Genomic DNA, 72,089 nt, shown 5'->3' with positions numbered 1-72,089 from the left:
CCAGAGAGGTGAGATGCTCAGGAGGCTAACGTAGGAAGATCATTTGAACCCAAAGAAGTTGAAGCTGCAGTGGATCATGATCATGCCACAGGACTCCAACGTGGGCCACAGGGCAAGTTCTGTCCCTATTTAAAACCTAATCCAAAACAAACAACAACAAACTGTGAGAGTTTTTTGAAGCTGATTTTCCACATCAATTTTATTCCCAGACTCTTCCTTGCTGGCATTTTGTTTGTGTACTGCTTGACCTGACTCTTTTTCCTTGCTACAAGTGGCTCTGACCAGTATATTTCCTTTCCATAAATGCCTCCTGGGAGTCACCTTCTGCCCACAAGAAAGCTCTGAGGTGGGCTAAAGAAAAGCCTATGAGCTAATAATCTCCAAGGGAACCTCAGACATTTTAAATCACACAACCACAATTCTTTGAGATAAGCTCTCTATTTTCCCCATATGCATCAAAAAGCTATATCTAGAATTTAATCTTCTTCACAGTTGCCATGAAGCCATGGAGTAGGTGATGATGGGAAGTTAAAATGCCACATACTCTCTTGCCCAAACTCAGAGGTCAGGTCTTTCTTCATTAAACAATCCCCTGAGTTATGTTATTAGATTCCAGAGCTCCAAAAATCAAGTCTGAGGTCTTCTTCTCTTCCTTATATCTCTTCACTTTTAACCCAATGAACTCTCATGACAGCATAAAATAGAAACTTGATTAAATTTACCTCTCTTTTTAATGTTCAGAGAGGTTTTTTTGAGATGGAGTCTCACTCTCTCATACAGGCTAGAGTGCAGTGGTCCAATCTCGGTTCCCAGCAGCCTCTGCCTTCCAGGTTCAAGGGATTCTCTTGTCTCAGCTTCCTGAGTAGCTGGGATTACAGACATGCACCCCTGTGCCTGGCTAATGTTCTAATTTTTAGTAGAGAGGGGGTTTCACCATTTTGGCCAGGCTAGTCTCAAATTCTTGACCTGAAGTCATCCACCTGCCTCAGCCTCCTAAAGTGCTGGGGTTACAAGCATGAGCCATCATGTCCAGACTGTTCTGTTAGATTATATTTCAGGCTGCTTCCATCATTATCATGACAGCTATTCTGTCTTTCATATAATATGAAATAGTTAAGAAATATACGTTTTTGTTAGTAATTTTAATAGATATAAATTTATTATTTTCCAAATTATTAAGAGTTCAGTTAATTCATTTCACCACAGTATGGTAGTTGTTACAAAAAATTAAGTTCCATCTTGGGCCAGTTTAATCTCACAGTCTCTAACTCAACTATTTGAGTGTAAAAATTGACTCAATAATTAGACTATGTAATGTACAGCTCATTTATTATTATTGCATTAGTGGTATTTTATATAATTAAATGTAAAGGTGATATTTTAGGACATTATCATATTCATCTTGCAGAATTATACCCTCCTAAGAAGACAGAGTTACACTGGGTAGTTGTAGGCATTTCGCTACAGAGTTCAAAGCACACTCCTCAGATTTCACTGGGAAATGAAAAGTGAAATGTTATGATGGTTCTGGATAATATGGCCCTAACCAGTAAGGAGATGGCTTGTGTCTTCTGTGATAAAAAGGACAATAAATAATGAATTACTTGAGATTTCCCCACATGTTTGTTTCCTGCATTGTTTGAGTTTTAAATAATAAAAAGTCCAAATAATAACTGTCATAATAAATTTAAGTAATAAAAACATTTCAATAAATTTAAATATAAAATATTTATATTTGTTAGATGAATTAAATGGTCAGTGTACATTTCTCTATTCATGTAGCTTCAACAGGCTCTCAAGTACAGGGAAGAATATGCCAAGTTCCCACCTCTAAATGTCTTATAGCTAGGATGGATAGAAATGGAAGGAGTGAATAAAAAATTAACATAAGCTTATCTGCAACTCAACTGAAATCTTGTTTCATAAATAATCTATAGATGTGGTATTGAAACATTTAATACTGAAATTACAAAGTTGTATTTTTTACTATAATATTAAACACTTACAGAGAAGTTATTACATCTCAGAATTTTAGCTTAAAATGGTGGATATAATAGTAAATAACATTGAAATAGCTCCTCACTGTACACAATAACAGTTAATAGTGAAGCAGAAAGGAAGAAGAATAGAAAGAAAAAGAAAAGAGATGTGTTTTATTCATCAAAAAGAAGAATAATTCTAGACCCTCAGTGAAAAATCAGTTGAATAGGGTGACACAGAAGCAGGAAATAAATGAAGATGTTGATACTATCATTTAGGGAATGATGAATGATGACCTCAACATTTGTAAGTGGTAGATAATAGAAAAGTTAATGTAGATAAAATATGAAAGAGATGAGGGAAAATAATATATTTGGAATACCTCAGTTTTTATGTTATATAGATGATGTATTTTTAGACAAAATAATTATGGAAGAGAGAGGCATGAAGAAAGTGTAAAGAAGTTCAGAGGAGGTTATCAATTTAGCTATCTTAATCTTGGGGTGCTTGTTAAAAAAGAAAAGCACAACATATAGGAATCCAGAGGTCATAACACTGATTGAATTCCTTAGAACTACAGGTTTAAAACAGAAGAGGCTTTTGTCTCAAAACAACATAAATAAAAAGCCAGGTGTGGTGGTGTGCATCTGTAGTCTCAGCGACTGTGGAGACTAATGCAGGAAGATTTCTTGAGCCCAGGAGTTTGAGGCTGTAGTCAGTCAAGGTCTCACAACTGCTCTCCAGGCTGGGTGAACATTTTCTTAAGGAAAGAAAAGAAAAAAGGAAAGGAAAAGAGAAATGAGAAAGGGAAGGAGGAAGAGGTGTTCTGTGTAGTTACATTAGTGGTCTCACGAACAGACATCTGTGAGATAAAATGAAACAAAGGGCACTTAAAATTAAATAGAGAAATCAGAGGAAAGTTGAATCATATAATCCAAAGCAAAATAGTATTTCAGGAATGAGGGTGTGAATCAGTTGTGTAGATACACATGACTGCTTGAGTAATATGCAACAGACAAGTGAAATATGGGATTTAGTGACAAGTATAAGATATGATTCTGAAAAACAGGGTAAATGCCCGAAGAAAGGAGGGTTAAGAGAAATAAAATTACACCTTGTCATGGCAAACTCTTTCCATGAGTCTTTCTATCATGGAAAATAAACAAATGAGTTGACGGTGCCATATCAAGGACTAAGACAAGCAGCATGTTGATCTAGTAAAGAAAATGATCAAGCCTGGTTTGGTGGCTCACACCTGTACTTCCAGTACTTTGGGAAGCTAAGGTGGCGGGTCACTTGAGGTTTGTTCGAGACCAGCCTTGGCAACAGAGTGAAACCCCATCACAATTCAAAATTCAAAATTTAGCCAAGCATTGGTAGTACATGCCTCTAACATCAGATACTCAGGATGCTGAGGCAGGAGAATCACCTGAATCTGGAAGGCTATGGTTGCAGTGAGCTGAGATTGTGCCAGAGACTCCGTCTCAAAAAAAATTAAACTAAAATAAAATAAAAAGTAAAGAAAATGATCCTGTAGGTAGAGTGAAGAAGTAATGGTACAGAGAGATAACAAATAATAAGTAAATCAGTGTTTTAAGAAGCTCTGAAATCCAAAGCACAGGTGAAGAGAGTCATAGATAGGAGCAGAAAAATAATACACACATCTACAGGAGCTTTGTTTTTGGTGGTGATTTATCATGAAAAAGAAACACAAAAGAAAGTGTCAATAAGAAAGTTGTCTCCACTGGTTGGTAGAAAAATAATGGAGAAAACAACAACAACAAAATAATGTAAATTATATAACACTAAGCTTTAGCGTTCTTCATCCCTTCCCATCATGATTGTTTCCCCAAGAAATAACAGAATCCAAATAGTCAAAACAGAAGAAAACATTAGCTTATATTACTCTCTATGTATATTAAGCCAATTTTATTTTAATTGTAATTTGTTCTTTCAAAATTTTTATTTTAAATTAACAAATGTAAATATTTATGGGACACAAACTGATTTTTATAATGTATGTATATATTGCAAAAGAATTAAATTGGGCTAGTTACCATATCTATCATCTCACATAGTTGTGATTACTTTCTTGTGGTAGGAATATATAAATTCTACTTTTTAAATAATCTGTTTATCTGAGATAGAATTCAACCTCTGCCTCCCTAGTTCAAGTTTTTCTCTTGCTCAGCCACTCGAGTAGCTAGGATGACATGCGCATGCCACCAAACCTGGCTAATTCTTGTATGTTCAGTAGAGGCAGTGTTTCATCATTTTGGCCAGGATGGTCTCAAACTCCTGGCCTCTGATGATCTTCCCACCATAGGCGTTCAAAGTGCTTGGATTTCAGACATGAGCCAACATGCCTGCCCTTTGTTTTTATTAATCAATTTTGAAGTTGACTTTTATTAACTGTGGTCACCATTCAGTGCAATGGATTTCCAGAATGCCTTCCTTTCTCACTGAAATATTTTACCCTTTGATGAACATCTCCCCTTTCTCTATCCACTCCTATCACCACCATCCACTCCAATCTCTGACTCTTTTCTTCTGTGTTTCTTTAAAGTGTCAGGGCCTTGCTGCATTGCCCAGGCTGGAGTACAGTGGCACAAGTATGGCTCACTGGGTCCTAAAACTTCTGACCCCAAGTGATCCAACCACCTCATCCTCCCAAAATGCTGGAGTTACAGGCATGAGCCACCACATCTGACATATTCACTGTTTGAATGAGTTCAACTTTTTAGAGTTTATATATAATTGTGATCACCCTATACTTGTCTTTCTGTGCCTCTCTTATTACACTGAGCATAATATCTTCTATTTCCATTCACTTGGTCACAAATAAATAACAGGACTTCCTCCTGTTTTTAAGGCTGTATAGTATATCTCATTATATGTATGTGCCACACTTTATCTGTTGATCTGTTGATGAGCACTTGGGTTGTTACTGTATCTTGGCTATTATGAATAACGCTGAGATGAATATAGGACTGCAGATATCTCTTTGATATACTAATTTTATATGCTTTGAGCACATATTTTGAAGTAGAGTAGCTGGATCATGTGGTAATTCTATTTTTAATTTAACTTTATTTTTGAAACCTCAATTCTATGACCCCAAAAGCACAGGCTACAAAAGCACAACAAAAAAACAAATGGATCACATTACATCAAACTAAAATGTTTCTGCACTGCAAAGGGAAAAAGGAAACAAATAACAGATTGAAGAGACAACTGAAACGCTTAGAGAAAATATCTGCAAACCATATATATGATAAACGGTGAATAATAAATACATACAAGGAACTCAAGCCACTTAACAACAACAACAACAAAAATTAAGCCTATGAAATATGTTCAAAGGACCTGAATTTACATTTCTCAAAAGAAGACATACAACTAGCCAACAACTCTAAATTTAATATTGATTAATTGATTGATTTGAGATGGATTCTCACTCTGTGATCCAGGCTGGAGTGCAGTGATATGATCTCAGCTCACTGAATCCTCCACCCACTGGTTTCCAGCAATTCTGCCTCAGCCTCCCTAGTAGCTGGGATTACAGGTATGTGCTACTTCTCCCAGCTAATTTCTGAACAACTGTATATTTAAAGATGCTCACCACCACCATCAGGGAAATGTAAATTAAAACCATCAACGAGACCTCCTTTCACACATGTTGGAATGGCCATTACTGTTAAGATGAAAAACGACAAGTGTTTTTGAGAATGCAGAGCACAGAGAATCCTTGTGCACTATTGGTAGGAATGTAAATATTAATTTAATGTAAATATATTAATATTATATTATTAACCTGATGATTTCTTTTTAATAGAACAGGTTTTGTGCTTTAAGATGCATTAATATGAATTGTTTTCTGTTCGCCAGTTTAATGAGAAAGACTTTAGTTACCTTAAATTAATATAAATAGGAGCATGCTCATAAGACTTCTCTTTCAGGTTCTCCTTAAGTACAGAATGAAAACTATAGGAAGTACTGTTTCTGAAAAGAAAATATTCGCTGATAATGTACATGCTAGATTACAAGCACTTGTTAAATTAAAGGCATACGTTCCAAAAATGTACTAGGTGAAAAATGCATTATGAGTTATTATTTTTTTTTTCTGCTCAGATTTTGGACACAGATGGATTTTTGATTTCGTTTTGTTTAAAAAGTTGTACAATTATATTGAAGAAAATAAAAATTACTAATGCATAGTAACAGGAGAAAAATCAATTTTATTAGAAACTACTTTCAAGACTTGCTGTTTATATTTTTATGAGTATCTTTATAAAGTCATATTCAGCCTCTTTACTCTTTGTTCTGTGAAAGTATATATGGATATTGCATACTTTTTATAGAAAATATCCAACCCTTCTCCATGAATGATAGTAATTCCTCAGCTGCTTATTTTTATTCTTTTAATTGAGTTTTCTCTAGATGTTTACACAATATCACAGTGCTTCTGGATGATTTTCTGTATGTCCTGGCAATACTTTCTCTGATCACCTTGGATGCAGACACTGACAGAAGAAGAGCATAAAGCCAATGGCTAATAGGTAGGTTATGATGAGCTATACGGCAATTAATGAGTCGCAAGACTTCAGTAAAATTTTCCCTCCAAAGAACTGAAATACCAATATTATTATCACATTTTCTAAAACCGGAAAGCTGCAGTGTTGGATTCTATGGCCCACCTCTGTCTCTTGTCAATTATTTTCTCATTTGACAGCTGCAGTTTCACTGATGACCAGCAGAGAAGTTGATGGCAGCATATAGTAGCATGATTAAGATATTATTAAGATAATAAGATCCATACTGTACCCACCATGCTGGAATTATTTTCTGTGTTGCTATGAAAATGAACTCCACTTTTCCAAAACTGCAGCCATGGTGCCAAAACTAATACAAAATATATGATTAATAGAAAGGGTAGGGTCCTCACTTTCAGAGATGCAGGGAAAAATTCCAGAGTCACTACACGTGAGATAATCACCAAGGAATGCCATATCATGACAAAGATGAATTTTATTACCCATAGCTTAATGGCAGCAAAGTCATTGCAGGTGTGGATTGCTAGTATGTTGCAGTGAATGGCCCCATACACAACTGATAAGAGAGAACATGTAATCAGCAATGCTACTAATGGTAAACATGAAAATGTTAGAGAATAATTTTTATTAGTAATGGCCACTTTCTCTTTTAAACTTGCCATGTTAACATATACGCCTTCCAACCCACCTCCTTCAGAAAATAATTTACTTAAAAGAAACAAAAAAAAAGTGCTAACTTTCAATTATCAGGGATTTATTAAATTTATGCATACAAAATATATATTACTTCTGGGAAAAACAAATAATAAGAGAATACACATATACTCATATTTATAAACTTAAATACACATTCTCTCAAAGGAAATAACTGGAACAGATGAAATTGGATAGATACATTCATATCTGATGCTATAAGGTGTAACAGCACATACAAAGAATTCTCAATTAACAAAAAATAAAATTACCTGAATTAGATCTTGAAAATGTAGTTTCTTTTTTGTAGAAAGTTAGAGTGTAAAGTAGGAAATTACAGTGTAAAATAGGAGGCAAATGTAATATAAACTGTGTTTTAGACTATGTTGATAACAGAAAATAGCAAATAAGCTGTGGAGTTAAAGTAAATCCTGGAAGTAGAACTTAACAGATTTTGCCGAGTGATGGAATACAAGGTACTAGAGAAGCAGAAAAACTGTAAGTTTTAGAAATTAAGTGGTATATGTGTACGTGCTTTTGTTTGTGTGTATTTATGTAATTTTATCAGAAAAACTTTTCATAAGCAAATTAATTTAATTTTGACATTGTTCTCCAAATAATTAGACTAGTACGCACAAGAAAGAAAACCAGAATTATAAAGTAGTTGAATAATCAGTTTAAACAATTCTGTACTACATTCAGTTGAAAGAGTAAAAATTCATTTCACATATACAGGCGGATTAAAAAAAAACACTCTTCATACACAACGAAATGAAGCCAGAAAACAAAAAGAGGCCAAATAGTCATCGCTCATCTAAAGTAATTACTCATTTTATAACACCATTTAGAAAATGAATATCAAGAGTCCATTTATTCCTTCAGGAATACCCAAAGAGAAACTCTAAAGCAATAACAGTCTGAACTGCATTTATGAGAAATAAGACTGAATAAAAATAAATGACCTAAAAATTAAATATTAGAAAGTAATTTTAGCTGGGTGTAGTGACTCATACTGTAATCCTAGCACTTTAGGAGGCTGAGGTGAGTAGATCACTTGAGCCCAACAAAACAACAATGACATCAACAACAACAACAACAGCAACAAGAAAACACACAAAAAAATGTTAGCCAGGCATGGAGGCACATGCCTGTAATCTCAACTATTCAGGAGGCAGAGGTGGGAGGATTGCTTGGACAAAGGAAGTAGGCATATAACTTTTTTGCCTTGGGACTTTTATATCCCTTTCCCCTGAGCCCAGCACTTTAGGAGGCTGATACTCAGGGTTAATCTTATAGACCAACCCAGGCAACAGATCAGAAACTATGATCTCAGCAGAACGGACTTCAGTTCCAGTCAATATTCCTATTGATTGACTACAGTAACCTCAGGTACCAAATAAAAGACACAGGGCAGACCATGGAAGCTACAGGCCTTGGGTGCACCCATTGCTGAACTGTGTGCTACAGGTGCAATCTGGCCCTGAGTCAGATTTGCTGGTCACATTACTCCAACCATGAAAGTCTGCTCATTAGTGTTTCCCCTAGTGCTACCAGGGCTGAAGCTGTCTTCGACTTAAAGACTTTAATTTCTTTCTTCTCCTTGCCCTGAATCTCTGGACAGGCTTACCATGGAAGAAAGCTTCCAAACAAAGCCAAACCATCTACATTGAATTAGGCACCTACATCACTGTGCAGACATTGATGCATAGTCACAAGGATTAGGATCGATGAGAGAAAGATGATGGCATCAAGTGGTCAAAATAAGGTGTCAGTGGTGACTGACCCAAAAGAGATGGGCATGGACACATTGCCTGACAAGGAACTCAAAATGGTTATTTTATGACAATGCAGTAGACTTCAGGAAAACACAAAGAATTCTGAAATTTATCAGATAAACTTACCTGAGAGATTAAAATAATGGGAGAAAAAACAAACAGAAATCTTGAAGAATAAAACACCACAAAATAAAAAATGCAATTGACAGCAATGACAACAGAAGTGGTCAAGCAGCAAAACTCAAACATAAGTCAATTCAAAGTATACAGTCAGAGGAGCAAATATAAATAAGATTCATGAGATTAATGGGATAACATCAAAACAGCAAAGGTATCAGACACTGGCATTCAAGAGTGTGGTAGAGCTGGGCATGATGCCTCATGCCTGTATTCCCAGCACTTTGGGAGGCCAAGGCGGGAGGATCAGATGTTGTCAAGAGCCTGAGAGCAGCCTGGCTACATGGTGAAACTGTTTCTCTATTAAAATACCAAAATTAGCCAGGTATATTGTTGGACATCTGTAATCCCAGCTACTCAGAAGGCTGAGTTTGGAGAATCACTCCAACTCAGGAGAATCTCTGGAACCCAGGACTTGGAAGTTGCAGTGAGTCACAATCACACCATCGCACTCCAACCTAAGAGACAAGAGCAAACCTCCATCTCAAAAAAAATGTATAAAAAAGAGTAGAAAGCTTGTTTAGAGAAATAATGAGAAACCTTTCCAAACTTAAATAAAAATATAAATATTCTGCCACAGGAATATCAAAGGTTTCCAATCATATTCAATTTCAATAAAAATATCTGCATGACTTAATATAACCTAACCAGCAAATATCAAAGACAAAGAGAGGATACAGAATTAAGCAGGAGAAAAAAAAGAAAATATTATATCAGGAATACAAGTATATAAGTAATATATGCATATATATAATACAAATGTTAATAGATCCAAAGACAGACAAAAAGTGCAAGATAATAATAGAAAACTTCAGCACCTTACTTTCTGCAAAGAATAGATAATGCAGACTGAATTCAATAAGTAAGCATTGGATTAAAATGCCCTGTAGGGCAAATGCTAAAAACAGCTACTGAACTATCCATCCAAGAGCTATAAAATAAACATTCTTCTCCACTGCATACATGGAAGATCTTCCAGGATACGTCATACATCAGGCAAAAAAAAAATCACATCTTAACAAATTTGAAAAGATCAAAGTCTTATCAAGTATCTTTTCTGAAACCACTAAGTCATAAGTATATCAAAATTAAACAACATAATCCTGAACAACCAATGAGTCAATGAAGACAATAAGGAGAAAACACCGTGTTTCTTGAGTCAAAAATAGAAACACAACACCCCAAAACCTGTGGGATACAATCAAAGCAGTTTTAAGAGGGAAGTTATGGCAATAAATGCCTTCATCTAAAACAAGATATCAAATACACAACTTGATGTTTCAATCAAGGAATTAGAAAAACAAAAAGCTAAACTTAAAAGTAAAAAAGCCCCTAATAAAGAAAATCAGAGCCAAAAAAGAGATACCATAACTGACACCAAGAAACAAATTAATGGAAAGAAATCGAATCAGCTGTAAAAAGTCACCTATTAAGGAAAAGCCCAGGACCTGATGTATTCACTGCTGCATTCTACCTACCACAAAAAGGAAACTACTGCCACTTTTTTTTTAACCTAGTCAAAACAAAAACATAAAAGTAAAAAGGAAGATATGGGAACTGTTCCAACTCATTCCATGGGGATGGCATTAGGCTGATTACTAAACCAGACAAGGATACAAGAAAAAAGAGAAAACTATAGGCTAATATAACTGATAAACATAATGCAAAAATCCTCAACACAATACTGGGAAAATAACTTATAATGCACATTTAGGAAATCATTCACCATGGTGAAGTGAGATTACAGGGATGCAGGAATGGTTTAATACACGAGAATTATTAAATGTCATAGATTACATCAACAAAATAAAGAACAAAATCTACACAGTCATTTCAATATATGAAAAAAAATTAACAAAGTTCAACGTTTGTCACTATAAAATCTCTTAATAAATCATGCGTAGAACAACTGTAACTCAACACCACAAATGACATAGACCCAAATAACCAGATAACACTATATATAATGAACCCTTAGCTAATATCACACTGAATGAGAGTTAAAAGTTGAAAGCTTTGCTGTGAAGATCTGAAAGAAGACCAGGATGTTCACTTTCACTACTTATATTAACATAAAACTGAAAGTCATTAGCCAGGTAAATTAGTCAAGAGAAAGTGAGAAAAGGCACCCAAATTGGAAAGGCAGAAGTAAAATTGACCAAATCTGCTAATGACATAATATGGGAATCCTTAAACATACCACTGAAAAGTAGTTAGAACTAATTCTGAAAGTCAGTGATGTTTCAGCTTACGAAATCAACATATACAATTCCATAGCATTTCCATACACTAATAGCAAAATATATATAAAGAAAAACTTAAGAAAAATTCTCATTTACAATAGCTATGGGGGATAAAAAGGAGTAAATTTAACCAAGGAGGTAAAAAACATCTGCATTCTGAAAACTATGAAACATTAATAAAATGTTAAAATGACATAAATAAATGAAAATATATCTATGTTTCGACATTCATTGATTGGAAAAAGTAACAGGGTTAAAATGTTTATATGATCCAAAGCAGTGCACAGATAGAATGCAATCTCTATCAAAACACCAATCACATTTTTCACAGAAATGGAAAAAATCCTAAATTAATACAAAAGCACACAGACACACGCACAAAAAACCTGAATAGTCAAAGCAATCGTGAAGATGGCAGTGAGGTTGGGGAGTGAACCCACAGAACTGGAGATGTCACAATGCTATAAACCGATACAATAGAATACAGTGAACAAAAATAAATTTACACCTGTATAGCCAACTGATATTCTGCAGAGGTGCCAAGAACACAAAACGAGAAAATGTCAGTCTCTTCAATAAGTGGTGCTGGGAAAACGAGAGGGCTACATGCAAAAGAATATAATTAGAACCCTATCTCTCACCACATACAAAAATTAACTCACATGGATTAAAAAGCCTACTGCAGTGGTGTGCCCCTGTAGTTTCAGCTACTCAGAAGTCTCAGACAGGAGGAGCACCTGAGCCTAGCTGTTCAAAGCTGTAGCATGAAACACTTATACCACTGTACTCCACACTAGGTAATATAGTGAGACCTCTCGTATAAGAATATATTTTTAAAAACATTTAAAAATAAAGATGTAATGAAAACACCAAACTGTCAAACTAGTAGAATAAATCACAAAACACATTTAATGACGTTGGTCTGGCAAGAATATTTTTCGGATAAGACTTCAAAAACACAAGCAAAAAACACACAAACAGAAAAATGAGGTTACATTATACTAGAAAACTTCCATACAGCAAAAATGAAAATAAAATAAAATAAATCACCAGAGTGATAGACTGAGAGAAAATATTTGCAAACTGTACATCAGACAAGGAGTTAATCAAAATATACCAGGAACTAAAAAGGATTCAAAAGAACAAGAGAATAATAACCCGATTAAAAATAAGTATCTTCTGTTTTCAAAAGAATATACACACAGAGCTAACAGGTATGTGTGTGTGTGTGTGCGCGCGCGCATGTCTGTGGCTGTGTGTATATATATGTATATGATTACTCTCTCTCTATATATATATATATACACGTACACACACACACATAAATATGCGTATAGTAATCTTAACATTTCTCATGATCACAGAATTGCAAACTCTACCTTCCAGGTTCAAGCGATTCCACTGCCTCAGCCTCTAAAGTAGCTGGAATTAGAGGCGCATGCCACTCACCCAGCTAGTTTTCTATTTTTAGTAGAGATGGGGTTTCACCATATTAGCTAAGCTGACCTGGAACTGCCAACCTCAGGTGATCTGCCCGACTCAGCCTTTCAAGGTGCTGGGATTAGAGGTGTGAGCCACCATGCTCAGTCTATTGCAAGAAATTTAAGAAATTTATAAAATTTCATAAATTGACCTTGTAAAAAAGAATAAGTTGGCCAGGCACGATGGCACAGACCTGTAATCCCAACCCTTTCGGAGGCCAAGGTGGGTGGATCACGAGGTCAGGAGCTTCATACCAGCTGGACCAGTATAGTGAAACCCCATCTCTACTAAAAACACAAAAATTATCTAGGCATGGTGGTGTGCGCCTGTAGTCCCAGCTACTCGTGAGGCTGAGGCAAGAAAATCCCCTGAACCTGGGAGCTGGAAGCTGTAGGGGGGTGAGATAACACCACTGCACTCCAGCCTGGGTGACAGAGCGAGACTCTGTCTCCAAACAACAAATATAGCAACAAAATGAGGTCTGTTTTTACTACATGGAGATTTGTTAGTTCTGATATTGTCAGGAGTTTTATTTACTGATCTCAGACTGCTGTGCTAGCAAACAGCGAGACTCCATGGGGTAGGACCCTCCGAGCCAGGTGCGGGATATAATCTCCTGGTGCCATTTTTTAAGCCCGTCAGAAAAGTGCAGTATTAGGGTGGGAGTGACCCAATTTTCCAGGTGCCGTCTGTCACTGCTTTCTTTGACTAGGATAGGGACCTCTGACCCCTTGCACTTCTCAAGTGAGGCAATGCCTCACCCTGCTTCAGCTCACACACGGTGTGCTGCACCCACTGTTCTGTGCCCACTGACTGGCACTCCCTACTGAGATGAACCCAGTACCTCAGATGGAAATGCAGAAATCACCCATCTTCTCCATCGCTCACGCTGGGAGCTGTAGACCGGAGCTGTTCCTATTCGGCCATCTTGGCTGCCAGTCCAGTACTTTTCAAAAAGCAACATTAGGAGATAATGTCGGCTGAGCACAGTGACTCAAGTCTGTAATCACAGCACTTTGGGAGGCCGACGTGTGCAGATCACAAGTTCAGGAGTTTGAGACCATCTTGGCCAACATGGTGAAACCCCATCTCTACAAAATACATATATATATATATTTAACCAGTCGTGGTGGCACACCTGTAGTCCCAGCTTCTAGGGAGGCTAAGCCTGAGGAATCACTTGAACACAGGAGGCGGAGGTTGCAGTGAGCCGAGATCTTGTCCCTGCACTCCAGCCTGGATACAGAGCTAGACTCCATCTCAAAAATAAATAAATAAATAAAACAAAAGAGAGAGAAAGATAACATCAATCAGGCACAATATCTAATCTTAAAGATTACCAGAAAAATGAAACAAATGCATAAATAACTTGAGAATACGTGAAATACATTAAAGTTACACAAATTTGCTATGCATTTATATATACATATATGCATATATGTATATGGAATATTGCTTGCACTTTAGGACACATTACATGTTATAACAATTAAAATATGATTCACATTTTATATTTAAAAATATAAACATCATTGATATATCATTATGAAAATGTCTTACCTAAACTGGTGTATGTTACAAACAAGTAAATATATTTCTGTAAATAAAATCCCTATGATCTGAATCTTTTCTTCTAAGGACGTTAAGTACTCCTTTTAGTAACTGATCACTCTGGCTCAAGTTGTTACATTTCTGTGAAAAAGAAGTATTCATTGGTGTAATAGAATCAAGATTACAAAACAGCTTCTATCTGAATTAAAAGAGTCTCGTTCTTATAAAGAGCAAATGTCTCACAAAGAAAATTATTAAATACAATTCCTCTTTGAGAGAGAAAATAAAGAGCTGTGGTAAATTTTATTGTAGATTTTTTATGCTGCTATAATTAAAACAACAACAACAACAACAACACTTCCACAACTTCAACAGAATAATTTAAGACATTTAGTTATTTACATTATCACTAATTTTAATTTTATGTTACAGTTTTTTACTAAAATACTTTTCAATTTAACCAGGAGAAAAGTAAATTAAAAAAAATATAAACTTTAGTGATTTCCTAAATAATTGTGAATATTCAATACACAAAATAATTTAATCTTGTTTTTCAGAGGGCTGAGAAATCACTATTCATTACCATAAAATAATTTTTAAAACTCACAGGTGTTATAATGTGTAAGCATGCATTTGTGTATGGCAGATACATCAAATAGAGTCACATAAATTTGCTGATTTGAATTTGCAGACAACAGAATTTACTTCTAAGTATGTAATTACTCCAAAAAACAAAACAAAACTAACAGCTGTGCAATTACCTGACTAGAAAGTGATAGAGCAGGAGCATTTCATCTTTTTTTTTATTTTATTATTATTATACATTAAGTTTTAGGGTATATGTGCCCAATGTGCAGGTTTGTTACATATGGATCCATGTGCCATGTTGGTGTGCTGCACCCATTAACTTGTCGTTTAGCATTAGGTGTATCTCCTAATGCTATCCCTCCCCCCTCCCACCACCCCACAACAGTCCCCAGAGTGTGATGTTCCCCTTCCTGTGTCCATGTGTTCTCATTGTTCAATTCCCACCCATGAGTGAGAACACGCAATGTTTGGTTTTTTGTCCTTGGCGATAGTTTACTGAGAATGATGCTTTCCAGTTTCATCCATGTCCAGCAGCTTCATCTTGAACAAATACTGCCACATTAACTTCCAGCTCTCTTTTTAACCTCGTGCATTTCAAGGAAATCACTTTTCTACTTACTACAAATAATAAGCACATTCCTTTCCCTTCAGGTGCACTAAGATAGGGAAGCTAGAAGCAGACATGGGGGATATGCCTACAACTCCAGAAAGATGTATGAAAACAGGCACAGAATGCTCTCTGTCAGAAAACCACAACAAAGAGACACAGAGGCAGTCAAAGCCTCTGATAAGCTCTGTGAGGCTGAATCATGAAAAACTCTTAGTCTGTTAACAGAGTGTGGCTCTGACTTAACCTGGCCAGCCCCCTCTCTCACACTGACTAAAAATAAACCTGTCCCTGTTGTCTGTCAAGCCACCCTTCAGGTTTCTCTCCTTTCTTTAATCCTTACAGTGGTTGCTGAAACCCTGGACCGGTATTGGTGGCAGAGGCTCCCTTACATCCCAGGAAGCTGTGGGCAATGGCAGCTTATCCTAAGTTAACTCCTGGGTCCTGAGAGTCTCTGGCCACCTGCCCCATCTTTTCTCTCATTTTACTCTCCAAGTGATTTGTGTGAGGACAACTGACCTGAAGGAAACTGCAAGGCTCAGGCCAGGGCTCTAAATCCCTCAAGTCTCAGGAATCCATCTCTAACACTGGCTCCCTCTTTCCTCTTCTCTCTCTCTTCCTCTCTCTCTCTCCCTCTCTCACTCTCTCTCTCTCTCTTACTCTCTCTTCCTCATGTGACTCCAGTCTGGCAGTCCCTTTGCCAATTCCAACTGGAACAGACAACACTAATTCAGCCACCTGGTAAGATTTAACCATTTCCTGCTTTGCTTCTGGTAGCAGAGAAAGTCCAGACTGCTGTCCACTTCCTCAAAGGACCAATGGGACTAAGCTCGAGCAAACCCTGGGGACACACAGTGCTTTCTCAGCATAACTGTCCTCTTTCAGAAGGAGGATTCCAGGTCTCTGTCTATTGTCTGAGGACATCTAGAACAAAACAAAGCTATTTCAAAATACCTTTATAGCAAATGCAGCTTCCAAGAAACGTCAATAATTAAGTATGTGAATGTACAAATATATCATTCAGTTGTACCCATAGGAAAGGTTTAGTATTACTGATATTTACAAGAAAAACAGACAAACAAAAAAACTTAACAGGTTTTACATTAAGGTCAAAAATTGCCAAAAGTTACATTATAACATGTAATTGAAAGTGCTAAACATAAATTTTCATGCAAGGTGTACAAAAACAGTAAAAATTTAAAAATTGTAAGAAGACTTAAAAATGTACATTTTGATTAAAAAGTTAAAAATAGGTTTGGGCAGACACTGAGCTAGCTTGAAGAGTTTTTTTTTTTTTTCTTACCCCAGGGGCACTTGAAATGTCAGAAAGAAAGAACCATTCACTCCCTTGAAAGGGGGTGAACCCATGGAACCAAGTGGTCTAGCTCAGTGGATGTCACCCCCGTAGAGCCCAGCAAGCTAAAATCCACTGCCTTGAAATTCTCGCTGCCAGCACAGTAGTCTGAAGTCAACCTGGAATGCTTGAGATTGGTGGGGACAGGGATATCTACCATTACTGAGGCTTTAGTAGGTGGTTTTTCCCTTCACAGTGTAAAGAAAGCCACTGGGAAGTCACGGCAGCTCAGCAAAGCTGCTGTAGCCAGACTGCCTACCTAGATTTCTCCTCTTTGTTCAGAGCATCTCTGAAAGAATGGCAGCAGCCCCAGTTTGGGGGTTATAGATAAAACTTCCATCTCCCTGAAACAGAGCCCCTGGGGGAAAGTGTGGCTGTAGGCCCAGCTTCAGCAGACTTAAACCTTCCTGCCTGCTGGCTCTGAAGAGAGCTGCAGATTTCCAAAAGACTGCCTTCACAAGTGGGTCCATGAAGCTCATGCCTCTTGACTGGGAGACTCCTCCTGGCAGGGATCAACAAACATATCATAGAGGAGTGCTCTGGCTGGCACCTGGCAGGTGCCCCTCTGGGATGAAGCTTTCAGAGGAAGGAACAGGCAGCAATCTTTGCTTTTCTGCATTCTCTGATAGTGACACACAGGCAAAAATGGTTGGAAGTAGACCTCCAGCAAAGTCCAGCACACCTGCAGCAGAAGGGCCTGATTGACAGAAGGAAAACTAACAACAGAAAGGCATAGTGTCAACATCTACTAAAAGGATTTCCTCTCTATATAGGAATATATATATATATATAAAAATATATTCAGGTTTTATTTATATATATATACACACATATATGTGTGTGTATATATATATATATATATTCAAAGGTCACCAACATCAAAGAACAAAGGTACATAAATGAACAAAGATGAAAAAAGAAATCACAAAAAGGCTGAAAATTCCTAAAACAAGAACACCTCTTCTCCTCCAAAGGATCACAACTCCTCGCCAGCAAGAAAACAAAAGTGAGTAGAGAATGAGTTTGAGGAATTGACAGAAGTAGGTTTCAGAAAGTGGGTAATAACAAACTCTTCCGAGCAAGAAAGAATGTTCTAACCCAATGCCAGGAGGCTAAGAACCTCAAAAAAAGGTCAGGGGAACTGCTAACTGTAATAACGAGTTGAAGGAAAAACATAAATAACACAATGGAGCTGAAAAACACAGCACAAAGACTGCATGAAGCATACACAAGTATCAACAGCCAAATCAATGAGGTGGAAGAAAGGATATCAAAGACTGAAGATCAATTTAATGGAATGAAGCATGAAGAAAAGGTTAGAGAAAAAGGAATAAAAAGGAACAAACAACGTCTCCAAGAAATATGAGACTATGTGAAAAGACTAAACCTACTTTGTTCATTTGTTTGTTAGTTTGTTTGAGATGGAGTCTTGCTCTATCGCCCAAGCTGGAGTGCAGGGGTGAGATCTCGGCTCACTGCAACCTGCTCCTTCCAGATTCAAGGGATTCTCCTACTTCAGCCTCCTGAGTAGCTGGGATTAAAGGCATGCATCATCATGCTGGTGTAAGTTTTGTAACTTTAGGAGAGACAGAGTTTCACTATATTGCCACAGCTGGTCTTTAATTCCTGGCCCCAAGTGATCTGCAGACCTCAGCCTCTCAAAGTGCTGAGATTAGAGTCATGAGCTACCATGCTCAGCCCAATTTCAACTTGTTGTATAAAATTTCTGTGACATCATCCACCTTCCCTTCACCCACAAAACGACTATTATTTAGAATTCCAATATATAATGCAAATAAAGCAACTGTCATGACCGACATATCTGCATTGGTATTAGTGTGTATTCATGGTCTGCTCGATTTTTTTATTGCTTTAAATAGGGGCCTTTGAAGAATCTCCAAGGAACATTTGTCCCAGAGACCCTGAGGAGGTGGCTACTCAGAATTAGATGATAGATTACATTGGGAAATTGAGGGCAAAAAGAGAACCTGGGATAGTTTCCAAATGTCTAGCTGAGGGGAACAAACAGTATGTGGCCTCTCTTCTAAGATGCCCTGATCCCAATCTGCAAAACCTGTGAGTACGTTAGGGTTCATGGCAAAGATAAATTAAAGTTGCTCATCAGTTGACCTTCAGATAGGAAGATTGCCCAGGATCATCCAGCTTGATCAATGCCATTAAAATGGCCTTAAATGTAGAAGATGAAAGCAAAAGAGGAAAGTCAGGGGGAAGTCACAGAAGAATGGAAAAACAATGTGATGTTGATGGCTTTGAAAACAGAGGATGGGGATATAGCTAAGGAATACAGGAGGCCCGTAGAAGCTAGAAAGTGCAAGGAAACAAATTCTCCTCTAGAGCATCCAAGAGGAACACAGTCCTGTGCACACTTAGATTGTAGCCCAACAAGTACCTGTGTTGCACTCTTATGATACAGAAGTGTAAGATGATACACTTATCTTCTATTAAATCACTAAATTTTTATTAATTTGTTACAGTGGCAGTAGGAAACTAACATAAGCCAAAGCCAGAAAAACCTGCAGATATGAGAGAAAAGGAAGGAAACTCCAGGAAGTGTCAGCAAATGAGTAGAAGGCACATTCTCTTAAGAGACTGGGGACAAAGGGAGTTCATCTGCCAGGGGCATACATTTCAAAGCACTGTAGATAAGTTGTTGCATAGAGGCAATGAGGCATCAAGGTGAAGATATCTGCAGCAATATGGAAATGAGAGTGTGAGAAAGGGGTGGTTCCTCTCCACTGTGTATCCCCACCACTAATACAGAAATTGGTACTCAGCAAGTGTTCAATGCTTGCAGAATGGTACTGGAGGGTAGTGGCACGGCCTGCAGCATAGACAATATTGAAATGCAAGAATGACAGACATGGCAAGATTTCAGTGCTAAGTAGACTCAACAGTGCAAGGAGCCTTCTGAAACTTCCCATGCCGATGTCTCAGGGGTTTCAGAGGCTCCATGATGAAGTTTATGTTCAGGTCGTCGACAGCAACTTTGTGAGAAGTTACTGGAGTTTTTTAAGTTACCTATGAAGAAATCCTGCATAACAAGAAACTGGGCTTGTTGGCTGAGAGAGAGCCAGGATCCTTATTTGTGATGGAAACAACAGCTGTCTCTGATAGGTAGGGCAACCTGGTCTTTGACAGGGAGAAGTCTAAAGAAATCAACTTGGTGATATGACGAGATCTCTCAATACCTTAAATTTAAGGAGTCTACATACACTAACTACTAATCAACATGAGCATGGGACCAGACGTCAGTGAGTCTAGAATCAAAAGGCTAAAAGGCCTCCAGTGAGTGGAAGTATGACACAAACACACACACACACACACACACACACAAACACACATATATATATAATCAGGCTTTGAGGTTGATCGTAACTTAGTCTACCTCAGCAATTAAATCAATAACTTGAATGAAGACAACTTATCACATTCAAAAATAACACCAAGGGTTTATTATTAGAATTCATTAGAAGGCAGAAGTTAGGATTCAAAATGATCTCTGTGGCTAAGGAAGTTGGGTGAAATTAACAAGATAGAAGTTAAGCGAATAGGAAAGAAAGCCCTGTACTTTGGATTAGAAATCAACTGTACAACCATAGGACAAGGGAAACCTAGATTAAGAAGAATTCACCTACATCAAGTAAAGTGTTAACTTACTGCAAGCTCTGTAAGATGTAAAAGTCTGAGAGTTTGGTCAAAAAGCTAATGCAGTTCTAGCTGGTATTAAGAGCAAGATCGGGGAGAATGTTCATGCCCTCTTAGGGGAAGACAGTGAGTTCTGGGAATCATATCATCTTTGTGGAAGAAACTCATTTCTGGAAATCTATTGTAAATTAATCCATAACTCTGACCTGTGTGAGTTATAGGTGAGGGGAGGGCAAGACTTATGCTAGGGAAAGCTCTGGAAAGAAGACAAAAGCAACTGAAGGAACTGAGGATGTTTAAATGGTGCTGAGATGACCTTTTTGGGGTGGAAGGGGAACAGGGTTTGGCATAGTACTATCTTTAAATACAATAAGCTGTCTAATGGAAAAGGTTGCCAAATGAGTTTCCTCTCATGAGTGAAATCTAATCAACTGGTATTGACTGCCATGAACTGGGGCTGAGAAATTTTCTGAGACTAAGTGTGGAAAGAAAAGGGGAAGAATGCTGTGTAGAAAAGAATGTAGGAAAGAATGCTGTGATCAATTATCCTTGTCTCCTATGGATTTCGGGAAGTGCAGTGCCTACATGAGGCTGAACTCGACAGACTTATTCCAAACCATCACATAGGTCAAGCCCAGGGCTGCTCATTTGAAGTCACTGAAAACTACAATCTAATGGGTGGCTAGAACACCACCAGTGTCAGAGTGAGAGGATGCTTAATGAACTTGGAAGTCCCTGCCCTTAGTTTAATTTGCAGGAAAATGCACAATAAAACTCACGGACTCTCGTTCCAAACACATCCCTTTTTGTAGCTGGCCTCTGTAGAGACTCTATAGAAGAGCTTCTGGAAAAACTGTTCATTCCTGCCAACAGCAGTGTTTTCAGTCATCCCATAGACCTGGGGTCACTGATCTGGCATGGTACATGTCTATTGCAATAAGGAGGGGCAGTTTGAACACTGTTGATAGGTCTCTAATGTGACATTTTTCTATTAATATTATAAGCAATTATCTCACCTTTGGGAGAAGTTATGCTAGTTTTTGAAGAACATTTTATCTAATTGTATTCATATATTCAACCGTGTGATCAAAAGTGGGAGTGGGGTCTTCAGACACAATCTTTTTATTTGCTTGTTTGCTGTTCTTGCCCATGCTAGAGTGCAATGGCACGATCTCACTAACTGCAACCTGCGCTTTCCCAGATCAAGTGATTCTTCAGCTTCAGACTCCCAGAGAGCTTGGATTACAGATGTACGCCACCACACCTCGCTAATTTTTTGTGTTGTTAGTGAAAACCAGGTTTCACCATGTTAGCCAGGCTTGTCTGGAACTCCTGACCTCAGGTGATCCTTGAGCCTCGGCCTCCCAAAGTGCTGGGATTACAGGCATGAGCCACCATGCCTGGCAGATTATTATTACTTTTTATACAGTGGACTGGTGATACTACCTAACAACATTTAAAAGCTATCAACCTATTTTTAGAACACTGCTTTCATCATTTCATTATCCCATTCTAAAGCCTGGATGCGTCTCAACTACAGGAACATGTACTGGTATTCAAAGCAGACTCCCACATTGGGTCATGTCTTTTCTCAGCCCTATTGTTCCACCTCCACTAGAGTTTAGTCGTTTATTTTTTTTTTTCTTCCCGAAATCCACTTTGTCTGTATCCACTTCAGAGCTACTATTATTTCTCTTGTCTTGCCTGGAATGTTCTCCCTGATACTGCCCGCAACCCCTACCTATTTTTTAAAATCCAACTAAGTCTCTCCTCCTCAATTATTTCCACCAAAAACCTACAGGTTCTCCACTTCCTAAGAAGTCCTGTCACTCATACTGCCTCTTAAAGACTTTAAGTTTCTCACAGCCAGTCATGAAAATTCGTTTTACACTTCTTCATTGCTGTGTACAAAGCTGAAACTGATCAAATTTTATCCTCACAGGACTTAGATACCTTTTCAGGCTTATATTCCCAACATACAACTCTGGACTCAGGGTAGATTCCTTACTGACCCCAGAAGGTCCTGGATTTTTGTTTTTTTTTGTTTGTTTGTTTTTTATTACTTTATTTTATTACTTTTATTACTTTATTTATTTATTACTTTATTACTTTTTATTACTTTACTTATTTATATATATACATATATATGAGTATATATATATATATATATCTGAGCTCTTGCTCAATTATCTGGCTGTAACATGTTCATTATTGCTTCTGAGAGGGTTGGCTCCTTTTCTTTTTAATTACATGTAAGCATCATGAGGTCAGGCTCGCCTTTCCTCACAATACACAATGGTGGCTACTGAAAAACATTTAGCTCGTGGGTCTCGACCCTGAGCCATCTTGCTTCCAAGAGGTAATCCGGCAATGTCTGGGGACCCTTTTGGTTGTCTCGCTTGGAAGAGAAGATACTATTGACAAAATAGAGACCAAGGATACAGCTAAATCTACAAAGCACACGACAGCCTCCCAAAACAAAGAATCTGCTGGCTCCAAAAGGCAACAGTGGCTCCATTAAGAAACCCTGGGTCAATTGAATATTTGACTGTTAACCACCAAAGCAAAGACCCCAAGAGGGCAGAAACTTGCAGCTGGAAGTTCTCAGTGAATGGATGAGCCGGTCAGGGCGTGGTAGATCTGATTGGGCTACCCGAGGGAGGAGTGGAGATACAGCACCAACCTGCGCCGTCAGGCAGGGCCAGTGAAGTCCCACAGGGATCCAAAATGCGTGTTTCGACTCACTCCATCCTCTACCTGAAGCGACAGGCCAAGGAGGGAAACGCAATCTCAGTCCCGCTGTGAAGACCGGCACCCCGCTGCTTCAGCCGAGTTCCCCGGGGGCAGATTTTTGGATACCCTGGATGTGCTCCCTCGAGATGTGGGTGGAGATTCTGGCCGGTGCTAGGCAACCAATGCATGTGCCATGTATCTTCAGACCAAGAAGACTGTACTAAGTAGGTCCCCAAGAGGAGCAGGATGCGATGTGACGGCTGTAATCTCACGTTGTTTTTCAGTCGTTCACCTCCCCTCTACCCCCGAAGTAATCTGTAACCATTTTGTCTTCTAATCCAACTTGCTCCCCATGTCTGTTGAGTCAAGATGAGCTGCGCAAAAAGCTACACCAAAAGTTGATGAATGTGGGTGTACTGGGCACACTCAAACTATCGGATTTAGGTTTATCTGTTCCATAAGTTTTAGAAGTCTAACCTGTAATAGGTAGTTCACATTTATATTCATCCAATGTTTGGGTTTCAAAACTCTGCCCTGAAATATTACAATCTCTTTGAAACCATTGAGAAAATGTTGCATTTGAGTCAACTTAAAGGAGAATGTTCAAATAATTAATTGAGCTGCCAATAAGATAGGAGCAGAAAGCATTTATATAATGAACACATTTTAGTAAGAATAGGCCTCTTTTATAAATCTGGCCTACAGTTTCCTAAACTAACAAGTGGGTTTGTAATGCGTTTTGATGTGGGACATTGGTGACATATAGAAAAAACTAGTGTTCTGTTTTAATAGTCTAATCGGGGAATTAACACTTTCATCTTTAAACTATATTGATATGCCTGAATATTTCATTTGAGCAGCAAATATTTGTTAGTATACTTTATATTTGGATTAACAGCTAGGAATAGGATTAGCTCAATGTGTTTTCATTGCAATATGCATTTCATAAGCATATTTTACATCTAAAATATGTAGATATATCCTGTGCATATATCCTTTTTAAATTTAAGTTATATGGTGTGAGCATTTCTCTGTTTCCTTAAAAGTTTCTTGAAATCCTCATTTTTAGTGGGCAACAGTCTTATCTTTGGATATTTTTGTGACATACATAGCAGTCCCTTGTTGTTAAATATTTTGGTTATATTTTGCAACAGTCCACAGAGGTGCGATGAACTGGCAGAATTTTTTCCTATACTTCATATCCCAAACATAAGCTGCTGAAATGGACTTCTAGGGAAGTGAAGTTAAGAGTCTGCAAATGGGTCTGGCTAATCACCAATTTCACTTGGAAGCTGAGGAAAGAAACATTTTTGTAGAACACACTGACCTTCTTGTGTCATGGGGTAAGACTTGTGTAGGGGAAGATTCCTAACTTCTGGCTATGGATCTAGAAACATTATGGAAATAAAAGGAAGTTTTCCAATGAATGTAACACATCTGTGTATATCTCTACTGAGACAATCCTACTGAAATTATTTTACCTTGTTTGACTTCCTTCCTTCCTTCTTTCATTTCTTCCTTCCTTTCTTCCTTTCTCCTTTCCTCCCTTTCTCCCTCCCTCCCTTAATTCCTTCTTCTATCCTTCATTCCTTCCTTCCTTCCTTAATTGTTTTCTTTCTTTCTTTCTTCCTCCCTTGCAAGACACAAATTCAAAACCACCTAATTCATGAGTTGATGCACCCTGTATTGAATGAAGAATTGCACCCTCAGTCCATTTCAGTGCAAGGGAACTCCCTGTTACTAGGAACCCCTAACTCTTTAGTGGCTGAACGCTAACAAAGATATGGCTATGAGTCTTCACTTTCTGTTTTCTTTCCAGAAATTTGTTTAGCAAAAGAAAAGATAATGTATTTCCTTTTCTGTTTTTGAACTTTTTATTAACAGTTTTTTTTTCAGCTGACTGTAACATGCTGCATTATAGACAATTGCTTTTATACTAGGTCCACTTCTCATTTCTCTTTGAATTTCCATTGTATCTGCACACAATACATTTGTTATGTAACAAGTGATTACTAAATTTGAACTTAATTTATTGGTATCACATTTAGTCTTTTGTAAAATTGCGATCTACAATCTCTAAATGTTTAAGAGCTCAAATTGATTTATCTATTTTCCATGTTGTTTGATAAGACTCTGCCAATCTGTTGAATGTCTGCTCTGAATTTGGCACTGTGATAGACACACAACAGATGTTTCGTGTGTTACAGATGAGGAACCAGACTGTGGAGAGTTGAATCAAATAACTTAAGTGATGTAATCCTTAAAAATCTTTAAAGTTTCCAAATAATAAAGTGACTGTCATTTTATTTTTTAGTACATTTCTAATTATTTTAACTATATTTCTTCACCATTATGGTTAAACATTTGTCCCAGTTTATTATTTTAAAGGTAGATGAAGCAAACTTTCCCTGTGAATGTGCGTGTGTGTGTGTGTGTGTGTGTAGACTGTTTTTTAATGCAGGTTTTAGTTCACGGCTAGGTTGATGGAGAAGTACAAAGAATTCCTATACACCCACTGCTCCTACACATGCACCGTCTTTCCCACTGTCAACATCGTTCATCAAAGTGGTACATTTGCTAGAATTGATAAACCTTCCGGGACAAGTCATTATTGCCAAAGTCTATAGTTTACATTAAATTTCACTCTTGGTGGTGTGTATATGCTTTTACTTTCTTTAGGTTGTCTATAGTTATCTAAGAGTTTCATATTCCAAAGTTTTAAGGACACAAGAAGCTTAGTATTATAATTATTTTATTTGATATGGAGTATTACTCTGTTGCTCATCCTGGAGTGCAGTGTCATGATTCCAGGCTGCAAACTTCACCTCCTGAGTTCCAGCGATTCTCCAGCCTCAGCGTCCAAAGTATCTGGGATTACAGGTGCTTGCCCAAGAACCTGGCTAATTTTTGTATTTCTAGTAGAGGCGGGGTTTCACTGTGTTGGCCAGGTTTGTCTCGAACTCCACATCTCAAGTGATCCATTTGCCTCAGCCTCCAAAATGCTGAGATTACATATGTGAGCCACAATGCGTAGCCTTAGTGCAGTATTTGAATTCAAATTTTAAATACGCTGAGTTTCTTCATACACAACCAAATTTTACTTATCGGCCTTATGAATGTATTTATTTACATATTTATTTTTTAGAAGTAGGGTCTCACTCTGTTACCAAGTCTGAAGGGCATTGGCATAATCTCAGCTTACTGAAACATCTGCCCCTCCTGGGTTCAAGCAATTATGCTAACTGCAACCTTTCAAGCAGCTGAGATTACTGGCACACACCACCACATTCTGCTGATTATTTTTTTTTTTTATAGAGTCTGGGTTACTCTTGGTGGGCAGTGTTGTTTTCAATCCTGAGCTCATGTCATCTGCCCTCTTAGTCTGCCCAAGTGCTGTAATTACAACTATGAGACACTGTACCTTGTCTGGAATTCTTTTTTGATGTATCTTTCTCTAACTTTCTAATAATTATATACTCCTACTTATTGTGTACTTAGCAATTGTATAATTCTTACAATAGGAATTAATCCCACTCAAACAACTTAATGGTTTCTACTAACATAAAATACCAATGTAAAATATTTTATTTAAAGGAAATTCAGTTGAAAACATATTCGTGTTCTTAGAGTAGACATAATTATTCATATATACTATAGCAGAAATATATATAAATACTTGCCCAAAATGTCTGTTTAACAGAATTTTAAGTGCACTGTAGTCATGATTGCAAGGACAGTGAAAATTTAGTTTATTTACATTTTTAAACACTACTTTTAAAAAATTGTAATTGAATAACATTTGATGTAAAACACTTAGAGATTAATTACGTGATCAAGAAAGATATTTTATTATTTTAACTCAATGTTTTTGTAATTTATCTAACAGTGTAAGAAAGAGCTTGTATTTTGCTTTGTTAGCATAGTTGTAATCTTATTTTTTCTGAAGGAAGTTTCTTAATCTCTTATTCATAAATATATTATAATGTATCATTTAAACACTGCCATAAAACTATGTCTAATTAGTAACCTTTTATTTTCTTAAGGTATTTACTATGCAGGATTGATTGCACTCAATAAAATTCAGCCTACTTCCAGTTTCTAGAAATCACTGGTATGATTACTTAGTTTATATACTCTGCTTTGGTTTGTTAATTATAACTGAATAGCTTTATAAAGGTAAAATATTTTCTTTTAACAGGTCTCAGGATTTGATAAAGAAAATCAAAAATATAGGAGCCTACATATTTGTAAGCTATAGCAAGATTTTTCTATGTATTTTTCCTTATAAAATAATAAAGCTAATTTTGAGGGAGAAAAGTAAGAAATTTAATTAGATTTAAATTACATGTTTTTCCTTGCTGACCATATCTTACTTTTTTAAACAATAGTTCACCTGTTCTGTAGGTCATTATTCCCATATTTTCATTTTTGTAATAACTTTCAGATAGTCAAATAAGAAAACTTCACACAGTATCAATGGCTCTACAGACACACTGAAAGATACTGTTTGTAAAAATATCCACTGTTGGGAATATTTCTAAAAAAAAAAAATCTTCAAAAAGCTGACTTTTAGGCCAAGTGTCTTTGTATACTAGGTATGCCTCTCAAGTACAATTGATAGAGTATTAAATGTGTTAATATGTCATTAAAGAAGAAAATATGTGTTTAGTAATGTGTAATATAACTTTTGTTATATATAAGCACCATCCACTGTAACTCTTTGTGATGGTGGAAATGTCTTTATCTATACTTTTTAATGTGGTAGCTGCTAGTCTCATGCGGCTATTGAGCAACTGAATGGTAGCTAGTGTAACTGAATAACTCAATTTTTAGTTTACATTTAATTAGCTACATGTGCTTAGTGACTACCAAAATGAACAACATGATTCTAAGGTATATAGGTAGTATCTATTGCTTAATTTTTACTTCAAAAGAAAAGGAGATATTACAGAACAATCTGTGGGCCAGGACAACTGCCTCATGCTTGTAATCTCAGGACTTTGGGAGGCAGAAGCAGGAGGATCACTGAAGGTCTGGAGTTAGAAATCAGCATGGTAAACACAGGGAAACCCTATCTCTACTAAAAATTCAAAAATTTGTGAGGCATGGTGGCAAGTGCCTTTTATCCCAGCTACTCTGGAGGCTGAGGCAAGATAATCACTTCAACCCAGGAGGGGAAGTTTGCAGTGAGCTCAGATCACATGACTGCACTCCAGCCTGGGTAACCTAGCTAGGTGCCATTTTACTCCCCACCAAGGAAAGAAAGAAGAAGAAGAAGAGAGAGAGAGAAAGGAAGGAAGGAAGGAAGGAGGAACTGTGGTAACACTTCTCACGCTATGGCACCAAATTTGGGGGTCTGTCCCTTGCAGACCCCTGAACCCACAACGGATGAATAAAGTACACTGAAACATACATATTCTGCTTTGCCAGTCCAGCTGAAGCTGAGTGTCTGAGCCACTTACAGACTCCAGTAGAGTTTTGTGAACAGTGGCAACTGTGGCCCTGACCAGCAAGTGAAATTCACACTTATCAGTAAAGATTAATTGACAAAGACTTGAGTCAACATCACTGGGGCAAAATTGACATTGCGGACTTCCCTAAGCACTTAAGCACCCATGGTACCTCAAAGGTTAGTCTTCAGACCACATGAGTAAACAAGCTAGCTAGATAACTTCCCCACATTCCTTTGTCAGTACTTTAATTTATTTAACTAAAGGTAAAGAAAGTCACCTTCAACCATATCTATTACTGAGGTTATGCAAACTCTCTGGCCTTCCAAGATGGTTTGTGGCTATTACTCTAACTATGTTTAATATTTTTTCCCACCAGACTGACTGAGCCCCCCAACATGAAAGAATCGATACATTTACTATATTACATTATCTTTAAAAATAGTTTTTCCATCTTTACAGAGTCTCTTTAAATGCATCTCATTCAGAAAGATATCTGGGTGACAACCCTTACCAGCTTTACCTAGCATCCCAGTAAAATTTCTGGGAGTCAGAAAAATGATGAGTAGTGCTAGTCATACTAGTGCCAAAATTTGGATAGAACCTTTAGCTAACAATAAAATAACTTCTGGTAAATTAAAATTATTTTAAAGAGTGATGGCTTCTAATTAAACAACAGAAAACTTATAGGAAGATATATTGTACTTAACGGTTTTCTGCCCCCTGAGTCAGAGACCTGTGATCTTATCCTATTTTAGTATATCTACCCTCAGGGGATGCTAAGCTGTTGAATACTAACAGTACTTTCCTCCTAGATTCTAGTCACCCGTTCTTCCCAATCTTAATATTTTGTTTGGCAGCCAAAGATACGCAGACAATGAAATGCACAAAATTTCGATGAAGAAAGAAAATTTGGACATTGACGCTTTGCTTTCTGAAAGTTAAAATTCTTATCTATAATTGGCAAAAGAATAGACACATACATCAATGGGAACAGACACAGAGAATCCAGAAATAGATTCACACAAATATTGTCAATTAATTTTTTTAACAATGGTGCAAAGGCAATTCAATAGAGGAAAGATAGTCTTTTGGATATGTGGCTCTGAAACAATTGAATATTCATGTGCATGAAAATGAACGATAGATCTAAATGTAAATTGCAAAACTATAAAATTTCCAAATAAAAACAAGAGAAAGTCTATGTGATCCTGAATTTCATGATGTGATATAACACCAAAAGCAAGATATATAAAAGAAAAACATAGATAAGTTAGACTTAATTGAAATTAAAACATCTCTGTGGAAGACACTGTTAAGAGAATGAAAAGACCCAGTGTCAAACCCATAAAGCTTTACATCACCAAGAATAAACATTAATGTTTGCCAGTGTTGGTCTGCTAATCCCTGGATAGAATGCAGACTTTGTCAAAACAATCTAACTGTAATGCCCTCACTGAAGAGGATAGGGATGGGGATAAGGTGCTGAGCTGACTAATGGTTTTAGTTTCAAGAAACCAAAAATTTCAAAAATAATTCATGCTTCTCGTTTAAAACAAAGTTTCAGATTATTTGGAAGGATATAAAGTGAAAGCAAACTAGCAATTTGTGCCCATGTCTAATCTGACTCTCCACTGATAATTAGAATTTTAATAATTTTGTTTCTTGGTTATTTTTGTAGAATTGTCTGAGTTTAAAACTCTATGTATTTCTAATTAAAACACATAATCAAATAAAATTATATTATAGATCCTTTTGGCAATTTGCTTTTTCTATCAACCAATATATCTATCTGTAGCAGTATATTGAGACTAATTATTTTTAAAGTAAATATTTAACCCCCTATTAATGGAGATTTAGTTGTCTTATTGTGTGCTTTTTTCCAATAGAGGCAACCAATATGCAGTGTGCACGCTGTGTGCGCTTATAAAAGTACAGCTGTGTGAATTCATAGAATTGGAATGAGTAGATTAAAAGACACTTGCATTTTGAATATATATAAGCACTGACACATTCCTCTCCCAAGTGAATGAGCACAGCTATACTTCCACTCCATTCCCAACACTAGCATTATCAAAAGTTTAATCTTAATGGTGTTATAGGGAAAATAATGGTTTCTTTGCTTTATTAATTTGCGTTTATGATTCTGTTCATGTTTACTCAACATCTGATAATCTTGCTTATCTTTGTTTGACATGTTATTTTTTCTGCAATCTGTCCATTTTTTTCCACATTTTTCCGTTTTGTTTTCTTTTGTTTTAACTGATTTGTAAGAGCTCTTTAACGATATTACAATTTCATAACTTTAGTTCTGCTTATGCCTCCATATTATTGCAACTATTTTTTGAGTATATTATTTTTCTTTATTTTATGCCATATGTAAATTTTTAAATTTTATGTAGTGAGATTGATGAATATTTCTCCTTATTGCTTCCAGGTTTTGTATCATGCTTGGAAAGGACTTTTCGAAGATTTATTCTTAAAAGCTATTACCAGGCAAAGCTGATCATTCTTGCGATCCCAGCCCAGGCAGGAGGATCACTTGAAGCCATGAGTTTGAGATCAGCCTGGGCAGGCAACACAGGAAGACCCTGTCTCTACAAAATAAATGACTAAATAAATAAATAAATAAATAAATTAGCTGGGTGTGGTGGATGTTGGTAAATGCCTGAGCGTTTTCAATATATAGAAAACTTGAAACAATTCTAGTCAACACTTACATACCTCTCACCTAAATTTCACTATTACATTTGTGTTATATATGCTTCATCATTTTTATCTGTCCATCTATTCATCTATCTTACTTTTTTTTTTTGTATTTCAAAGTAAATTGATGACACATATGCTTTCCCCTAAGTATACTCTTTACTTTTGAACCAGAAATCTGGCCTCTTACATACCTGATCATACTTCTGTGTCCTAATTTTATGTGTTACTTTTTAATAGCTGACAACCTTCAGCTTATTAATGATCAATTGGCAGATGCTTATTCTCAGCATATAAAGTTTGAGTCTTTAGAAACAAAGCTAAATGAATATAAGAGGGAAATAGAAAACCAACTTCTGGCAGAAATGTGTCAAAAGGTAATCTGTATCTTGTTGCAGTTAACAAGAGTCATGTTCTTGTTTGTCACCTAAAGATTTAATCTTAGGTATGTTAAAAAATACTTGGAACTTTTAATAAAAAATGGAGTGCTTCAGTGTTGTGCATATCATTTTTGTCTGATGAGATTTGTTTATGACTTTGGATTGAGTTCTACAAATACAGTAAATGATATAAAACTATAGATTAAATAAATATAATACATTTGGACAGAGCATTAGTGTGGAGCCTAGCTGTAAAGGGAGAATCTGTTACTGTTCTTATAGTATAATGACTGGCGCTTTTATTTTTTGTAATAAATTTGCAGTTGAATTTTTCATGGAAGTGATAAGAGTATGAGAAGGAATTAGCTATGTTCTGAAGTTATTTTGAGAAAGCTTGTCAAGCAGAATCTGAAGCCTTCATTCTTTGAGAAAAGAGTATCCTTGAAAGAAATCAAAAGCACCAAGAGGTGGTATTTAGAAAAATTTTTACTGGGTGGCTATTTTCTACAGCTGTTACTGGATTTACTCAAGATCCAGGAATGAGATGTTTCAATTGATGGAACAAGGCCCCTGAAGAGCAGTAGGGACTTTGGCCAAGAGTGCAAAAAATAAATAAGTAAATAAAAAGAACGATGGACCTTGAGAAGAATACACAAATTTGTGTCCTTTGAGGCTGGTGGAGAGACAAGAATTGAAGAGGTGACCAGTCAAGTTGGAATTATGAGAAACATAGTTCCACTCACTCTAAAATTTTCTATAGCATTTCTGGAAATAGGGCTTGCTTCAGCTATAAAAAGCTTCATCTTCTCGGGCAAATTAAGGAGATAGATTAAGGATTTCAGAAGCAACTTGGAGGTACAGAGTAGCTCATATGGATAAGGTAAGAACAGCTCTTTAAAGGAGAGTGCACTGATTACCTGTACTGATGGCCCAGTTGTAGTTTGGGTAACCTGGAATTGAGAGAGACAAAACCACATGTTTGTAGGTGAGTTTTCTGTTCTACCTCTGGGGAGGAATTTTAAGGGTCTCTTTCTGCTGCCCCTTTCAGTGAGGGTGGAAAGATGGAGATGCACAGGAAGTGGAGCTTTGCAGAGCATAATTCATTTTCCTTGAGAAATGCAGCTTGTTCAGTTGGAGATTCTGTGTAGTAAAAGTAAGCAGAGAAGAGGGCAAGTGGCTGGTAACCTAGCGGGAAAGGGAGGTTTGAGCGGTAGTCTCAGTGATCAAGAACTAGATCTGGAGAGACTGGTAGGTGGAAGAATAAAGATCGTCCAGGAGTGCAGATTTGCAGAGTGAGGTTTCAGGTGGAGAAAGGAAATCAAAGGCAGTATGCTGCCATTGGATGGAGACATGAAAATGTGCAAGGGTAAAGATCCCTGGGGCGAAGGAGTCACCAGGGCCCCAAGGGTCATCCATGTGGCCATTTGATCTCATCACTGGGAAAATAACTGCAAAGGATTTGAAGAGGATGAGGAGTTACAGGGAGTTTATGTTGGCTTCTCCTTTAAGATATCTTATTCCTTTTCTAAGTGTGTGCCTTAGACGTGACAGTATTTACAGCAGTATTTCAAACATACATCTAAAACAGTTGCTGCTAGATGTTAAAAGTAGGAAAGATTCCCCCTAGTGCCCACTCTTCCTTGGAGCTTCTCAGTGAGACATAGCTGTTTAATGCTAAGGGCACCCACTCTAAAATTTTCTATAGCATTTCTGGAAATAGGGCTTTCTTCAGCTATAAAATTGAATGTTGGATGCATAGATCTTTGAGATGATTACATTGTGTTTAGACTAATAACTTCATCTTCAAGATAGATGACTGACTAGAATTCTGTTTATTCAAATGTGAGTATCTGAAGGCTTTGAGGAAGATTGTCATTCTCATAAAACCCAGCTTGACTGTGTTTCCTCACCTGGAATATCAATCTCCTTCTCTCCTTGATAAAACCATAGTGTCATTCAAGGCCCAGCTTGGATGTCACTGTTGTGATGCCTTCTCTGACTCCCACTGAGCAACTCATTTATGTCGCATTCCTACATGCAGTCATAATTTACCTCAGTTATAAAATTATCCTATCTTAGATTGATTGCTTCTCCCTGACTATACTGTGAGGTCTTCAGAGAGGAGGACTGTATCTGTCTACATCTTTATATCCGGTTACCAGTATGCTGCTTGATATATGATATGTATTTAGTAAATTTTTGCTCTGTGAAGACATAAGTGGAAGGTTGGCTCGTTCATTTACAAGTTCATATGAGCTTGCTAACCTGAGTCACAATGACTCATGAACTAAAACACTCAGACAGCACCACCACAAAAAATGATGGAGATTTTATTCTTTTGGAGTTTTATTTCTAAATGTATATTTTATTTATTTTTTTCCCTGAAAAACTTACCAAATTTTAGTTAAGGTGGCCAGGCATGGTGGCTCATGCCTGTAGTTTTAGCACTTTGAGGGGCTGAGATGGTGATCTCCTTTGAGCCCAGCGGTAGAAATGGTACCCAGCGGTACCAGCAGTGATCTCATTTGAACACCAGCCTGGGCAGCATGGCACAACACCATCCCTACAAAAAAATTAGCTGAACTTGGTGGTGCGTGTTTGTAGTCTCAGCTACCTAGAAGGCTGAGATAGGAGGATCCGTGTCTGGGAGGTAGAGGTTGCAGTTATCCGAGATCACAACACTGGACCCAAACCTGGGCAACAGAGCAGAATCCAGTCCCCCCAAAAAATTACACAAGGGATTGCAAGATGTTAATTAAGTAGCATAAATTACACAAGGGGTGTTAAAATATATGGAAATGTAGTTTAACAGAAATTGAGAGAGTAAATATTTATGCAGCTGGAATAGATAGTTGAGGAATACACTGAAGTGGATTTTTGTTTTGTTTTGTTTTGAGAAGTAGTTTTAATCTTTTGCCCAGGCTGGAGTGCAATGGCACTACTGTGGCCACTGCAACCTCTTCCTTCCAGTTTCAAGTGATTCTTCTGTTTCAGCCTCCCAAGTAGCTGGGATTAGAGGTGCCCACCACTGTACCCAGTTAATTTTTGGAATTTCCGTAGAGGTGTGGTTTCACGATATTGGCCAGGCTAGTCTCAAATTTTGACCTCAGGTGATCAGCCTGTTTTGGCCTCGCAAAGGGCTAGGATTACAGGAGTGAATCAGCATGCCCAGCTGAGTTGAAATAATTTGAAGGTAAAATTGTTATTCTCAATTTCTGTACATTGGTTTTTGGAATTTAGGAAGCACTATATTTATTTAAATTTGTTATGTTTTCATTAACTTGCTGCCTAAAACTTAATGCCTTTTGTTTTGAGACAGATCTTGCTCTGTCACCCAGTGGAGTGCGGTGGCATAATCTCGGCTCACTGCAAATTCCGCCTGTCAAGTTGAAGCAATTCCCTTCCTCAACCTCTTGAGTAGCTGGGATTATAGGCACCCACCACCACACCCAGCTAAGTTTTGTATTTTTAGTAGAGATGGGGTTTTACCATCTGGGCCAGGCTGATTTTAAACTCCTGATGTTGTGACCTACCTGCCTCAGCCTCCCAAAATGCTGAGATTACAAGTATGAGCCACCACAGCCGGCCAAAATTAATGCGTTTTACCGACTGAAAGAAGAAAATTCATGCTCAAAGCCTTCTTTTACTAAAAGATATGGATTTGCTAAGAGAAGGAAAAGCAGAGCTGAAACAGAGAGTTGAAGATTTTGGATTGTATGTATGCATGATTATTTTGGACATTCAGAATGAAGAGATTAAAAAGAATTACTAAATATATGTGCAAGTGTTCTAATGTTTATTGCCAGGTGGAATTCTTTTTTATAAAGGTGATATCACACAGCATTAGAAGTTACACATTAAGAGAAACAAACACTACGGCTGTGCTTTTGAAATATTGAACATTAAGATGACAGGCAGAATTAGATGCTATCACCAGGCTGCAGTAACATCAAACAGAAAATTTGGAGAAGCTGTTAATACTTGAACAGGTCATATGTTTTAAAATTAACTTCAGTCCTCGAGGTTTGATAGTTTTGTGTGTTTATGTATTAGAGCTGGATTTCAAATATCTAGGCCTGCGGCTTTTACCAGCTCTGTGTGCAAAAAAAAGGAAGTATAGTGGTTTGACTTGACTTGTATTCGATGAAACTATTTCTCAATGCTATTCACTTTTTCTAAGTGCTCACAAATGTTTCATCCTTCATATATTACCTGGGATTGACAGCAAGCTCACTTGTCTATATTTTGCACAAGAAGCCTTCTTTTCCATTGGGAATGTGCTGTTAATTGACACCCATAGATACTTTAGGAATTTTAGCTCATTAAAGAATTAGTCTCCATTTTATTTAATGTTGTTTTCTCACTTCTATAGGTTTGATTTTTTTATTTCAGCTAGCTGTGTACCTTACTCTCATTTTGGCAATAATGAAAAGGTAAATTAATCAAGAGAGAGAGAAAAAAAAGAGAAACAACATTTGGGCAGAGAGAGCGTGTCACTTTTTTTACCCTCATTTACTCTACTTCTTTTCTATTCTTTCAGCATATGTACTAAATTCAATGTAGTTTACCTCTTCATGGCTTTCCAGATAACCAGCAGAGGGAGCTGATACCTGGAGCCTTCAACTGTTCTTAGACTAGTCAGTGTTTTGCAGTACTTCTGAGGATGGCTGGATCTCATCACTGTGAATCCACCTCCCTGGCTTGGGAATTGGTACAATTGGTGATTTGAAGTCTCACTATGAAGATCATTTTATTCTTAAGCACTTGAAAGCCCTGAATGACCCATCTATCTGTTGCCCTCTCTTTGGGAACTTGATGAGTATTCAATGAATTGTTGTTTGTTTGGTTTTTTTCTGTTTGTTTTCTTTGTAAGTTTTGTTGTTGGTGGTGGTGGTGGTGTTGTTGTTTTGGTTTTAAGAGACAGAGTCTTGCTGTGTTGTCCAGGCTGGTCTGATACTCTTGGGCTCAAGTGATTCTCTTGCCTCAGCATTCTGCAAAGCTAGGATTATAGTTGAAGGCCACCAAACTTAGCTAAAGCTGATAGATGATTAAGCAAGAAAAACAAATATTGTACCTTAAATATCTATGAGATTATTAATTAAATTCCAGAGTTACAAACAGCATTATAAAAGATTCAGATACATAAGTACACTTTTTTTTCGAGATGGAGATTTGGTATTGTTGCTGAGTGCAATGGTGCAATCTCACTTCACTGCGAAATCTGCCTCCCGAGTTCAAGCGATTCTCCTTCCTCAGTCTCTTGAGTAGCTGGGATTATAGGCATGTGACAACGTGCCTGGCTAATTTTGTATTTTTAGTAAAGATGGGGTTTCACCCTGTTGTCCAGGCTGTTCTTGAACTCCTATCATTAGGTGATCCACCTGCCTTGGCCTCCCAAAGTGCTGGGATTACAGGCATGAGCCACACAGCTCCCAGCCCATAAGTGCAGTTTTATTACTTTGTAACTAATAGTATCATTCTTTCATCCCAGCATTGATTTGGACCATTTATCACATTTAACTATTGTTTAAGTGTTAATTATCTTCTATGAGAAACCACTTCTTCCTTGAGACTCTCCCACTCCCCTCAGTAAGAGACCCTCCCACTCTTCTCACTCATATGTCACAGCCCCCTGCTTCTGCTAGTTTCAACACACTGCAACTAGGTCAGTTCATAAAATACACTGAGGACTTCTGGCTGTTTTCTTCTACTTCCCAGTAGTAACTGTCATGTAGCAGTTTTAGTTGGTTGAACTAAAAACATGTCATGTGATGTTTTTCCTAAATTTGTTAACTCAGCTTTTATAGTTTATTTACTTTATGTTTTTTACTGATTTCAGAACCCAGAAACTCCAGGAAGAAAAACATAAAAGCATGACTGAGGATTTAGGAGATGGAAACAGAATACAAAGTGTCTTGAGGGGACCTATGACTGAAAGCTGAAGAACAAACTTCTTAAGTAATTGCTTGGCACATTTGTGGAAGTAATATGTTTAAATTTCTTTGGTAGAAACATAACAAAAGCTACGGAAGTAGTCTCTGATTAACATCTTATGCAAACTTTAGTGTTTGAAAAAATACATATGTTTATCAATAGCCAATACTTTCCTGCATTTGAGTTAGGGTCGTTTTTAAAAGATAAGGTATAGAAAAGCACATCCTCTGTTGTTCTTACTCATGGCTTCTCAAACATGTATCGAGGGTTGTGATTTGCTTTAAATTTCACGCTACGTTGTGACTTGCTCAGGTTGCATAGTTGATAAGCTGTAAAGTTTGAATTATCATTGCTTTTCCTCTGCCCCACTCATACTGCCACAAAGATGGGGATATCTAACAATGTATAAATTAAACTTAGTGGTCTGACTGTTTGTCAGTGAACATGTGCCTTGTATTCCTTGATGATTCTGCAAAGCCAGAATCAAAAGAAAAGAGCTAAAATTAACTATGTAATTGATAGGGAAAGGGAAACATGCACAAGTATGGTTACTTTGGCTTTTCTTTACTTTGACCTTGTGTATCAGTAAGTAATACCCCTGTGCTAAGACACTATGTTCATGTGGTAAATTTTCAGTGCATTCAAAAGCATCTTACACATAAAACATGCTCAGTTAATATTTGCTGTTAATGTGTCAGGAGGAAATGACTCAACTCAAGTGTTCTGGGCAATTTATTGGCCTCTTTTTATTGCCTTCCTTATAATTGATCATTGATACTCCATTACACAGAACTTGCAAAGGTTTCTTGAGGTTATTCTATAAACAAGTTATATTTTTTAAAAATTGAATAGTTTTTTTATAGATTCTGAATTCCCAATATATTCTCAATATATTTTGATAAATCTGTAGTTGTCAAGAAGTTGGCAGCAGCTTATTGCCTCTGGTACATGTTACTACTAACCATGAGAAACTTTATTTTTTACATGTGAAAATGATGTATTTTACCCAATTTTTTTGTCGGTTTCTATGTTAAAATAGCTAACGAAGTTTCTGTAGTTACTGAATTTTTAGGAATACATGTATTAAAGTACGTTTGTTAATTTTATAAAGTTGTGGAGCTAGTGAACTATTTGGTATCATTGTGACAGCTTCCATGGCCTGCGTGGTGTCTTTCTGGCATTGGGAATTCTCGTATGACTTTGGCAAGAGTTGGAGTCTGGGGACTGTTCACAACAGGAGTGTTTCTTCATCCTTTTGGAATCAAAAGACAGCTTATAAAAGCAGGAAAAGAAGAGTAAAACTGTGAAAATGTGCCTTTGGGTATCGCTAATTCAGATATAATGCTCTTAGCACCTGCTTCCTCGGACTGTGCTTGGTCCCTGGGCACAAAATTCCTTACGTTTGTTTGGGCTGGGCAGATAGTACAGGTGGGCAGATAGTACAGGTGGGTTGAAAGTGGCTAATTATCATTTGGGATTGAGTCTGTTGTGTGCTGTGTAACTTTAATTTTCTTCCTCACTTTTCGGGTCAGTTGACACCAACTGGGAAGTGATGCTTTCAGTAACCTGATGACAACACAACCCTCCATTTTGTATGATTATGCTTTACAATATCAAGGCAGGATTTTACTGGACATTTTATGTTTGACATTCATGTCCCTGGCTTTACTACTGAGGGACTTTGATGTTCACACAATGTCGTGTTCAGTGCCCTCAGGTGCACTTGTACCATAGATAAGCTCGTATATTGATATTCATCTTTCTGGAAAGATAACTCAGAAACTTATATTTAATCATTCTGATTCTCAGGTATCAACTTGAACTAACGGATGACCGCATCATTAGAACTAATGGACTGATTGAAGATAAAAGGAAGAATAAAAGTAATGTTTGGATGGGGTAAGAAGCTGTAGTTTTCAGTTGTGATACAGGTTATTAGCTTCCCAGTTTGGGTCTGCTTTATATTCTAAAAAAAAATACACTACACTTCATTGTCTCTTCAATAGTTCATTTTTTTTGTAATTTTAATTATGTAAAAATTAAAAAAAATTGTTTTCACTGACTTTTGAGAAAGAATTATCTTTAATATTTTATATAATCAGAAAGGCCAGTGATTTTTTTCTGTATATTTTATTAAACTTTATTTGAATATATTTTGATAAATCTGTAATTATCAAGAAGTTGGCAGCAACTTATTGCCTCTGATACCTATTACTTTTACCCTTGAGATACATTCTTTTTCACCTAGAAAAATTTTAACTTCTCTGTCTCCTGTGACATAGCTTCTTATTTTGTTGGCTTCTAATGTATTTCTTTATTTATAATATTTTTACTGTATATATAACCTCCTGAAATCTTGTATATATTGCCCTTGAGACTGGAAGGTGAGTGATTTCTCAGTCTTCAGATATTTTATATTTCAATATAATCCTAGGAAATTGCCTGTAATGAGAGGTGACGTTTTGGTGGACTTTTCAATTAGACTGTTGGGAGTATACCAAGGGTGGTTATTTGATGTTGTCCAGACACCCAGTGTGTGGCTTCCCCTTTTATTACTATCTTGTGGAGACTTACACTTCTTTTATACATTAGTACCATCATCTATGTAACAAATTATGCTTTGATAATACATCTACATAGATTCAAGTTAAATACAATGAAAATGACACAATAATACCTACAATACAGTAACTATATTATCTTTTGCAATATAGTAACAAATAGATCTTCAACTTCAAGGAAGTTAAAGTCTCTCTGATTAGCATGTGTAGATGGTGGAATTTCAACACATAGATGACAGTTATAGCTTCACATCACCTGTTAGGTAACAGGGCTTATTTCTTACTTGCCTGTGAAAGTTTTGTCCCCTACACAGGCTATTTCACAATATAAAATAATGGTCATTAGGTCTGACATACTGGCCATAGATATTACATAGCTTTGGTATTCACTAGGAAAACATTATGGTGTTTAAAGGGCTCTTTCTTTCAGGAAAACCTGTTTACTTGCAAGAGGAGAACACAGTTACTAATTCAAAAAGGAGGAACTCAATGAATCTGTAAATTTTATGTAAGAACTTGAGGTCATTGTTCAGCATATTTTTTGAAATAGATTTTAGACAATATATAAAATTCTAGTCATACATAATTTATCCAAAGTCTTCCTCTTGATGTTTAAACTGCCATTTCTATGGCAAAGAAGGGGATGACTAAAGTTAATTCAATAGTTCTTAACTTCAATCAACACCATATAGGAAAGTGTAGATACTGCTTTGATTCTTAGAGTCCTTCTTGCATCCTATTTGTGCATCTAATTTCTTGTGTGCCTTTGGGCAGGTCCTTTGACTGCATATTCCTCAGCTGTAAACTCTAGGATATTTTCAACACTATAGGGTTGTTGAGGGAATTCAGTGAGCCTAGTTCATAGCAGGTGGCCAATATTATTATCGGTCTGTTACTACATCAACCTATTTCTCTCTTTCCATCAGCAGCAGCTAAAAATGTCTGTCGTTACAGTGTTATCTCACAGATTAAAACGAAATGCATTGCATTTATCACACCCCATTGGTTCCTTAGTTTTCTGTTTATTCTTGTGCTTGCTGTCTGAAGAAGAAGCTGGAACTTTAGGCACTTAAAACATTTTAAATATAAAGTTTATTTTGCAAGTTCAACTTACATGAGAACTTTGTAGGCCTTCATATGCAAATATGAGATATAGTATGCTAAGAAAAGAAAAGCACTACGCAAAATGTTATTTTTGTTTGTTCTTTGGTTTTTGAGACTCAGTCTCATTCTGTCATTCAGCCTAGAGTGCACTGGTGTGATCTCAGCTCACTGCAATCATCACCTCCCAGGCATAAGCAATTCTTGTGTCTTCACCTCCCAAAAAGCTGGGATTATAGCCATGCCCCACCACACCAAGCAAATGATGTATTTCTTTTTTTACTTTCTTTCTTTTTTATTTTTTAAGATGGAGTCTCAGTCTGTTACCCAAGCTTGAGTGTAATGATGTGAACTGGGCTCACTGCAACCACTGCCTTGGGGTTCAGATGATTCTCTTGCTTCAGCCTCCTGGGTAGTTGGTATTACAGACACCTGCTGCCATGCCCAACTAATATTTGTTGTTTTAGTAGAGATGGGGTTTCAACATGTTGGCTAGGCGGGTCTCAAATTTTTGACCTCAAGTGATCTACCCATCATGGTCTCACAGTCTGCTGAGATTACATGTCTGAGCCTCAGTAGTGCCCTGCTGTATTTTTAGTAGAGATGGGGTTTTTCCATGTTGTACATGGTGTTCTGTAACTTCTGAGTTCAAGCAATCCTCTCATCTTGGCTTCCCAAAGTGCTGGAGTTACAGGCGGGACCCACCATGCCTGGCCATTTTTACCTTACCTTTTCATATTTAAAACAAAGCTATATTGCTATTATGAGTGATTGTTGTTAGGTTCTTCGCTGCTTCTGAAAAATGGGGTGATAATCTTAGAAGGACCTGCTTCATGCGATGTGGTCCATAAAACTTCCTCTGCCCCAATTTTAGGGCAGAAGACGATTTCTGTTACTGCAGTTTGGCCATTTTTGCAGAGATTCAGGCATCTGTTTAGTGACCTTAGTTAAATTGTGACATTATGCCTAAAGGAGCCTGCAAGCTTTTACTTTTGCAGCACTATGAAGTCATCATTCAATTGTAAAATTTCCTTTTTAAATTTCAGGTTGACTTAATGTCTGTCAAAGCAGTCTTTGGCAATAACAAAACAAATATATGCTGAATGAAAATGTTCAAGAGATGAGTGATTATTTACTACTAAAAGAAGAAAAATTGGAAGAGAATAAAAATGAAAACATACATCTCTTAAACCATATGTCCACCTGCTAGGTTCAAGCAATTCTCCTGCCTTTGCCTCCCAAGTAGCTCAGACTACAGGAATGCACCACCCACACCCAGCAAATTTTTGTGTACTTAATAGAGACAGGGTTTCACCATATTGGCCAAGCTGGTCTCAATCTTTTGGCCAAAATGATCCACTAGCCTCGACCTCACAAATTGCCGGGATTACAAGTGCAATCCACTGTGCATGGCTTGCATGTTTTAGTGATTCATACTGCATCGGTATTATAAAACTATGCTTTGTCCTTGTAAGGGCAGGCTTAGATTGGGAAGATTTATAAAATTACAATTTCTGGATTAAACTCTGCTAACCTACCTCTAGGTGGTATCAAGACATTTTTTGCCCTCTACCTGCTGATTGGGTTTGGCCAGTGGGGACACCAGCCTACACATACAGTAGCGCTGGACTTGCTGCTTTTTCTCAAGGCCAAGTGATGTCATAATTCCTGCAATGACATCTTTCAAGTTCTCTGCACCATCCGCCTCTCTCCATTGCTGATAATTTCTCCCTCCTTTAATTCTCCATTCCCAAGGAGTGCTAAGAGTGCGGTCTTGCTACTATCCATAGGAACTCTGCCATCTTTTGTGACTACACTGAATAAGTCACTCTTTATTAAAAAGTTCTTAGATGACTTTGATTGTGGGGCCCATCAGTTTCTGCCTGGATCCCAACTGCTGCTGACAGATGCACAGATTACATTGAATCTCGAGTCTGTCATCGAAAGGTAGACCAGATAGCTCCTTCTGTGTATGGTAGAGGTGAGAAACAGGCTTTCAGATTAATTTGAGAAAGTGAGTTCTTTTTTTCTCTACCATTGTGCATTCCACAAGCAATGAATGAATTCCTGTTTTCCCTCCAACAAATCACTTGTCATGTTTTAAAAGTGGTTTAGCCATTCCAGCAAATATAGATGGGCCATGCTATCTCACTGTTGTAATTTTCAGTCCCTTAAAGATATATGAGTTTGAGCATCTTTTTGTTTGCTTTCTATCAGTGTATTTTCATTGGTGTGTTCAGCTCTTTACTCATTGTTAATTGGGTAATATATCTTATTTTTCAGTTTCAAGATTTGTGTATTTTCAGTGCAAGTTCTTGATTAGATCTGTATTTTGCAGATATTTCTTTTCAGTCTGTTGCTTATCTTTCTATTTCCTGAACAAGATTTTGCTCAGAGTACAAAGTATTAATATAAGAAAACTAAAATTATTAATTTTTTTTTACCATTACTGATCAGCTTTGGTGTCATTTGTTAAAGCTTATGACAAAAACTGAGATCACATAAATTTCTTTCTGTACTTTCTTCTAGAATTTGCATAGTTTTACATTTCCAGTTAATGGCTTCTTCACCATAGGAAAAAAAAAAAAAAAGAGGAGAGGGGGAATTGCTGGCAAGATGGCTGAAGAAAAACAGCTCCAGACTGCAGCTCCCAGGGAGATCGACACAGAAGGTGAGGGATTCCTGCATTTCCAACCGAGGTACACCGTTCATCTCATAGGGACTGGTTGGACAGTGCCTGCAGCCCATGGAGTGCGAGCTGAAGCAGGGTAGGTCATCACCTCTCCCGGGAAGCCCAAGGGGTCAGGAAATCTTCTTATTTACCCAAGGGAAGTTGTGAGGGACTTAGCCTGAGGAACCATGCACCCGGTTACTAATATGTGCTTCTCCCATGGTCTTGACAACCTGCAGACCAGGAGATTCCCTTTGGTACCTACCCCATGAGGGCCATGGCTTTCAAGCACAAAACTGGGTGGTTGTTAGAAAAAACACTGAACTAGTTATAGGAGTGTATTGTTGTTGTTGTCATTGTTTTTAATACCCCAGTGCTGCCTGGAATGCCAAGGAGACAGAACTGTTCACTCATCTGAAAGGGGGTGCTAAGGCCAAGAAGCCAAGTGGTTTGGCTTGGCAGGTGCCACCCCCGACGGTGGCAATCCAACTAAGGTTCACCAGATCGAAATTCTCACTGCCAGCGCAGCAGCATTCTGAGATCTACCTGGGACACTGGAGCTTGGTGGGGGGATGGGCATATGCCATGGCTGAGGCTTGAGTAGGCTGATTTACCCTCATGGTGTAAACAAAGCCTCAGGGAAGTTTGAACTGCAGCTCAGCAAGACTGATGTGGCCAGACTGCCAGATTTCTCCTCTCTGGGTAGGGCATTTTTGAAACAAATGACAGTAGCCCCAGTCAGGGGCTTATAAATAAAACCCCCATCTCCCCGGGACAGAGCACCTGGGGGAAAAGGAAGTCATGGACACAGCTTCAGCAAACTTCAACATCCGTGCCTGATGGCTCTGAAGGAGCAGCTCACCTCCCATCACAGGGTACCAGCTCTGCTAATGGTCAGACTGCCTTCTCAAGTGTATCCCTGACCTCTGTGTATCCTGACTGGGAGACATCTCCTGGCAGGGGCCGACAGACACCTTGTACAGCCAGATGCACTGGCTGGCATCTGACAGATGCCCCTTGGGGATGAAGCTTCCAGAGAAAGAATAGACAGCAATCAATGAGACAGAAAATTAACAAGAATATTCAGGACTTGAACTCAGCTGTGGACTAAGTAAACCTAATAGATATCTACAGAACTATCCACCCCCAAATCAACAGAATATACATTCTTCTCAGTGCCACATAATACGTATTCAAAAATTGACCACATAATTGGAAGTACAACACTCCTCAGCAAATGCAAAAGAATGGAAATTATAACAAAGAGCCTCCCAGACCACAGTGCAATGAAATTAGAACCCAGGATTCAGAAACTCACCCAAACATGCACAACTACATAGAAACTGAACACTTAGGAGCAGGCTGCAAATCATTGCTGGGTAAATAACAAAATAAGGTAAAGATAAAGATATTCTTTGAAACCAATGAGAATGAAGACACAATGTGTCACAAACTCTGGGACATATTTAAAGCAGTGTTTACAGAAAAATTGATAGCACTAAATGCCCAAAAGAGAAAGCAGGAAAGGTCTAAAATTGACACCCTAACATCAAAATTAAAAGAACTAGTTTAGCAACAACAAATGAATTCAAAACCTAGCAGAAGATATAGAATAACTAAGATCAGAGCAGAACTGAAAGAGACAGAGACACAAAAACCTTTCAAAAATCAATAAATCTGTAAGCTGGTGTTTTGAAAAGATCAACAATATAGATAGACCACTAGCCAAACTAACAAATAAGAAAAGAGAAAAATCAAATAGATGCAATAAAAAATGATATAGGGAATATCACTGCTGATCATCAGATAATACTATAAACAGCTCTATGCAAATACACTAGGAAATCTAAAAGAAATGGATAAATTCCTTTTCTTTATGTGTTTCTTTAAACACACCCTCCCAAGTTTAAACCAGGAGGAAGTTAAATCCATGAATAGTCTATTAACAGTTCTGAAATTCAGGCAGTAACTGATAGCCTATCAACAAAGAAAATCCAGGACCAGACAGATTCATAGCTAAATTTTATCAGACATACCAAGAGGCGCTAGTACCATTCCTTCTAATATTATTACAAACAATACAAAAAGCGGAAATCCTTCATAAATCATTTTATGAGGCCAGCATCATCCTGATACTAAAACCTGGCAGAGACACACCAAAAAGAGGAAATTTCAGACCAATATCCCTGAAGAACATTGATGTGAAAATCCTCAATAAAATACTGGCAAACTCAATCCAGCAGCACATCATAAAGCTTATCCACCATGACCATATCAGCTTTACCCCTGGGATGCAAAGCTGTTTCAACATATGCAAATCAATAAACATAATGCATCACATAAACAGAACCAATGACAAAAACCACACGATTATGTCAATAGATGCAGAAAAGGCATTCGTCAAAATTCAACACCTCTTTATGGTAAAAACTCTCAATAAAGTAGAAATGTATGGAACATATCTCAAAATAATAAGAGCGATTTATGCCAAACCCACTGCCAATATACTGATGGGCAAAAACCGGAAGAATTCCCTTTGAAAACTGGTACAAGATAAGGATGCACTCTCTCTCCACTCTTATTCAACCTAGTATTGAAGCTTCTAACCAGGGTAATTGGGAAGAAAAAGAAATAAAAGGCATTGAAATCACAAGAGAGGAAGTCAAATTGTCTGTTTGCAGATGACATGATTGTTTACTTAGAAAACCCATCATCTCAGCATAAAATCTCCTTAAGCTGGTAAGCAACTTCAGCTAAGCCTCAGGTTCAAAATCGATGTGCAAAAATCACAAGCATTCCTACACACAATAACAGAGAACAGAAAGACAAATCATGAGTAAACTCCCATTCACAATTACTACTAAGAGAATAAAATACCTTGGAATAAAACTAACAAGGGAAGTGAAGAACATCTTCAAGGAGAACTTCAAACCACAGCTCAAGGAAATAAGAGAGGATACAAAGAAATGAAAAAAAGCTTCCATGCTCATGGATAGGAAGAATCAATATTGGAAAAATGGCCATACCGCCCAAAGTAATTTATAGATTCAATGCTATCATCATCAAGTTATCATTAATTTTCTTCACAGAATTGGAAAAAAAGCTACTTTGAAGTTCATATAGAACCAAAAAAGAGCCTGCATAGACAAGACAATCTTAAGCAAAAGGAATAAATCTGGAGGCATCACGCTACCTGTCTTCAAACAATATCACAAGGCTACAGTAAGCAAAACAGCATGGTACTTGTACCAAAACAGATATAGACCAATGAAACATAACAGTAGCCTCAGAAATAGTACCACACAATCTACTACCATCTGATCTTTGACAATCCTGAAACAAGCAAGAAATGGGGAAAAGATTTTCCCTTTAATAAATTGTATTGGGAAAACACGCTAGCCATATGCAGATAACTGAAACTAGACCCCTTCCGTACACCTTATGTAAAATCAACTAAAGATGGATTAAAGACTTAAATGTAAGAATTAAAATCATAAAATTCCTAGACAAAAACCTCGGCAATACCATTCAGGACACAGGCATGTGCAAAGACTTCATGTTTAAACACCAAAAGCCATGGCAATAAAAGCCAAAATTGACTAATAGGACCTAATTAAACTAAAGAGCTTCTGCACAGCAAAATAAACTATCATCAGTGTGAACAGACAACCTACAGAATGGGTGAAAATTCTTGCAATCTGTCTATCTGAAACAAGGCTAATGTTCAGAATCTACAAGGAAATTAAACAAGTTTAGAAGAAAAAAGAAAAAAACCTCATCCAACAGCGGGCAAAAGATACTAACAGACACTTCTCAAAGGAAGACTTTGATGCAGGAAACAAACATGTGAACAAATGCTCATCATCCCTCGTTATTAGAGAAATACAAATCAAAACCAAAGTGAGATACCATCTCATACCAGTTAGAATGGCAATCAGTACAAATTCAGAAAACAGCAGATGCTGAAGAGGACATAGAGAAATAGGATGCTTTCACAGTGTGGCTGGGAGTGTTAGTTATTTAACCATTGTGGAAGACAGTGTGGCGATTTTTCAAGGAGCCAGAACTAGAAAAACCACTGGACCCAGCAGTCCCATTACTGGGCATATAACCAAAGTACTATAAATCATTCTACTATATGGACACACACACGTGTATGTTTATCACAGCTCTATTCACAGTAGCAAGGACTTGGGACGAACCCAAATGTGCATCAGTGATAGACTGGATAAAGAAAATGTGGCACATATACTCCACGGAATAGTATGCAGCCATAAAAATGGATGAGTTCATGTCTTTTGCAGGGACGTGAATGAAGCTGGAAACCATCATTCTCAGCAAACTGTCACAGAAATAGAAAATCAAACACCGCATGTTCTCATTTTTAAGTGGGAGTTGAACAATGAGAACATATGGACACAGGGAGAAAAACATCACATGGTGGCAGGTGGTGGGATAGTGTAGAGATAACATTAGGAAAAATTTAGGTAATGAGTTGATGGGTGTAGCACACCACTGTGGCATGGTCATTTGCATTTCTCTAATGACCAGTGATGATGGGCCTTTTTTCATATGTCTCTTGGCTGCATAAATGACTTATTTTGAGAAGCATGAACAGACATACAGGTGGCCAACAAACTTTTTTTTAAAAGCTCAATATTATTGATTATTAAAGAAATGCCAATCAAAAGAAAAATGAGATACCATCTCATACCTATCAGAATGGCTATTATCATAAAGTAAAAGAATAACTGATGCACTTTTGTCTGCTTTCAATTGTGGGGACACAGACTCTTGGGTGTCTCAGGAATTTTATGTGTAATCTCTCAATCTATTCACCCAGTGCCCATCCTTATCTAATTTTCCAAGGCTTTGTCCAGCTAAGACTTTAAAGTCACAGCTTGTGCTATCTAACTATAGAAAAGCTAATAGTGTGCTGTTTCTAAAGATAAAAAGAATTTCATTGTTTGTTAGATAATTGATAAGATCACTATCAATTTATAAATCAAGGAAATAATGGTTAATGAAAGGAAAGTCTGTGTTTGTGATCATAAGAAATGAAAAAATCTCAGCGCTGAAGACAAATGACACAATTTTTGAAATTACAGAAGAATTTATTAGACAGACTATTACCTTGATATCTTCCCTGTGTGTTATTAGTTCCAAGTTTTGTTAGGTTTAAATACTTACATGTTATGTAGTCCATCAGTACATTTAAATGACAAAACAGTCCTAGCACACATCATGACAATTCATATAAATATTTGTAAATCTCCTTAGTGGTACAGTGTAAAGTAAATAAAGTAAGCTTAGATATTTAAGCAGATGATTTATTAATATTTAAATATTGAAATGCTGTGAAGGTATGTAATTATGTCACAGTTTTGGTATGCGACTTGGGGCATTTGTTTATCCATGTACCCCATTAACTTAATGACTTCCCTTATTACTTCCTGCTGGATGATAAATTTTGGGCCCATGGAGGCTGAGGGACAAACTGTTACCTTTATTGGAAACTCTAGTCCAGCAGGAAAGTTTTCATTTCAGAATATTATTGCCTGTCAGATAGTTTCTTTTCTCATCTAAGGAAACTTCAGGAGTATGCTACTTAGCTGCTCCTCAGGTGGAGCTGGACAGGACTAATTTTACCACACAGAATAACATGGCTATGAGAAAAGCTAATCTATGAAACACTTGATGGAGCAAAACTGATATATTTTACTGTTCATCTTTTTATGTGCTGTGCTTGTTTTCCATATGCATGTCTTTCTGCTGAAGTGTGTGTTCAACTATTTCTCCATTTTGTAATTGGATTGTTTGTCTTTTTTTGTTGCATAAGTATGCAACATATATTGTGTTGCATGTATTGTGGATAACATATATTGTGGATAACAGTCTTCATATATTGTGGATAACAGTCTGTTGTTACATACATAACATACAAACCTTCCTTTCTGTAACATGTCATTTCACTTTCTTGATAGTATCTTTTGATACACAAATATGTTAATTTTGAGAAAATTCTTTAGTTGCCTGCGCTTTTGGTATCAGATCTAAGAAACCACTGCTAAATCGAAGGTTATGAAGAATTATCCCTATGTTTTCTTCTACAGTTTATGTTTTTACCTCTAATATGTAGGCTTTGAACCATTTTGAGTTAATTTTCTTTTGTGTTGTGAGAAAATAGAACAATTTCTTTGTTTGTGGTAGTCAGTTGTATAACACAATTTGTTCAATTTACTGATTTTGGCTACATGTCAAAAATCAATTGCCCATAGAGGTATTGTTGGATTTAAAATTCTGTTCCATTGACCTCTGTGTGTGTCCTTATTCCAGTATTATGCTGTTTTGATTACTGCTGCTTAGCAGTAATATTTGAAATTGAGAAATGTGAGCCTCCAAGTTGGTTTTTGTTTTCAAGAACAATTTGGCTATTCAGGATCTCATGAAATTTATATGAATGTTAGAATTGTCTTGCCCATTTCTACCAAAAGGACTTTGGTGTTTTCATAGGAATAACAATGAATTTGTAGATTGCTTTGTGCAGTATTGTTACATAAAAAATCATCTTCTAATCCAGAAACATTGAGTGTCTTTACATTTATTTAGGGTTTCTGGAATTTATTTCAGCAGTATTTTGTAATTTTTCATGTCTAATTCTTCCACCTTGGTTAAATTTAGTCTTGAAAACAATATGATCATTGATTTTTTGTTGTTGCTTTTCTGTTGCCCAGCTGGGAATGTGGTTGTGCAATCATATACCTCACTGCAGCTTCAAATAGTTTGGCTTGAGCAATCATCCCGCCTTGGCCTCCCAAAGTGCTAGAATTAGACTTGTAAGTCACCACACTCAGCCTGTTTTTTTGTCTTTTTTCTTTTTGTTTCGAAAGTTGAAAAAGATGATTTACTTTATAATCAATGAAAATATAGTACTTTGAATTTCCCAAAAGGCATAATGCACAAGAACTCTAATTTGCATAGTTGACTTACTGACCATCTTGGTAAAGTTCAATTACTTCTTAAGAAATTGTACCTGGTAATCTTCTAAAATCATCTTTAAATAAACTTCTTAAATTGTAACAATAAAAAAATGACAAGACACATTTAAGCAATACTGGAAGTTTATCAAAGGACTTAAGACATTTCAACGAATATTTTTTCTCTCTCTTTCTTTTTCTTTCTTTCTTTTTCTTTCTTTCTTTCCTTCTCTCTCTCTCTTTCTTTCTTTCTTTCTTGACGGTGTCTCATTTTTTGTCGAAGGTGGACTGCAATTGTTCTATCATGGCTCACTGCAGTCTGCAGCCTCTCAATCCTGGGCTCCTTTGATCTTTCTGCCTTAGCCTCAGCCAGAATACCTGGCAAATTTTTTTTTTTTTTTTTTTTTGGAGACAATGATTTGCCATGTTGCCTGGGCTCATCTCAAACCTCTGGGCTCAAGTGATGTGCCTGCTTTGAATTATAGGCATTAATAAAACATTTATTGTGTTAGAGTCAGTAAGAGTAAACCAATGTTTTGGCAAAGTTTTGAACCTACATATAATGCAATTATTTGCATAACTCCGGTAATGCTATGGGCAGCTACAACATCAAAATAGTTTCATTAACAAACAACCAAATACATAAAAACTCTTAGCCCAATTGTTTAATTGTAAAACATGTTTATTTTTTCTAGTTTTCAGCATTTTCTAGATCATTGTTCATTTTAAAAGTCATATCCATAGGATAACGAAAAGCACCTATGAATTACCGTATTTGTTTATTTCTCAGTTTGTGAAAATATCCTTAATTTGTTGACATTGCAAACGAATTTCAACTCTGTTATGAAAAAACAGAAGACAACCTTGTTAGCAATTAATTTTATAGTTACATTGCATACAAGGAATGTGCTATCCATTAAAAACTACAAACTCAACTACTGGTCTTAAACACTCAAAAGAGTTGCCAGTTGGTTTTAATTTATTTTATTATATCAGTCTATTGTATTTATAAATAATCCACTGTATTTACATACAATCTAGAAAGTTTACAGCCATCAGAAGTTCTAGTGCAGTTTCAGGTGAAATGGGAATTTAAAAATCCCTATGGAGCTGTAGATGTACTAATATGTGTAGGTAAAATATGTGCACTCTCTTCGCAGTACTTTTGAAGGGATGTCTCTCACATTGACCTCAATGGTTTTCTTCTCAGCAAAATGACTTGGGCCACTCAACAAGGGTTTCATTATTGCTGATATTTATGCATGTTCTTTTATAAAAGATTTATGACTCAAAGGATATTTACTTGACATCATGGGGTTAGGGCTTTCAAAACCACTGGAGGTTTTCTCTTCATCCATTATGTTTTAAAGTAATTCTACTTTGATTTCTCAGAAACTTGAAGAGTTTCTTTTTAGCCCCACAGCCACTAAAGCTAGGTCCCAACGTAGCAGCACAGCCTCAACTCCAAGGCTGTCCCTCCCCCAGCTGCCTGCATCTATGGCTTCCCAGGGCAGAGGAAATGTTTCACCTTCCTGTTTTTTTGAGAAATGAAATTGTTGTCTTAACTTCATTTTTATATGGTTTATTGCTAGTGAATAGAAATAGATTTTGTGGCCAGGTGCAATGGCTTATGCCTGTAATCTCAACACTTTAGGAAGCCAAGGTGGGCACATCATCTAAGGTCAGGAGTTCGAGACCAGCCTGACAGCATGGAGAAATCCAGTCACTAGTAGAAATACAAAATTAGCCGGGCGTGGTGGGGCCTGTCTGAATCCCAGATACTCAGGAGGCTGATGTGAGAGAACCACTCAAACCCAGGAGATAGAGTTTGTGGTGAGCCGAGATAGTGCCATTGTATTCCAGCATAGGCAACAAGAGCAAAATGCCATCAAAAATATAAGATTTTTTGTGTTGATATTTTGTCCTGTTATTTTGCTTAATTTGTTTGCTAGATTTCATAATTTCTGGTTGGTTCCTCATGGTTTTCTGTGTATGAGATCTGTCGGTAGTTTTACTTTTCTCTTTTACATATGAATGGCTGTGTGTGTGTGTGTGTGTGTGTGTGTGTGTGTACATATATAATTGTTCCACTGGAACTTCTAGTACAGGGTTTAATACAGTCGAGCGTCAGTGATGTGTTCCTCATCTTAAAGCTTTGGTTCCCATAAATTTAGATAATGATTGTTATGAGTTTTTCATAAAGACATTTTATCATGTGAAAAAAATGTGAACCACAGTTTATTGGATTTTTAATTGTTAAATATGTTTTAATTGTTAAACATGTTAAATATGTTGACTATCTTTAAGTACTCTTGGTAAAAGTTGAGACAAACATGGTGTATTCCATCATTTGATTTACATAATATATTGAAAAGGGATGGCATTAGAATGGGAAAAAACCATCGCTTTTCTGAGAAAAGATCTTAAACATTGTGGTGTATAATGTCTTCGCTATGTAACAGATTCCATGTACTGTTATTTGATTAAATATTATGATGTCTATAGTTATCAGATTTAGTAACATTAATTTTTTGTCCTAGTGATATGATAAGTTTAATTCAATACTCATTTAGGGTTAGAAATGGGTATGACTTCTTGTACTTTTATGGGTATAAGGGGTTTGAGATTAGTGTCATAGAGGATGTATTTACAATTTTTTAAGCATAATGGTGTAACCTTAAGGATAGGATAGAAACGGAAGATTATGATACGGTTTACAATTGCAGAAAAGTTCAGGATTAGATTGAGGGTTAGGGTTGGACTTGAGATAAGATTTAATGCTGTGGTAGGATTAGGGTTGGAGTTACAGTTATGATTAGGGTTATAGGTTAGGGTTAGGGTTGAGTTTAGGGTTAGGGTTCATAATCAGGGTTATAGTTTAGGTTTGGGGTTACATTATGCTTAGGTTTAGGGTAAAAAGATAGGCTTATGTTTAAGTTAGGAAATAGGGTCTTGACCAGGGTTAGGGTTAGTTCTAAGGGTTAGCTTGAGGGTAAAGGTTAGAGCATTAGTGTTGGGTTTCTGTGTTTGGGTTAGTGTTTAGCATCAGGATAGGGCTTTGGGTTATGTTTAGCGTTAGGCTTCAGGGTTCAGGGTTAGGGTTTAGGGTTACTGTTAAGGTTAGTGTTCAACATTTATGGTTAGATGTTAGTGTTAGTGTTGGGCGTACAGTTAGAGCTTTGTATTTAGGTTTAGCATGACTGTTAGGGCTGGGTTTGTATTGAGGTTGAGCTTGGTGGTCATGATTAGGGTTATTAGCATTAGTATTAAGATTTTTCAATAGTTAGGGGCTAAGATTAGGTTTAGGTATAGTGTTTAGGTTTAATTAGGATTACAAGTTTTGGTTTAGGGCTAGGGTTAGTGTTAAGGTTTAGGGTTTATGACTTAGGGTTAAGGTTATGATTAGGTTCAGTGTTTAGGGTAAGAGTTATTTTTAGGTTTAGTGCCAAGGTTAAGATTATATTAGAATTATGTTAGCTTTACTGTTAGGATAAGGGCATTAGGGTTAGTGTTTAATGTGAGTGTTAGAGTTATGGAATGTAGTTAAAATTACCTTCAGTGTTTTTGGGAATTAGGGTTTTATAGTTAGAATTAGGATTAGGTTTATGTGGTAGTGTAAGGGTTTGCATTAGGGTTTGGTTTAGGGTCAGGTTTAGGATTCAGGATGAGGGTGAAAAGTAGGGTAAGTGTTATGTTCAGTGTTAGGGTTATGATTAAAAGGTTTGGTTTAGTGTTAAAATTTAGGGTTAGGGTTTAGTGTTCATTTATGGTTTAACACTGGGTACCTGCTTGTGGTTCAGTTAGGGTTAAAATGATGTTTAAATTGTTTGTCTAAAAATTAGGATTAGGGTTAGTGTTAGGGTTAGAGCAGGGCTTGGGATTAGGTGTTAGTGTTAGAGTTAGGGTTTACGGTTTGGCTAATGTTTGGGGTATTGTTTAGGGTTAGTGTTATAATTAGGGTTGGGATTTGGGCTTAGAATTCTCTGTTTAATGTAAGGTAAGGTTTATGTTTATGTTTGGTGTTCGTGTAGGGGTAGGGTTAAGTTAAGGGCAAAATGTTTAGGATTAGTGGTAAGGGTTATGTTTAGTGTCAGGGTTAGGGTTAGGCTTACTGGTAGGGCATACATTTGGGTTTGGTGTTATGGTTGAAGTTAGGGTTAGAATTTGGGATAGGGATTAGGCATAGGGTTTCAGTTAGTGTTAGGGTTTAGGATTAATGTTAGGGATTAGCATCGGCGTTAGTGTTACAGTTAGGGACTAAGGTTTAGTTTAGCTTTTAGGGTTAGGGTCTTGGCTTATGGTTAGGGTTATGGGTTATGATTAGAGTTTATAGTTTAGGATTAGGATTATGTTTAGGTTTTAGGCTTTAAGTTTACAGTTATCATTTAGGCTTATTTTTAGCGATGGGTTTAGAGTTAGGTTAGTTTTAGTGTTAAAGTTCAAGTTTTATGCTTTTATAATTAGGATTATTGTTATTGATAGGGTTATGTGTTGAGCTTATGGTTAGATTCACTTTTTCAGTGTTTCATTGTTAGGATTAGGATTACTTATAAAAATAAGAGATTGGCTTTGGGTTAAGGTTAAGGTTAAGATTTCAAGGTTAGTTTTAGGGTTAAGTGTTAAGGTTAGTATTTAGGGTAAGGATTAAATTTAGGTTATCAGATAGAGTAAGTTTTAGGTTTAGAATTATAGGGTATGGGTTAAAATTCAGGGTTAGGGTTAGCCTCAGGATATAGAATTAGTGTTAGGGGTTAGTGTTAGTGTTAGAGTTAGAGTTTAGTGTTAGTGTTCGTGTTTTCATTGGGCTTTTGGTTGTAGGTCTGTTGGTGTTATAGATAGGGCACAGTGTTAGAATTAGGATTAAGTTTAGAATTATTGTTTAATGTTATTGTTAGGGTTAGGGTAAGTGTAGGTTAAGCTTTAGGGTTATAGTTGTGGTTAGTGTTTGAATTCATATTAAGCAGTTAAGGTTAAGTTTATGTTTAGTATTATGATTACAGTCAGGGTTACAATTATTGGTTAGAATTAGTGTTAGGATTGGCATTAGGGTACAGATTGGGGTAACACAATAGGGTTAGAGTTTATGTTAGTAATTAGGCTTAGGGTTAAGGGTTAGGGTTAGGTGTAGGGTTAGGTTTGGGCTAAAGATTAATGTTAGGATTAGGGTTTGGGTTTTACGTAACAGCTAGGTTTAGGTTTGGGGTAGGTGTAGGGTTAGGGTTGTAATAAGATTTTTAGGGTTCAGGTTAGAGATTAGTATTAGACTTAATGTGAGTGTTATGTTCATGTTCAGAAGGCAAGTTTAGGAGCTAGAAGTTAGGATTATGTGATAGGGGTTGTGGTTAGTGTTAGAGACTTTTAAAGTTTAGAGATATGGTTTTTGTTTATGGTTAGTGTTTTTGTCTTACGGTTAGGATTTTGGGATTAGGGTTTTAGACTTAGGGTTTAAGTTCAGGTTTATGTAATGTTTGGGGTACCTTTGTGTTAGGGTTATTATCAAGGTCAGAGTAAAATTCATGTTTCGCTGTTAGAGTGAGATTTTGAGTTGGGATTTGATTTGGGGTTTTGGTTTTAGTGAGTAGTTAGGTGTAGGGTTGATGTTGGCATCAAGTTTGTGGCTTAGGTTTGCTGTTAGTGTTAGGGATTCTGGGTTAGGATTAGGGAGAGGGGCTGAATTAAAGTTAATGTGATGATTAAGTATAAGGTTAGGGAAGGCACTGGGCAGCTAGGTACTATATTATGTCATCACTGTGGTTTGCAGAAGGGAGGACTGAACGTTGTACCCAGAACTTATTGGGTCTGAGTTCAGGGCCATCTTAATTGCTCATTGTACAGTCTAGTAGATTTGGAGCAGGAAGGAAGCTGCCTTCTGAGGTCACAGCTTTTCTAAATATTGACCAAGAGCTGACCAAATCCACAGTAGCTTGTTTTTGAGAGTGACAAATGTTTCAATGTAGTCTCTGCAAGGCCCAAAGGAAGGGAACATAGTGACAGCTTACACCAGAGAAACATTTTGGTAAACCTTAGAGGAAATAGTGGAAATAATTAAATGCTGGTGGCCAAGCACTGTGTGTACCAGCCACAAGTGGAGACTAAGTTGGCACATTCTCCTGCACCAGCAAGAAAAAGCACCTTGCAGACTCTGACTCCAGTCTCTGGTGCAGGGGTTGTGTGAGATCTGGAATGACAGCAGAATTTAAAATCAGCTGAATTCCAAGTTGTTTGGCCTATTAAATCCTGGAAGGGCTATTGAGATTGATGGTTGTGGCAGTTCCTTTCTCAAACAGGGAGACTGAGGCCTGTAAGTGGTGAGCCTGGTTCATGTGGCTTGAGATGACTGGACTAAATGTTGTGTCCACTTCTGTACTTTACATTCTTTGTTGTAACACATATCAGCTGTGCTCCTCCTTCCAGGCCTGTGACCATTAGGGGCCAACAGGATCAGGCTCCCAGGCTATGAAGTTCTCCTGTGTCTGGGAGCTGAGACCAGGTTGGCTCCAGGCAGGTGCCCAGTAAGGACTGAATTATAGGGGACCTATGAGAAGACAGGGCACAGTCCCCCAAATCACAAATCAGCTCTCCTTGCTGAAACAGCTAGATTGTGAAAAAATCCACATTACAAACATGGGCTCACTTTTCCTTTCACCACTGGAGTTGAGACCGGGCAGAGGCTGCCACAGCCACTATGTCCCCTGGCACTTACCTGTCCTCTCCACATGGCTATCCTGACCCTTTCTCTTGCTCCTCCAACTCTTATGCCTCCTGCCCATTTTAACCTCAGTGAAATGCAAGTCAAAACCACAGTAAGGTACCACTTCACATCCATTATAATTGCAAAAAACAAACAGACGAAAAGGTAACAATTGAAATGTTTCAAATGGAAGTGGGAAAATATGAAAGTAAAATGCTGCAGCTGCTGTGGAAAATAGTTTGGTAGTTCATCAAAAGCTAAATATATAATTACCATAGAACCCACAAAATCCACTCCAAGCTACATACACAAAATGTAAAACAGATATTCAAACAAAAACATGTATATGTATGTTCATAGCAGCATGCACAGTAACTAAAATATGGAAACAAACCAAATAAATGTCCACCAACAAAAAATAAGAAGCAAAATATAGTATGTCCATACAATGGCATAATACTCAGCTGTAAAAAGGATTACAATATTAATGCTACAATGTGAAGAAAATTCAAAATCATTTTGGTTTAAGAAGCTGAACACAAAACTCACATACTGCATGATTTTATTTATATAAATATTTGGAATAAGTAAATCCATAGAGGCAAAAAGTAGATTACTGGTTGCTAGGTATCAGAAACAGGACAGATTGGATATTAGCTACTTAATAGGTAGGATATTTCTTTTTGGGATAATGAAAATAATTTGGAACTAAAAGGTGATAGTTGCACAGAAATGTGCATGTACTAAGGATCACTAAATAATTCATTAAGAAACAGTCAATTTTATATTATGTGAAGGAATTTCACCTCACTAAAAAGACAAAATTTCTTCTTCAGCATTCTCTCAGTAATTTGAGCTCTCTTTCCACAGAATGCTCTTAGCATGGGGTTCTGGTCCCTCCACAGTCCAGAACTGCCTCGGCTAGGACAGCCACACACTAGCACGTACTCCAGTCACACTGTCCACCAGCTCCTTGACTTGTTACTAGTAGAAGGTATCTTCGTTACTGGCATCAAATCTATCATGGTCTGCAGTAACCTCAACTCTTGCCTCCTCACAAGAAAGAATGTGACTGAGGGGAATAAAGTAGCAAAAGAGGCTGAGAAAGATTTCACAGCAAACATGGATGTTTATTTAAAATTTTTAGTTAGAAAAAATGGAAAGTGCACTTGGAAGAGATCCGAATGAGTGACTTGAATATATACTATATATATATGACTTGCAAATATTTTGTCCCATGCTGTTAGATTTCTTTCCACTGTACTGTGTCCTTTGATGCACAAAAGCGTTTAGTTTTGATGAAGTTCAATTGATCTATTTTTTTCTTTTGTGTTCATTCATCAATATAGCTGAGAAATCATTTACAAATCCACAGCCAATAAGCACAAGAAAAGATATTCAAAATCACTAGCCACTTAATACATGAATATCTAAACCACAATGAGATTACCACTTTATCCCCATTAGAATGTCTATTTTTTTTTTTTAAGGAAAAGTTTGAGACTGTGGAGAAACTGGAACCCTTATCCATTGCTGAAGAGATTGTGAAATGGTGGTGATGGTTGCACAATGTGAGCATAGTTAATGCTACTGAACTATACACTCAATAATGTTTGAAATGGTAAATTTGTTTATGTTTGTTTTACCACATGCAACAAAAGCTTCCTCAGAAGTCATCCTAAAATAGTTACATGTGTGATGAAAGAAGAGAATTCTCTGTTATGAGTAGGAGGCTATTTATTTATTCATGGTGGTATACACACTCCTAGCTCTTCTACACGAACAGCATGATCTCATCAAGCAGAATGAGTCCCTTCTCACCTGGCCCATTTGCGCTTCTTTCCATCATTGCATTCTGCTAATCAACTCACTATCTACCCACTACAAACCACTGTAAATTGCAGGTCTGTTTACCATCTCTGTAGACATTTCTTCTCTGTAATGTAATAGAACTGAAATCATACAATATATCATCTCTTCAGACTAGCTTTTATCACTTAGCTTTATGTATGCCTGATACATCCATGGCTTTGCATGACTTCATAAAGCACTCCTTTCTTTTGATGAATAGTATTTCCTTTTATGAATTTTCCTGGCTTGGTTAATATTGAAGGGCATCCTGATTCCTTAAAGTATTTGGCCATTGTCAAGAGAGCAGTTATACATAAATGCCTGTGGTTATTGTTTAGGGGTGAGTTTCTAAATCAGTTGTCTAAATACCTAAGGGTACAATTGTTAGCCTATATGATGAGAGCATGTTTACCTTTGGAAAAAAGCTGCCAAGCTGGCAGAGGAAAACAATCATATTTTAATGTTGGTGTACAGTTATGCATTCCATCAGCAATGAATGAGATATTCTGATGCAGTTTTGACTGTATTTAAAAAGAAATTCAGACACAGTATAGCTGTTTAGTGCTCTCACACTTATTTTAATTTGCCTTCCCTGGATGACAAGTGTTCTTGAACATCATTTTGTAGTTATTGTTTGTTCATTAATCTATGATTGCTGCCGAAAAGCATGCATGTATTGTGCCACAGGAAACCAATTGTAAAAAACGTACTGTAAGCTCTACTCGGTAAAAACTAAGAAAATTATGCTGGTCCTCAGAGTCATTTATCCTGCTATTTTTTCTAATCTTATAGTTACTACAATAAAATAGTGAACTGTAGCTAATAAGACATTGTGGTGTATTAGTTTGACGCTTTGCTGTGTAGAGATTCCTTTCAATCAAGTGATTTCTTCATGGATGTCAAGGGAGCAACAGGAATTTCTAGAGTACAAACTGTTTCTGTTGGAATTCACAAAAAGCTCTGATTTCAATTTCAGTACATATCTTGCAATGCTGAATCATTGACAAAGATTAGAACTACAAAGATTCTGGTTCTTAAATCTGCTTCTGAAAAGTAAGCCAAAATTTGAAATTCCATGTGTTTGGTCGGTTAGTTTTCATCTTTCACAAAACATTCCACTACATCAGAATCAAATTTGAAGACTGGGATTCATTCAATAACAGTTTACTGTTATTCCTTTTTGCATTTAGAAATCACAAGTAAAATGTCTGATAATTTCAGTGGTATGCATTTTAAAAAATAAAAGCCAGAAAGAAAGACAGATGAAATTAATTCCATGAATTTATAATAACTTGCTATTTGGTTTTTCTTACTACTGTTACTGTGTTATCTGTCTTGAGAAGATCAAAATAATAATGCATTGTACCAAGCATTCCAAAATAACTGCCAAAAAAAAGCAATTGAATCCTTTTTTTTTTTTTTTTTTTTTATGGAGTCTCACTCTGTTCCCACGGCTGGAGTGTTATGATCTCAACTCTGGTAACCTCAGCTTCCCGGGCTCACACAATTATCCTGTCTCAGCCTCCTGAGTATCTGGGATTACAGGAGCCCACCACCACTCCTGGTTAATTTTTCATATTTTTATTAGAGAGGTTTTTTCACCATGTTGACCAGGATGGTCTAAAATACCTGACCTAAGGACAACCACCTGGCTTAGCCTCCCAAAGTGCTGGGATTACAGGTGTGAGCCACCATGCCTGGCCAAGTTAATTATTTCATCTCTTTATGGAGACAAGTGTAGGTTGAAAACCATCTTTTCTAATACTTATCAGTGCCTCAAAATTGTTAGGATAAAAATAAAACTTCCAATCAAAGGATACTTATTGACATTCAGAATTTTAAGAAAAGCTGAGAAATAAAACATCCAGCTTCTGGCTTTTTCCTGGAGATCATGCCCAATGTCTGGGGAACACTTGGACCCTGCAGGAAGGGTAGAGCTGGGGTAAATAGTCTTTGGAGGAATTGCCACTATGGCAGCCACTTTTGCTCCTCAGGAAATGTCTTGGAGCCTCAGGCTTCAGCAGAAGTAACAGGGGCTCAGCAAGCAGTATTTTGTGTGCCTGTTTTCCATCTCCATATCTTCTTTGGTGAGGTATGTTTTCAGGTCTTTACCAATTAATTGGGTCATCTTAATTCTTTGTATATTGTGCATGAAATTCACTTTTCAGATGTGTTTCCTAAATTTTTCTCTGCCTGTGGCTTGTATTTTTGTTCTCTTAACCTGACCATATTTTTTTTTTCTTTTTTACTTTTTTCTTTTTTTGCTTTTTTTGAGATGAAGTCTCAATGTCACCCAGGCTGTGATGCAAAGGTGTGATTTTGGCCCACTGCAACTTATGCCTCCTGGGTTCAAGGGAGTCTTCTGTCTCAGCTTCCTGAGTAGCTTGGATTGCATGAGCCTACAAACAAGCCCACTTTTTTTGTTTTGTTTTGTATTTCTAGTAGTGACAGTGTGGCAGTCGGTTACTATGGGATGAAACGAAGGGGGATAAATTCAGAAATGAAGACAAAGACAAAAAAGATCTGTTTTAAAAGATGAGTCAGGAGGCTTATTGCTTCTAGTGAGCAAAGACCCTGAGCTTCTACAGGCCTTTGTAATTATTAGTCAGAATCAACAGGGAAGAAAGGCAATTGTTGTTCAGCTGCTTCATTTATCACAGGCTCACATATTTGCTTTCTTTATACTACAGGCTTCAAATGTTCCTATATGTAACAACAAGGACTACTGCACTTGGGGAATGACTGACCTCAGCATTCCTTCTGGTACCAGACGTGGTGTGTCAGTTTGCCAACATCTTGCTTTCACGAGAAGTTTACTGCCTGCTTACAGCCCCTCCAGTCGTTACTGAGTTGGTCATGACCCTCATTCTTTTGGCCTCCAATATTTTTTCCTTTTTGTTTTTGCATTAGTTGAATAAAGGTAATTGCAGGCTATGCAGATCTCAATTGCTGTTTGGTGGTCAAGCTGATTTTACAGACAATCAACATAAAACATACATAATAACATTACTCTGATAATCACAAAAAAGATATTGAGGTGCTGTTTCAAGGAGGTCCAAACGTTAAGGCTCTCTAAACCTTGCTGGAATTCTGCCCAAGATTTTAAAGATGGCTAAAATGTTTCAGTATGCTTATTCAACTTAAGGATTTCACTTTGTAAATCGTTAATATCAAAAGCAACATTGGGTGTGAAAACCCCTGTAAATGGGCCTTTACAAGATTCCATGGATATTCCCTTTGGTTTTATTCCAAATTGGTTACACAAATATGATTTTGGTTAAAATTACAATACAATTGCTGATGTAACTACAAGCTTTGTACTTGTTTTCGGAGCCACAGAACTGTAGTCTTTAACATTGATACTTCTGTTTGTATCTCACTGCTAAGTTTAGTTTTATGCCCAGTCAGCTGTACACATCCAATTTTCTACATATTGAGCTGCTTGAATGGAACTGTGCATTGCTACTAAGGACCACACAACAGATGTTATTAATGTACCTAAGAAGACTTTCACAAAAATTATCGTGCCTAAGGCTCTACAAGCACAATGCATAAGCTGAGTAAGAAAAATGTTTACAAAATGTAAACCAGAGGTGGCTACCCAAGTCTCAGACAGATTTACAGGAATCCATAATCTGGAATGGTGACCTAGCATTATTAGAGGGGTATATGCTGTATGTTTGTGTTGTGCTATGATTAATGGAATGATACAGCTGAGATGAATCATAAGTCAATTTGGCATTGTTTACCTGGAGTTTTTTTTTTTTTTTCTGCTTGAAAAACATGTTTTAAAAACACAAAGTGTAAATTGAGTGGTAATATTTTCTACCAAAGTAACATTAAAACTGTGTTCAGCACAATTAATATAATTAAATAGTGTTCTGACACAAATACTGCCACTCATAAAGGGAGTGCTGCCCTCCCTATTGACCCCTGAATTGGAACTCTCTTTCCTTGATAATGCCGTTGAGGCAAAGATGAAAGATGAGCTCAAGCCTTTTCCATGCCAAGCAAGCTGTGCTGCAGATTGGGACTGAATTCCAGGGTGATGTAGTGAAGAGATGCTAAAGTTTCTTCACCAGTGTCATCGAAGTTTATACAATGAGGTAGGATTTTCATCTCTCCCATCTAAATGACCACAGGGTCCCCAGTCAATAATGTCTCCCATTAGCATGGACTGATGTCTAGCTAGGAGGCCAAGACACTGGGTCCAAGGATGGGGGTAAGAATTATCAAAGGAAGCCCATTCTGCATAATTAATAAAACTTGAGTGATGGGGCTGGGAGTGATTAGTAGCTATACCAGTAATGTTAATAGAGCTAAGGCGTAATAAGTACATAATTTTTCCATAGTAACTCAATCATGCTTGGGATTAAATTGCAAGGCCACTGCAGTTGACTGATGTGCCCTGGGTGAGGCATAAAGAAGTCCCTGCAATGGAGCAGCATAATTGATAATCATTGTTCTGAGAATCTAATTGCTCTGTGTCGGGGAGTTAGGTGTTCCGGTGCCCACACTCCATGATCATGATAAATCACAGGGGGACTGTCAATCCAAATTACAGTCCATAATACTTAGGGATTGGAAACATATGTCCAATATGTTTTTGTCTCTGCACAGGGAAAACAAACCACACAGGGTGTTACAGGTAGCATGGCCATAAACGTGAAGGCAGGGGTTTTTACCTGAACCTGGTGCTCCAGCACTTTCAACTGACTCACAGCTTGTAATGGAGGAGCTGCATCCATAGTTGGGATAAATGGTTCTCTCCAGTCTCCCTTTCCATGGTCACAAACACCTTGAGGGCACCCACACATTTTATCCATCTCCTGAAAAAACACAAGCATACCCTCGTCCTTACATCAGTAAATCTACTGAGCCTTTTCATCATCCTTCTTCTGGGTATTTTCATAATAACTTTTGGTATACTTTCCTTTTTCCCTCTAACATTTACCAGTGTCCTTCTGCTGCAGTCTTACTATCGGTGACAAAAGTCAAAAAATTAAAGTAAATAAGTTTAAAAAAATTAAAGTAAATAAGTAAAAGTAAATGTAATTTTGTTTGAGGTGGTATCTGGTCTCTTATTTTTGCTTTCTGTTTTTCCAGCACATGTTGTAATGTTTGATTTGCCCACTGTATAATTCCTTATCCTTGAGGAGTGTAAGGAATTCCTGATTTATGAGTGATTGAACATAGCTATAATTTTTTTAAAAAATGATAACTAACATAAGTGGATCCATTGTCAGTTTTTTATTTTATTTGTTTAGGGACCCTATATGAGCAAATGATGAGAGACAATGTCATTATACATGACCATCTCTCTGACCTGTTTTGCAGGTAGCATTCAGCAAATGAGAATAAGTGTCTATAATCACATGAACAAAGGAGAGCTTGCCAATGGCAGCTTCATGAGTAACATCCATCTGTCAGATTTCATTTGGAGCTAAGCCTCATGGGTTACAACCTTCTATGGGTGCAACTCCAGGTACTTGCTGGAAGGTAGGACAGGCTTATACAGGCTGTAGCCTGGCTGTGAGGCAAATGAAATACACAAATAAAGGCAGAGGAGGTTTGAAGCAGTAATGCATGAGAAGCTTGAGCTTGTTGAAATACAGAACAAATCAATCTATCTGCTCTATGATTACCTAGAAACAGTAGTGTAGAGAGTTGTGTGGGAAATCAAATATGAGAAATATAAAAAGGAGCAGCACAAGAGCAAAGGGCTTGTTGAAGTCTTAGGAACAAGTTAAACAGCTGTTATTCGAGGATGCTTTAAATAGTGGCAATCGTAATGTGACTGGCTACATTACAACATAAGCTGAATCACAGACAGTGTTAATAGGAGATGAAGCAGTGAGCTGTAAAACCGGAATAACTGCCATTAGTTTTGAGCATTGAGCTGAAACTCCAGGAATTTTTATTCTTTGAGTAGGCTTAGGCCCATAAGTAGTGGTGCAACCTTTGGAAGAGCCATCAGTAAAACAGGTCTGGCGGTTTGAAATGTGTTTGTGATGAGTAATCACAGGGAGGATGAAAGGTTGAACTTTTAAAATTGCAAAATTTTGTCTGATGGATAATGTTTATCTATTATTCCTACAAAATCTGCAAGAGCAATTTGCCACACAGTCAACATTTCCCACGCTGCAGCCTGTTGTTGGGAATCCAGTTTTTTCCCTTCATAGTTTTAGACTTGCTCTAAAGAGAAAAATATTTTTTTCTAGATCATATCTCTTAAGCATTTTGCATGTATGCCTACCCATTTTTATAAGTTGAGTAATTAAAGAAAGATAAACTTGCAGACACTTTTACTGTCTGATTGATTTCTTTTTTTAAAGCTGTCTATTACAATTACAGATTTTTCTATGAACTGGCATAAAAGTCCTGTTGGAGAATGGGGGTAGAAAGAATAAAGAGAACCAAAGATTTTGTGGCTGTAGCAAGGAGGCATGTGTTTGCTGAAACATTTGCTCTACAAGCTGTAACTCAACTTCTGTCTCCTTAGTCAGTTGCCAAGGAGAATATAATGAATAATCTCCATGGAGTGTCTGAGTGTTTGAGTTGATAAGTATCAATACCTCATACTGGACACAGACAATTTATGTCCCCTAATAATTTTTGGAAATCATTCATGATTTGTAATCTCTCCCAGGGGAGGACTAGTTTCTGAGGTCAAACCTTTATTTCAGTAACAATAGTGCCTAAGTATTAGTATTGGGAGGTCGTTTATACCTTTCTTGAGCTATTTTGAGATTCCATTTAGGCAAACCCTGATTTTTTCTCTGAACAATTGGTGTAATTGTTCCATAGGAGCACCCAAAAGAATGTCATCCATATAAAGAATGATGAAGGCAGTAGGAAATATATTATGAGGCTCCTTTAATGACTGTCCTACAAAATGCTGACGTAGCATAGGAATGATGAGCATGCTTTGGGGTAAAACTCTCTCACTGGTAATGAGAGAGGCTCTTTTTGATTGCTAGAAGGCACAGAGAAAACAAATCAAGGCTTATCCATCTCATGTAAGAGTATAGTAAGGAAAGAATTTTTAAGATCTACTGCTATGAGAGGCCAGTCCCTTGGAATGGCTGTCAGGAATGGGAGACCTTGTTGTAATGCACCCATTTATTTAATCTGTGCATTAGTTGCTCTCAAATCATGTAGTGATTTGCTGGGAAAATGATCTCTTCTCTGTATACTAAAGGTTTGCTGAAACTTTTCACTTGTGTTCCCACTACTTAATCTTTTAAATTAAGTATTTTTGTGTGTGTATTCCAACTAAGTTTTCAAAGAGCCATGTCTGTCTTCCTGTTGGGAATAAAGATTCTACTATCTGTTTACCTTACTTTGTCTTTTACCCTCCCTTTTTCTAGATTTTTTTCACTTAATATTTTTAGACTGGTTGTAGTAAACACATTGTTCATCTTCAAATCGTTCTGTTGCCTGAAAAGCTGCCAAATTTTCTGACAAATATAGAATTGGGTTTAGGAGTAATGCAGCATCTTTCCACATAAAATGAAACACCTCTGTTAGATTTTGGAATGCCTCTATATATCTATCAGAGTAATCAGAGAAATTGACTAGATATAAATTGGTTTTTCTTTCAAAATCTTGCAATAAAAAGTAAACCTGAAACTTAGTAGTACCACGTTTATTTGACATTTTCTGCAGGGCCTACAGTGAAGGTGCGGGGTTACTGGGTGGCACAGGGAGCGAAACTGATGATAGAGCTATTGGAAAGTGTGTAAAAGAAGGACAGGTAGGGTATTTAGAAGTTGCATTTAACGGCTACCCAGAGGTTTGTCTCTCTGATTTTGGGAAATTATCTTCTGTAGCCTTGCTTGACATGACTACCAAAAGGCCAGAATCAATTTTACAATGCTTACAGTTGTCTGGGTTATCTCCCAAGGTAAACAAAGCCTGTACATCAGAAACTCATACTAATGGATATTTCATCTGAAGAAAACATCTGATAATTAGATACTTTCAGATAAAATTTTATCTCAGAAGGCCAGGAGTTTTTGTCTTAGAGCTAGTGTAATTTCCATATCTTTGTGCAGTATAATATGAGCCTTGTTTTTTCCCTCTGAGTCTTGAAGGCAAAGAAATTCCAGCGTTTCAGAATGCACTGGAGAAAGTGCAGACTGAAGAGAGTTTGCTACCAAATGAAAAATAAGAAAGATGAAATGTGCCTTATTTATTTTTTGTCAGTTTGACCCTGGGTGGGGAAAAAGATACAAAGTGTCTTCCTTGTTATTTCTTACCTCCCAACTCCTTTGTGTCAGGTGAACAACATAGGTGCCCTTCAGGGATGCCAAAATAAGCTTCACCTATGTTTTCAGGGAAGGTAGCTGGCAGGAGTAGGCCTGTTTACTGGTGTACAACCCTAGCTCTCCATTGCTGATTCCTTGTTTGTCTCCTAAGCCCATTCAACCAAAAGAACTTCCAGGTACCTGGGAAGCCTGTGAGAGATTATACAGTAGCTGGATTGAAGAAAGAGTCTTTAATAGAGTTTGAGTCTTTATACTCTCTCTGGCTTCCCTTACTGTGGTCCAACAAAACATTGGCATCGCTGAGAATAAAATGGATTGACTTGGAAATGTAACATTCTCTTCTTGTTAACATATCAATGTAGCTGGTGCCTCAAAAAAAAAAAAAATCAATGCCTTTCCTTCTTTTATAAAAGCATCAGCCCTGAGGTTATAATTTGTCTCTCAAGAGCAGATTCTTTTGACTGTTGAAAGTGAGAGTCTTACAACTAAGAGCAAGATGTGGAAGAGAAAGTTGGAAACTATACGTTTTAGGCAAAGTGCTGACACAGCTCTACACAGAGAAAAATTCCATTTTACTAGGTGGAACCGTAGAATCTGAAATATTAAGTGAAAACACTGATTCCAAACACTTTTTTGTCAAAAGTTAGAAAAGGAGGGTTAAGGCTTGATAAAAATTTCCCACAGTATGCCTCTTAAATTAATAAGACAGTAGAGAAAGAAGAAGAAGAAGAAGAAGAAGAAGAAGAAGAAGAAGAAGAAGAAGGAGAAGGAGAAGAAGAAGAAGAAGAAGAAGAAGAAGAAGAAGAAGAAGAAGAAGAAGAAGAAGGAGAAGAAGAAGAAGAAGAAGGAACAAGAAGAAGAAGAAGAAAAAGAAGACATGCAGGAGAATGTATTCACTTGGGGTAAAATAACTTTTCTTACAGTGTTATAAACGTCTGTCATTGATTGCCAAAAAGGTTTTCACCAGCTTAAAATTTAGACTAATATCTTCAATTTTGTTTGTTTCCAAGACACCACCAAAACAGCAATATTTAGTAATATTCCTGATTACTAAATCACCAACTGACTTCACCCAATAAGATTATATCTCCAGGTTGCAACATTGCATACTAAGAAGAAATAAGAGACATGATTGACATAAAAAGAAAACCAAGAAAATTAAATAGAAAATTCTGGAATTCCTGATGCCAACACCCTGAGGGACTGTCATTGACTGGCCTAACTTAAGAAGGCTTTAGGTAACACTGAGATGTAGCCTTGGCCAGAAACTTTCAATTGCCTTAAGATAGCTTCCAAGTCTCTTCATGCATAAGCTGCTTCGTGAAGAATAATGAGTTGGAACAGAAGCAACCTTTTCATCAACTGATGGTGTTGGGGGATTGTCAGTTTTCTCCCGCCAGCCTGTCACCTGAGTCTTATAAGGCTGGAAGCCATCCTATTGATTTGAACTGGCTGACCGAGTCTCAGTGTTGTTTGCTCTTGAGTACAAAAAAGAAAAAAATTAGGACCAAATCCTCAAAAACAAAAGTAAAGGAAAGAATTTGAAGAAGTGCTCCTATACTCCTACTCACTCTTCAATATATTGCTTTCTCAGACCATGTACCAAATATATATAAATTGAAAATGGGGCTTTGGTCTCTTTCCCACTCATTTTTTTTTGTGGACTGATTTTTCTGCTTTGCCTGGACATATGAAACATGCTATTTGTCTCTGAATCTCTCTGTTGCCTGTGGGGCTTCCTGTTGCTCAGCAGTACTTAACGTTTGGCTTAGGAATGACATAACATGTTGCCATGCAAAATCAAAATTTGGGTAAGATTTTGGAAAGCTTCTTTATATTCAACTGGGTTATCAGAATACTTTTCTAGGTCCCAATCTATTTGTCTAAAGTCTTGTAATTAAAAGAGAACCAGGAACTTAAAGGCACAATTTTTATTGGGCATTTTCTTTAGTGGTAGTGGTTTAATGGAGGCTTGGATGGGAGAATTGAAGAAGCTGAGGATTATAAAGTGACTGGAAGAGTCACTGGATATGGGACATAAAAAGAGCTGGAGCATCTGGAAGTTTCTTCTGAGGGTTTCCCAGGGGTTTGTTTCTCTGACTTTTGAGAATTGATCACTAGACACAAGTCTGATGTGCTTAGAGGGCATGGTCAACATTACAATGTTTACAAATATCTGGGTTGTTTTATAATACCTAACCTTGTTTTTAATATGACTAGACTCTCCCTTAGATACCTAACATTGTTTTTAATATGAATAGACTCATCCTTACAGACACTCTTTCCCTGAGTCTGGACTGAGTCAAACGCCCCAGGACTGGCTAAGCACCATCTGCCAGTGGTTGTAGAACTCCTGATCACCACCTTTCTGGTCTAGGAAGAGCAATATCCTGTGAGTCAGTGGGCTAGACAGGGGATCAATCCCAATATTCAGTGACTGTTACAAGATGGCATACTCACACCATGTCAGTCGGCCTGGAATACTCCATTTTTGCCAGTCCAGAAACCCAGAAAAAATGATTACCGGCCAGTACAGGACTTAAGGGAAGTTAACAAATGTACAGTTACCATCCATCCAACTGTACCTAATCCTTATACTCTACTCAGCCTGCTGCTGCCAGAACATACAGTATACACTGTCCTTGACCTAAAGGATGCCTTCTTTGCTATTCCTCTGGCCCCAAGAGCCTACCAATCTTTGCTTTTGAATGGACAGATCCTGGCTTGGGAGACACCACCCAATTGACCTGGACTTGGTTGCCTCAATGTTTTAAAATTTCTCCCACTCTTTTTGGGGAAGCTTTCCAGCAGGATTTTATACCATTCTGAGCCAGTCACCCAACTGTACATAGATGATCTGTTATTAGCTACTGAACCTGCTGACAGCTGCCTGCAACATAGTAGGGACCTACTTTACCTCCTTCAGGAACTCGGACATCGGGTCTGCAAGGAAGGTCCAGCTTTGTCTTCCTAGAGTGTCCTACCTGAGTTACAAGATAAACCAAGGAAAAAGAGCACTCACCAGTGCCCAGAAGGAAGCTATCCTATGAATCCCCACTCCCACCACCAAGAGACAGGTACATGAGTTCCTGGGGGCCATGGAATACTGTCACCTATGGATATTAGGGTTCATGGAGACTGCCAAGCACCTGTAAACTCCTACAGGAGGGAATGGCCCACTAATTTGGACTGACAGAGAGGAACAAGCTCTTTAAAACCTGAAAAAGGCATTAACTGAGGCCCCTGCTCTAGCCCTTCCAAATATCTCAAAGCCATTTCATCTTTTTGTCCATGAAAACTAGGGAGTTGCTAAAGGGATACTCACTCAGATCTTGGGGCCATAGTGATGTCCAGTTACCTATTTGTCCAAGAGAATAGACCCCGTGACCTCCGTGTGGCCCAGTGGCCTGGGAGACATAGCAGCCACAGCAAGCCTACTTCAGGAGGCTGATAAACTGACTTTAGGTCAAAACTTAACCCTTACAGCTCCTCATGCCATAGAAACTTTGCTGCAAAGTGCTTCTGGCAAATGGATGTCAAATGCTCATATTTGACAGTATCAGAGCTTACTATTAGATCAGCCTTGTTTAACTTTCTCTCCCACAAAGTGTTTAAATCCACTAACTTTACTCGCAGATCCAGACTTCACCAAACATGTCCATGACTGCCCACAACTGTTAGAGACCACAGAAACCGGCTGACCTGATCTCCAAGATGTGCTCTTAAAGGAGGCAGACACCACCATGGTTACAGACAGTAGCAGCCTCCTTGAGCAGGGAGTTCAAAAGACTGGTGCGGCCAGCACCATGGAGATGGATATTCTGTGGGCCCAAGCTCTACCAGCTGGCACCTCAGCTCAGAGAGCTGAGTTAGTTGCCCTCACACAGGCTCTCCGATTAGGTAAGGACAAATGTATTAACATTTACACTAACAGTAGATAAGCTTTTGCTACTGTATATGTGCCTGGAGCCATCTATCAAGAGTGCAGGCTACTCACCTCAGCAGGAAAGATGATCAAAAACAAAGAAGAAATTCTAGCCCTGCTTGAATCCACATGGCTCCCTCAGCAAGTGGCTGTAATTCATTGCAAAGGAC

General features: G+C 37.4%; 2 pseudogenes; one reads left to right on the top strand and one right to left on the bottom strand.

Moving 5' to 3' along the window:
• Window positions 1-6,335: 6,335 nt before the first annotated feature.
• Window positions 6,336-7,195, bottom strand: LOC129025770 (XK-related protein 3-like; annotated as a pseudogene).
• A 12,009-nt stretch (window positions 7,196-19,204) lies between these two features.
• On the top strand, window positions 19,205-42,693 carry LOC129025769 (centriole and centriolar satellite protein OFD1-like; annotated as a pseudogene).
• The last annotated feature ends 29,396 nt before the right edge of the window (window positions 42,694-72,089 follow it).

Source organism: Pongo pygmaeus, chromosome Y (assembly GCF_028885625.2).
Source record: "Pongo pygmaeus isolate AG05252 chromosome Y, NHGRI_mPonPyg2-v2.0_pri, whole genome shotgun sequence".
Classification (NCBI taxonomy): Eukaryota; Metazoa; Chordata; class Mammalia; order Primates; family Hominidae; genus Pongo; species Pongo pygmaeus.
Note: the sequence above shows the minus strand (reverse complement) of the source record. Positions and strands in the feature narration are given on the sequence as shown.